The 51,084-nt window shown below is 37.6% G+C and overlaps 2 protein-coding genes and 2 long non-coding RNA genes across 5 annotated transcripts in view; 3 read left to right on the top strand and 1 right to left on the bottom strand.

Moving 5' to 3' along the window:
* Nucleotides 1–9,906: 9,906 nt before the first annotated feature.
* LOC143846798 (Leucine-rich repeat protein kinase family protein) lies at nt 9,907–18,744 on the top strand. Of its 2 annotated transcripts, none has more exons than XM_077355360.1 (3): nt 9,907–10,122; nt 11,020–14,271; nt 18,320–18,744. In XM_077355360.1, the coding sequence occupies exons 1-2, from the start codon at nt 10,044–10,046 to the stop codon at nt 14,256–14,258; spliced, it is 3,318 nt and encodes a 1,105-aa protein (XP_077211475.1). In that variant the 5' UTR covers nt 9,907–10,043; the 3' UTR covers nt 14,259–14,271; nt 18,320–18,744. The 2 variants fall into 2 exon arrangements, with proteins under 2 accessions (XP_077211475.1, XP_077211474.1); XM_077355359.1 differs by having other exon boundaries at nt 17,965–18,744.
* Nucleotides 18,745–20,715: 1,971 nt separating this feature from the next.
* Nucleotides 20,716–26,609, top strand: LOC143846797 (uncharacterized). Its single transcript, XR_013234852.1, has 4 exons — nt 20,716–20,840; nt 21,220–21,280; nt 23,522–23,594; nt 26,184–26,609. It is a non-coding gene; the product is annotated as an uncharacterized LOC143846797 (long non-coding RNA).
* An 8,755-nt stretch (nt 26,610–35,364) lies between these two features.
* On the bottom strand, nt 35,365–37,220 carry LOC143892498 (uncharacterized). Its single transcript, XR_013255497.1, has 4 exons — nt 37,090–37,220; nt 36,641–36,817; nt 35,741–35,785; nt 35,365–35,543 (listed from the first exon to the last, which is right to left on the bottom strand). It is a non-coding gene; the product is annotated as an uncharacterized LOC143892498 (long non-coding RNA).
* Nucleotides 37,221–49,778: 12,558 nt separating this feature from the next.
* The window catches only part of LOC143846003 (uncharacterized), a 3,070-nt gene continuing 1,764 nt past the window's right edge, over nt 49,779–51,084 (top strand). The window contains exon 1 of the mRNA XM_077354413.1: nt 49,779–50,829. Within this exon, the coding sequence (XP_077210528.1) occupies nt 49,789–50,829 (1,041 nt within the window). The 5' untranslated portion in view covers nt 49,779–49,788. The remainder of the gene's footprint in view (nt 50,830–51,084) is intronic.

The following is a 51,084-nucleotide window of genomic DNA, read 5'->3' as shown; positions in this document are numbered from 1 at the left end:
ACCTCTCTGCATAAAAAAATTCGTCGCAGTAATCGTACGGATTGAATTTTGTGATGTTAATGACTGCGATTACATGTCCGCACGGACGTCCATATGTTTGAAAGGCATGACAACTACATGTTCGAGTTATCAAATCGATGGAATCTGTAATTTCAAGGGACTTTACGGACGGATGTCCTCTGAGCGAGTGAATTAACGTAAACATGTCTCAGCTACCCAAGCTGTTGTAACGAGAGGGTGATCATTGCCCCTTATTTTAGCTGTACACGTATGGTCCGCAACAAACGACTTCACTACCACAAAAGTCATATGATTCACACCCGTTATACGCCATTTGCAACCATCTTTCTTGCATCGAACGGAGTCCTTTTTGCGTGATGACTTTGCCTTCTTAAAGATGAGTCTCTGTCGAATAGCATATTCTCGAACAACCTTCTTGAAGTGTCTCATGTCATAAAACATTGCCCCAACTGTTAACTGGTCAAATTTTAATGTATCAGCTTCTATCTCTTTTGCTCCAACAAACATTCCATATACTTCCATTGGCCCACTACCGTTACTCAGAACCGATTGAGTCCACCTCTGATAGGAGCTACCCCTCTGATAGGAAAGCCTCTGTTGTAGCCTCCGTTGATAGGCTGAACGGTTGGACTAACAACGATGTTTTCATGATGATCATCCTCGTCCTCCACTTCCTCCTCCTCATAATCATCATCATCATTGTCATCATTTTTTATTCTTCATAATCTAAACCCCTTACACAGAAATTATTTTTAAAAACATTATTGACGTCCACTTCATGATCTCCAACATTTTGTAACTCGTGTATACCTTCGGTAACATGGTTAGCATGCAAACAACTTGTTAATGTTTTATTTAAGTCAAATCGAGACTTGTATAGTTCAGAAATATATAATTAGCCTCAATCTATATGATTAATTCATAATTTGAACTATGGAAGTCTTGAAAGATTACCAAAGAACAAAAATACCTTATGCTGCGTTGATCTCCAACATTTTGTAACTGATCTATACCTCCGGTAACATGGTTAGCATGCAAACCACTGCCAATGTTTCATTTAAGTCATATTGAGACCTGTATAGTTCGAAAATATATAATCAGCCTCAATCCATATGATTAATTCATAATTTGAACTGGTATCAAGGATCTCTTCACTTACAAATTCACTTTCGTAGTCTTTTTGCAAGTCCACTTCAAAACGTGGGCGAAGTTTGACATTTTCCCATTCGCGTGCACGTTCTTGGAGCGGAATCGAAGTAGATGGAATGTTAGGATTAATAGAGGTTCTACTAATACAAACATTGTTTGGGGGAAGCATTGACGAATTCAATGAATTAATACCGTTCTCACTTATGGTTTTTGTTATGTATATCATCACAGAATTAAACATGTCTCTGTCAAACATCCTCAACATTGTTTGAAGGACATCATCATCATCAATGTCAATTAAAGTGATTATATATGGATCAACAACGTATCGATAGTAAAATATTTCTTTCTGTTATACCAATTCTTCTTTGGATTGCACTTTGAAATTCATCAAAATTAATTCGGCGGGAAGCCGATAACAATGTCTTTCTCCCCCCGACATAGTCCCAAGAAACCTCATCCTTCAATGTCCATTATAGTGTAAAAGAAGAGAAACCATTGATTCAGGCATTTTTCTATAATTTTACACAGGGGTTCTAAACTCTCTAAAAGTGGCTATAAAGTTGTGGCTTAGTGGAGCTTATCTAGAGTGTTTTCAATTGGACAGATTGGAATAAAATAGGGTTATGGACTAAAAAGTGGTTTCTAATACCTAAATGGGGGTTTTCTATGGGATTATCAAAGCCAAAAAATAAGGGATTATTTTTTGAATAATTCCTTAGACAACCCTAATCACGGGCAGTTATGAAATACCTAGCAAGGGTTCAACTCAACAGTAGGGCTATCAAACATTAATAACACTTATCAACCCTTATAAACCCTTAGACAACCCTAATCACGGCAGTTATGAAATACATAGCAAGGGTTCAACTCAATAGTAGGGCCATCAAACATTAATAACACTTATGAGCCCTTATAAACCCCTAATACACCCTTAAGACACCCTTATACACCACCATAAAAAGACAGAGTTATCAAACACATTAAATGAGATATTACGGGTTAGAAGCACAAACCCTAATAGGACAAAAATAAAACTCACATTTTTCTCATTTTTTTTGTTCCAGACGTTAATGGGGATTGGGGAAAAAGAAAGGAACACTTTTTTATCCATTTTTTTATGGCTTAACGTGTATTTTGAGGGTGGAAGGGTATTTCGGTCAAAAACCTTGTCAGGAAAAGCAAAATGGAACCCTTTGACAAGTTTGAAATTCAAGGGTTTCATCTCACTATTTCAGATATTTTGAGTTACCGTTTGACCAAATCTCCTAAAATAAAATGTGAAGATATCATCTCAGTGATTTTTCATTATATTAAAAAATACAATCCCACCAAATCAAACTGGTCTTCCATGACAATGACTTCTTGTTATTGATCTCAGTTTTGGCGCCCGTCTCAATCTGCAAGTTTACTAAGTTTTTTGAAAAAAAAAATGGGCCTAGTAAGTTTGCAATTTTCATTGAAAATCGAGACAATTCTTTATTTTAGAAAATAATTTCTATAGAATATGAGTTTACAAAATGCTAAAAAAAAATTATTTTCTATGGAAAAAGTCCAATAAAAATTTCTCCTAAAAAATTCTATTAAAATTTTCATGAAACAAATTCTAATAAAGATTTTCCATGAAGAAAAAAAGAAGAAGGAAAACTACCCTTGACAATATATTAGAGGAGGAATGCCAAACTGAAGGGCGACCTTCCAAAAACCAGCCGTAACGGCACCCACATTGGATCTACATCACCTCATTGCATTTAGTATGGCAAAAATGTAAAAGTAAAGCAATAATAAATGCAATGCGATCTAACGGGCGTCCGTGAGGGTGCTTTTTGCAAGGGCGCCCTTCAGGTTAGCATTCTTCATATTATAGATAGATGCATTGTTACCATTGTATAAGAGCACTCCTATCTTTCTTTAAAGCTCCTCTGGTTGAGAATGTAGATAGTCTTTAACAACTAATTAGAAAAGTGTGAATTGAAGGGATAGGTGCCATTATCAAACACGCAGATGCGTATGTCATGAGTTATCATCAATTTGACTTAATGCGCTTGTGGGCCCGGAGGTCTGATGTTCCAAGTCAAATTTTCCTCTCCCATGGTAGCAGGTCTCCTCATCTAAAAACAATTTCCCCTTCTCCAAGCAAAAGACATTCCTAGTCAAAGAAGATATGTTTCCTGCAAAAGACAAAAAGGAAAACAAAACACAAATCAGGAGATGATATCTACACTCCCCCCTTCTTTTGATAATGACACTCGTCTCTTCACTTTACAGTTTACACTTTTAATTGGTCTGTGTGGACCCCAATTCCAATGTTAAAACAGAGGACCAAACAAGGAGAATTGGGAGACCCCTAAAATTTAGGGTGGAATGCTTTTAGTAGGGCCCGACCTCATTGTGATACAATAAGGCATGCAAAGTGGGTCCCACCTTTTCTGATCTGAACCGTCCATTTGATAGATCTTGCTTTGAATAGCTTACACTCAAAAACACCATGCTAATCATGCAATCCCAACTTACTAATGTTAATTTTTTAATAGTTTGGCCATTTTGAGAAAAGGGCAAGAAAAAAAAACACTAAGAAAAAGCCAGAGTAGTTGTTAAACGTGTGAAGACGCTAATTTGGTAGTTTCATACTCTATTCTTTAATCAAAACAGAGGAGAAAAAAAACAAGCCCATAGAAAGAGAAAACCCTTTTCCTGTGACCAATTAATCCAAGATTACATACAAACCATGGAATTCTAATAATATTTTTTTTAGAGAATACATCAAAGGCTACTTATAAGTCTTATTTTTTGGGCGTGGAAAGCAACATGTTTCTAGAGTACCTTAGTAGAAAATTGGTAGAAAGAAAGTCACTTCTAAACAACTCCTAAAAGCCTTTATAACCCAAAAACTGCCTTTTACCATTGATCGTAAAAGTGACTTTCTGTGAGGTCTTTTTATTATTATTATTTTTATTGGCAACATGTTGTCTGCATGGTTTTAAATTTCGACCGAAATCCGAAATTTCACAGAAATCCCGAAATTGGAAATTTCGAGAAAATGTCATTTTATATATATTTTTAAAAATGTTACAAAATTTCGGAATTTCGGCCGAAATTCCAGAATTTAGGTCAGAAATTCGGTCCGAAATTTCAAGCCAAAATAACAAATTTCGGATTTCGGTGGGGTCCGAAATCAGTATCGAAACCACCGAAATTTAAAACCTTGGTTGTCTGTGAATAAAGGAATGCATGTAAATGAAAGGCACAATCTTGGCTTTATTCTCTATTTTTTTATTATTATTATCAAAATTATGATATCATTATTCTTTTTTTTATTTTTAATGATATCATTATTCTAGTTGATATTCTTTTTTAATTTTTAATGGAGGAATTCTAGACAGAAGGGAGCCCTTGCAAAAAAAGAGGTGAAAGGGGTCCTCCATTGGCTACACATCACCATCATGTTTGACTTTTTGGCTATTATTAATGCATGATAGTGATGTGTAGCCAATAGGAGAGCCCTTTCCTCTTTTTTGCAAGGGCTCCCTTCAGTTTAGACTTCTTCTTTTTAATGATATCATTATTCTAGTTTTTATATGTTCGCTCCTAGAATAATTATGATACCATTAGGGCAGTGATAAATGACCCCCAAGGCCCCAATAACTTAAATTGACCCATATCTCTCTCTCTCTCTCTCTCTCTGCACCGCCTTATGCAGGGTCGATTTAACATATATGGGGTCGATTTATCACTGCCCTATCATTATTCTCGTTTTTATATGTTCACTATTCGAAAAAAATAGTGGGCCCACATTGTTCTAAGATCCAAACCGTTCATCTGTTTGGGGGAGGGAATATCAGCTCCCTTTATGGATTGGACGGTTTGGATCATCCTATGAAGATGATATTAGGGTCAAATCCATTTAGGATGGGCCCAACAAATGAATAATGTGGGCCCTGTTGTATTTTTGAAAAATATGTGCATGTATGGTATGTGCCGACACTATATGGAAACTTCATTATTCTATTCAAAAGCCGTTTTATTAGAAAAAACACAATGTTCAATTTTTTTTTGTTTCGTGGTTGATCTTCTCTTGACTGCGTCACACCTGAATAGAACCCGAATCCACGTTGGAAAAATAAATAAAGATATTGAATTTAAAAATAGAATATTAGTGTTGAAATTTAAAGCAGAAGGTAGAGATGGGGTCCACGTTGCGAAAACTATAAAAAATAAATAAATGTAATTAAATATGATAATGTAAATAAGGATGCCACATTAGCTGCTGACGTGGCTGCAGATGCATTCCTTCTCGTTGAAGGTCAATAGGTTGTACTCCGTAAATCATCTACATAGGATGAACCTAACCCTCCCATCTGTATGGGTAGGATCATCGTGTGTCTATCATTTGCGGGTTATGTTTTGAACGGTTTCGATCGTCTTACCAAGTTGGCTCCATGGTACTTTTTGAGAAATACTAGGCTTACGTGTAAAGGTTATTGGGAAAGAACCTCTGAACCTTTGACGACTGTTTAAATACTAAAAGATTAGATGAGTTGGTGCAATTATTAAAACATGGTAGTGCCAATATAAAGTCTCCATGTTTTAATCATCAGGTGTCTTGAAGGCTGAGGCTGATCACGAAGATCTGAATATTATCAGGCAGCTTAGCAAGACTTAGGCAGACATCTCACTTTGGGGACTGCTGATGGTTTCCCTTAAGCACAGAGAGATTCTCCTCAAAAGTTTGTAGACTTCCCAAGCGTCAGATGACACTACACCCGCGCAGCTTATGAATTTAGTTACAGCAGTCAGAGCCTCTACGGCCCTCTCATTTTCAGATCAGGATCTCACCCTTTAAGGAAAGAACCATTCCAAGCCTCTCCTTGTTACTATATATGTTATGTAATCATACTACAATTCCCAAAAAGCTCATATAAGACAGGGTGAATTGTTATTATTATCAAAACACGTCAAACATTAGTGGCCTAACTAAAATCAAGAAACATTATAAACGCCAAAATAGAAACAAGAGATTTGTTTCGCTGACCCGCTGTTGCATAAGAGAGCAGCTGCATAGGCTTAGATTTTGTCTTATTCATTTATTCATCTGAGGTGGCTGCTCTCATGCAACAGCCGGTCCGCGAAATGCCTTCTGCGCTGGTCCCTAGCAAATCCCAAGAAACAAATAAGAATCTCTCACAATATTAAGAAGCTTTTCTACCTTTTGAAAAATTAATAACCCCTCATGTAGTCGAGTTTGTATTTTCCTAAAATTGGGTTTGTTAATTTGACCATGCTTACCTTCCCGGCATGATCGGTTGATCATAGCCGTTTGATTCACACTGCATTTGGATTGCCAGAATCAGGAATAGGAATCAACTTCATATATGGATTCCTAATCCAATTCTGTAATGGGAAAAAAATAAAAATTTTAATTAAAAATTCTAATAAATATTGGTTTTGATTGTGGTGGAACCAGAATACCACCTCTTGGGGTGCAAAACAAATTATGGCATCCCCATCCGTCCCTCTTCTAATTCTGCCCTAGTGTCAATTCCACCACTTGATTCCATTCCTTTTTTAAAGTAAACGTCGTAATCGGTCCGAATCATAATCAAATCCCGAATCTAGCGCCTGATTCCGGCAATTGAATCAGAATCAAATCCCGAATCCGGTGTCTGATTCCGGCAATCCAACCGCACCCTTATTGTTTTTTATAAGTGTTTGGAAATTGATTTTGCACCCTTTATCTAATGGATGGGATTCTCATTTAATAGAGAGAGAGAGAGAGAGAGAGAGAGAGAGAGAGAGAGAGAGAGAGAGAGAGAGAGAGAGAGAGAGAGAGAGAGAGAGAGAGAGAATTTTTTTTTAAAAATTTGTAATAAGTAGCTGTATTGAATTTCATAATAAGTAGCCATAAGAAGGATGCCTTCGTCTTGGACTGCTTTTGATGGGACGAGGCTCAGGTCTAGTGGAACTGTGGAAGATTAATTTAAGGAGGCGTTTCTTTGATCGGCTAAAGTGTCTGGATTTTCACTTTCAAATCCTTCTACTACCATCTTGCACATTATCCTCTTTCAACACATCTTGCTACAGTGTGGAGTATCTCTGCCCCATCTAGACTTTGTGCCTTTAGGTAGACGACATTTCAAAATGAGATTCATATGTTGGACCACTTGTGTAATTGCCATGTGTTAATCATTGACCATTGCACCTTATACATGAGTCTGGAGAGACAATGGGTCGTATATTTTTACATTGGAGAAGTTGGTTAGTTAACATAGTATCAGAGCCAAAGGTCTCGAGTTAAGTTATTGGAGAAAGGCGTTATTTATCTTTTATACTTTAACACTCTCCTGCACATGTGGCCCACTTGGCAAACACGTGGCACATGTGGTCCCACTTTGGGCCAACCATCATATGTGGATTTTTGCTATCCGGGAGGTTTGAACTCGGGATCTTTGGCTTTGATACCATGTTAACTAACCAACTTCTCCATTAGCTTAAGCTGTTGGAGAAAGGCTTTATTTATCTTTTATACTTTAAGAGTGAGTTTACCAAAGAGATCTGGTTCTGTATTCTCGAGATATTTGGATTATTGTTATCTTTTTGGTCGATCTCCTTGATTGTTTGCTCTTCGGCTCATGGGGAAGGGGAGGATATTATGGAGAGTCGTATTAATGAAAATGATATGGTTGATTTTGAAGGAAGAAATGATAGAATCTTTAGAGGCTTGATTAAAAGCTCGCATTTCTTGTTCTTAAAAACTATGTCTCTAACCATTTCTTTGATGAAAACTCTTCCTTTTTTCATGTTTGCATTTAGCAAATCTGAAACAAGGTTGCACAATGCTAGAGAGAGATTTGTATTTCTAGGGAAAATAAAGAAGTTCTTGTTCCCTACCGAGAGGATATGTGAAGCTTTAACTTTGATGGATCGAGTTTGGGTAATCCGAAGCTACAGGCCACTGGTTGGCGTCCTTACAAATGATCAACGATTGACAAGTGGGCTTTCTTTGGCCCATTAGGATCATGGGATTCCAATGGCTCGTAATTTAGATCTGTTTTGCATGTAGGAGCAGGGATTTAAGCAGGTTGATAATAGTGCGAGCTTCACTCAATGTCATCCTATGATGATTCTTGGTGTGGCTCTTTTTACATGGGAACAAAGATATCTTGAACAAAACCCTGTTCAAATTTTAGTTAGAAAAACCTTATCCTTCCAAATTAACCATAATTATATCATTTCTCTCTAAATCATAGTAAGAAGAAGAAAAAATCCAAGAAAAATTTTTCTGTCAGAAATTGTAAAATAATAGAAAATTATATTAATGTTGGATGATTTACATTAAGCACGAGGAGTGATTTTATAGAACACTCAAATGATAAACATAGCAATATAATAAGATAATTATGGAAAGACACTATCCTAATCTAATTCACTTGCCGAATCTAACCCAACCAGCCAATATAGCCTAATCAAATCAAATCTTCTAATCTCATATTTGATCTTGATTTGATTTCATTCTCTAATAGAAATGTTTTTATTGTGGAAGAAAGAAATAGGTTTTCTCCATATATAGCCCGCATGTAACAAAAAAAAAAGGGCATATTTGTAATTTTAAAAATAATAGAAATTTTAATGTCTAAGGAAATTTTTAATAATGTATCTTTGTACGAAGCCGTCAAAAGTACGCTGCGGAACACTCCATAGTTTGATCCAAACCGTCCATTTGTAGGGCCACAACATATACAGGTTGTGCCACAAAAATCATTTTCAATAGATTAAAGCGTTAGAATCATCCAATCGGAATGATTTTTGGGACACAACTTAGAGATTTTATATGGTATAAGCCCTTATAGTCCCGTATTTTTAAAAAAGTACCATACCGTCCGTGTGCTGGGCCACAATGTAAATAGGTCGTGCCCAGAAAATCAGTTCTATAGGATGATCCCAACCCTTCAATCTACAAAGGAACTGCATATTATGGAAACCTCTATAGATCAGTGGAGGGATAGGACCAATAAATGGACGGTTTGGATCATCCAGGGGAGTGGGCCGTACCGTACTTTTTATTTTTTTTGAAAAATATGGGTCTGCAAGGCCACGCATGGTATAATTTCATGCATGGTAGAAATGAAAGTAGGAACATCTCGAACACGCGCGTGTGTTCCTAGCAACTTTGAAAGAAAAGAAACAAAATTTAGTTTCTTTGTTTTCTAGAAGGTGAACAGCCAGCAAACATCAAAACCCTTTTTTTTGTCTTTGAAACGCGCGACGGGAATCAGTCAAGATGTGCGGCGCGTTTCTCAAAACTTCATCTCACCAAAGACCAGTAAAACAAAACAAAATTAAATAAAAAAATAAAATAGAATTAAATAATTTGAAAATTCCAATATTATAATCAAAGTAAAAAATAAAATAAAATAGGGAAATGTTATCAGCACTACTTTATTAAAAGTACGGTATGATCCAAACCGTCCATTAGATGGGCCACAGCCTAAATAGGTTGTGACCCAAAAACATTCAGATCGGAGGGTTAGGATTAACCTATGGAAATGATTTTTCGGACACAACCTATTTAGGCTGTGGGGCATCTAATGGACGGTTAGGATCATCCGATGGTGCGGGCCATACCGTACTTTTAGTAAAGTGAGGAGTGCCCCCATCAAAATACAGTAGTGCTGATAACATTTCCCCAAAAATATATAAAATATTTGAGGAATGTATTCTTCTTCCGAGTTTTCTCCTCTCTCTCTCTCTGCTTTCATTCTAAATTCTTGTTTTCAACCTGCAAACAGAGAATAATATTAAAGAGAAACTCCAAGCTGAAGAAAGAAAAGATAAGGCGATTTCTCCAATGATATAGAGAGAAACAGAAAAGCATCATGTTGGAAGAGGAACACGATCTCACTCGATTATCGTGTCGGATTATCATAACCTTCTTTCTAATCTTCTTAATTTCAGGTATTAGTCTCTCTCTCTCTCTCTCTCTCTCTCTCTCTCTCTCTCTACATTCTCTGTTTTTTATCCTGCTTGCTCATTGATTTCAGGAGTTTCTCCTCGATTTAAAGTCTCTGTTTTTTGCTCTTTTTTTTCCAGGATTTTTTTTTTTTTTTTTTTGTGAAGTTTCTTTCATAAGACTATATGTCTTGCTATTTTTCTCTCGAAAAGAATGAATTTGATCGAAATCCGTCTAAAATTTCTCTGTTTTCACTTGTCTTTTGAGGCTTCGTTTTACAAATTATCTTTTTGATAAGATTCTCTGTCTTGCGTTTTAATGAGTTTGATCGAATTTCGTATCTTTTAAAGATTTCAATGCAATTTTTACTAAAATTTCTCTGCTTTTATTTGTCTTTTGAAGCTTCGGTTTACAAATTCTCTTTTTGTAGTATAATTTTGTTGTAAACAATTCGAATTTCGAAACGATCATTTAATTTTTAATTTTTATTTTCCGTTTCATATGGAAATCTTTCCTTTAATTTCCTAGTTCTTCGAAGCTTCATCTGGTGAAATCCTTTTGTTTTCATGATCTTAGAAAAATTAGAATTTCTCCTGATTTCTCTCCAGATTTTGCTTTTATTTTTTAGAAGATTTTGCTCTGATGAAATTCCTTCTTCTTTGCTGATTTAGGTATCTGATATTTCTATAATTTCCAAAGCTTGGCGCTTCTTTTGCTGAACACTCTGCTTTCCTACTCCTTCCAGTTCGTATCCATATAGAATTTCAATGCTTTATACCTTCATCTACAAACTTTTATTTCCCCTAGCTCTTTGCATTTTTCTTCCCAAAATTGATTCTTTCTTAGCTTCTGCTACTGATTTCTCTTCCTTTTGCTGATTCTTTCTCATTTATTTTCGGCAGATCAGATTGTGGAAGGAATCAATCTACAGACAGACAGGGGAGTTCTACTCGACTTAAAATCCTTTCTTGAACATAATAATCAAATAAACCGAGGCATATATGCGGAATGGAACGAATCGATTTTCTCTCCCTGCAATTGGCCGAGGATTGCCTGCAGCAACGGTACCGGCACCGGACGAGTCACCGGAATCAATCTCTCCGACGAAAATATCTCCGGCGAGATCTTTGGCAACTTCTCCCTCCTCACACAACTCACCGACCTAGATCTCTCTCAGAATGCAATCAGCGGCCAAATTCCTCCCGATCTGAACCTCTGTAAGAATCTCAGATATCTCAATCTATCTCACAACATCCTAGATGGAGAACTCAATTTGACCGGATTAACAAGCTTAGAGACACTCGATCTCACTCTAAATCGGTTCGATGGAGGAATTCAGTATAATTTCCCAGCAATTTGCAGTCGATTGGTCACACTCAACCTCTCATCCAACAATTTCACAGGCGAGATCGGGAATTCCTTTGACGAATGCCTGAATCTGAAGTTTGTAGATCTCAGTTCGAATCAGTTCACCGGATCGGTCTGGTTAGGGTTTAGAAGGCTCCGAGAATTCTCTGTTTCAGATAATAACTTTACAGGAGAACTTTTTCCGAGCTTATTTGCTAAAAGCTGTAGTCTTGAAGTTCTTGATCTCTCAGGAAATAATTTCAGTGGATTAGTTCCAGAAAACATCTCGAATTGCAATAATCTGACTTGGCTTAATCTATGGGGGAACGAGTTCTACGGCAAGATCCCGCGCGAATTAGGACTGCTTTCCAATCTCCAAACTCTGTTTTTAGGCAAAAACGATTTCTCAAGGGAGATTCCAGAATCACTTCTGAATTGTACGAAGCTCGAGTTCTTAGATCTGAGCAAGAATGGATTCGTAGGAAAAGTTCAACAAATCTTCGGACGATTCGTTCAGATAAAATTTCTCGTCTTGCACGGGAATTCTTACACAGGAGGGATAATTTCTTCAGGAATTCTCAGATTACCTAACATAGTACGATTGGATCTAAGCTTCAATAACTTTACCGGACCTTTACCGATCCAGATTTCTGAAATGAAGACTCTCAAGTTCTTAGTCCTTGCTTATAACAATTTCTCAGGCAAAATCCCTTCTGAATTTGGGAACCTTTCAAGCCTACAAGCTCTCGATCTTTCCTTCAACAATTTAAATGGAACAATTCCATCAACGATCGGAAACATGACGTCACTCCTCTGGCTAATGCTGGCAAACAACAATCTTATCGGAGAAATTCCGCCGGAGATCGGAAACTGCAATAGTCTTTTATGGTTAAACCTCGCAAACAACCAATTTTCTGGCCAGATACCAGCCGAGATCTCTAGAATCGGTCACGATCCGAGTCAGACCTTCAATGCGAATCGGCAGGACGACGGAGTCACGGCCGGATCAGGCGAGTGCCTCGCCATGAGGCGTTGGATTCCAGAATCCTATCCTCCTTTCAGCTTTGTCTATAGTCTTCTCACAAGAAAAAGTTGTAGAAGCATTTGGGATCGAGTACTCAAAGGATACGGGATTTTCCCAATCTGTCGTAATTCTTCTAATATCCGAACCCTAGAAATGTCCGGTTACATTCAGCTGACCGGAAACCAGTTCTCCGGCCAGATCCCGCCGGAAATCGGCAACATGCTGAATTTCAGCCTCCTCCATCTCGGAATCAACCAATTATCCGGTAATCTCACGCCGGAAATCAGCGAAATGCCTCTTGCTTTCCTCAACGTCTCGTTTAATAAATTTTCCGGCGAGATTCCGCCGGAGCTCGGAGACATAAAGTGCCTGCAGAGCCTAGATCTTTCCTACAACAATTTCTCAGGCCCATTCCCGGGCAATATCTTGAACAAATTGACTGAACTGAACAAATTCAATGTCTCATACAATCCTCTACTTACTGGCACAATCCCTAATATTGGACAAATGGCGACCTTTGAAAACAATTCCTTTATCGGAAATCCGCTCCTTTCTTTCGGCGTTGCGAAGGTGAGATCTCCGCCTGAGTTGCCAAGGTCCGGCAGGGTGGGCAAAAATCCGGCGAGAATGAAGGCAGGTCTGGTTTTCATGGTCTTAACTATAGCTTTCTTGATCTCCGGGGTTTTGTGTTTTATCATCTGTGCTTTCGTTAGAAATCCATCAGTCTCGGTTGCCGTTTTGCTGGAGGATTCAAAACACAGGCATGATGACGTGGCATCGAGCTCCGGTGGGTCAACGATCTCTGACGCCGTTAAAGTTTTCCGTTTGGATAAGACGCCGTTTACTTACGACGATATTTTGACTGCTACGGGGAACTTTTCGGACGATATGGTTCTGGGGAAAGGAGGTTTCGGAACGGTTTATAGGGGTGTTTTGCCTGATGGGAGAGTGGTGGCAGTGAAGAAGTTGCAAAGGGAAGGGATCGAAGGGGAGAGAGAGTTTCGGGCCGAAATGGAGGTTTTATGTGGGGATGGTGTCGGGTGGCCGCACCCGAACCTCGTAAGGCTTTTCGGTTGGTGCCTTTTCGGATCCGAAAAGTTGTTGGTTTACGAGTACATGGAAGGAGGGAGTTTAGAGGATCTTTTATCGGATTGGAATAAACTCGGGTGGAGAAATCGGATCCACGTGGCGGTCGGTGTCGCACGTGCGTTGGTGTTTCTCCACCACGAGTGCTTCCCACCAGTGGTTCATCGTGACGTTAAGGCAAGCAATGTGTTATTGGACAAGGAAGGGAAGGCACGTGTGACTGATTTCGGATTGGCACGTGTGGTGAGCCCTGGGGACAGCCACGTCAGCACGATCATAGCGGGGACCATAGGCTACGTGGCACCAGAGTATGGGCGCACTTGGCGGGCCACGACGAAAGGGGATGTTTATAGTTTTGGAGTATTGGCAATGGAGTTGGCCACAGGGAAAAGGGCTGTGGATGGTGGAGATGAGTGTTTAGTGGAGTGGGTCCGGCGAGTCGCCGGAGAAGGGCATCAGGGTTTGAAGGGGGCCGTGGTTCCAGTGATGATTTCTGGCGTCGGGGTTGCAGGGATGGAATTCTCCGGCGATCAGACGAATGGGTTGTGGGAGATGTGTGAATTACTGAGGATTGGGGTGAGGTGCACTGTGGATTTGCCTCAGTCTCGGCCCAACATGAAGGAAGTACTAGTTATGCTACTTCGGATTGTGGGAAACTACGGTGAATCCCCACCCTTCATTTGATCATGATTTGGAGGTATGTGAGATTAACATGTTCATAGTTGATGATAGAGTTTATAATCCATAAATATACAGAATATATAATGGTAATTACATGGTTGTAATTTTGTTTTCATTCTTCTTGTATACACACATGTATTCATCATTCATTGTTTTATAGAAGAGAGATGAGATGTTTAGCGATTACGTGCATTTGTTGTTGTAAGCTTTTGAGGTTTTGCAATGAAGCAGATGTATTAATTCTTGCAGATGATATTGGCACTCTCTCACATATCTCTGCTCTGTTCAATTGAATGATTCATGCTTCATGATAATATTTGTTGTCCTAATATTTTTCTTAAAATATTTATTTCTTTCTATTGGTTCAATATAAACCTGAAAATAACAAAAAGAAAATCGAGATACTCCCCTTGCCGAGAAATTCCCAACAAATATTTGTGAATATGAAGTCTGAACCCTCATTGAAATTAAGACTACTGAACTCGTCGAAGTTAAAATTTAATCTGAGCTATGGAGAGTGGATGATAAGGTTATAGTTTAGATAATCTTCAGCATATTCTAGCTCAGCTAGTGTTCAGATAACTAACTAGGCAACTAGTTCATCTTTTGTGGAGTTCTGCAATTTCAATATGAAAGGAAATATCAAATGCTGCTAAGTCATCTTCCATGAATCTCCAAGAGTAAGAAACAAAATCTACCTGCACTTTGTAGTCAGCTGAAATCAAATTCAAGGATTAGAGCAAGTTATTGGTGGAATGGTCGAGCAGTATATACATTCATTGCTCTTTGTAACCAAATTTATCTGTAATTCGATGCTTAAAAGAGTCTTCATGCTCCAAAGCTCGTGGATGTCAAGAAAGAAAATCATTTTGTACAAGATAGTTTGGCTTGTTTTAAAGGGAAGCAATAAGGAATGTATAAAACTACCAAACATTTGAACCACACATAATTCTACTAACGAGTAAACAACACTTGCAGAAGTTCAATTAGAGATGATTGAATAAAGTTACTGATTTTTTTTTCTGATTACAAGACTAATAAAGTTAACTTTGTCATTCAAAGCTCATCCTCTTACACAAGTTGAGGAAGAAAGGAGCAATGACAAATGCACTAGTAACTACATACTCTATGGTTCTGTTCTTTAACCTTCCGGCAAATTGATTTATCACTTTTTCCTCTCTTTGGGAAAAGAGAATCGTGGAATTGCATTCGGCAACCTTGACCCGCTCGGCCCATTTCTTCGATTCCCACCTCTTAAACGACAAAAATGCTGAATTCATGAAGCAAATAGGAGTTGCTTCGCCGAATACTGATCCGCCCGATTTGCCTACTCTGAAGAATTGGGAAATGAGAATCGTTAAAGAACACGACCTAAATGAAATTTGACTGTCGAGGGAGTAACAAACATAATGTAATAGGACCAACTTTAACCGAACAAAAGGTAACATAATTCATGGTTAATGAAGTATAAGAAATATAAAGAGATAACCCCTTAAAACTAGAGTGCAATCCAAGAGAGGTATACACATATTAACATTTCCATAGCAAAAGCAAAAAATCTAGTTTATGCTTGTATGCAACCTAAATAAAAGATTTCACCTTTGCTATTTCTTTCTGTTCGGAAGGCATTAATCTCCAGTTTGTTGGCTTCTGTCTGTTTTCAAATTTGGCTTAGATTTATAACTAGACCTACAAATCATAACTCAGGTTTGAACTTAACTCTAGCAGACACCTCAACGTATACAGATCATACCTGTGTAGATTCAGGCAGATAAAGATTGTCCTACTTTTTTTCCATGATTAAGTGCTAACTACATAAAAAATCATTTCAATAGAAAAAATTACATCAGCATATATTATAAATAAAAACTATCATTCCAATAGAAAAAATGGACTTCTTTTTCTTATTGTGGTATGAGAAATTGCATATAGGCCCTGTTTGGATTGCAAGAATTTTCTGGAAGTTTGGGAAAGAAAATTATTTCCAAAATTTCCTACTTTTCCATTGAACCACTGAAGTTCAAGTTTTATGTAGAAAAACCTTCAATTTATATGGTTTCCCTCTAGTAAAGCCTTAAGTCCCATAACCATGTCAATTCCCTTTAAACCGTGGACACAAAAAAACTTTCCTAGTAAAAAAATTACCTTGAGAAATAACCATTTCGATTCCCTCTAAATCGTGGATACGAAAAACTTTCCTAGTAAAAAGTTTTCCTTGAGAAATATTTTTCGTACAATACAAACATGCCATAAATTCTGACAATTGGGTTTGATCTATTTCCACCAGACCCACCGACTTATTTTAGATCTAAAACTGCAGATAGCTTGTGATGGGGACTGATTTGTTCTTATTTTTTTCTCCTTAAATTTTTTCCTGAACTCAATTCTGCATTGGAAAAAGAAAAGTGGATTACTTCCTGAAATGAGTTCCAGGTGCATCACAGAACACATCATTTCTTTGTGAGAAGATTTAGAGGAGTATTGGGCTTGTCACCTTTCAAGGAATTTTGAGTTTTTCCTCTTTTTGTTCTTCTTCCTTCATTGTATTATCTTGTATTTTCATTCAAAAAGTTCTACATTTGTTATAGTTTACATCCTCTCCATTGTTCTTCTTTGTTATTTGGCTGTCCACTGTGAATTAATCATCACTCTCACAACTAATGAAAAATAACAAGAAATTTAAAACTTGAATTAAATCTATAACAGTCTTCCATGTTTTCTATTTTTTGATGACTACTCTAAAGCAGGGTTGGAAAGTTCCAAGTTGACAGAATTGTAATGTTACTAGATGGTGGATCATTTCTCTTTAAATTTGGCCAAGATAGGTAATGTCTTGAAATGCTAGAATCTTGCTCTTGGTTCTCTTTGAAAAGGCTCTTATTTTGGAGTCATGGTTATACTTACAAATGACAAATGCTTGAATTCATCTCATGTGGATTTGATTACAATCCCCCACTGCAATTCCAGTCTCAGCCTTGATCAGAACTGCGACTGCCTTGGGGAAGTTACTAATGTTCTAATTATAAGAAACATGATGGAATTATCTAGAATTAAAATTAGAATTGAGTTGTGTAATTCAACTGACATGGAAATAGTGTCTAAGAAACTGCTCAAATGCCAAAGGGGGAAAAAGTTAAGACGAAAGAACAATCTTTTAGACATTACTATAATTTTATTGTGAATACAATCTGAAGTTGAGTATTCATCTTCAAAACATAACTAAAAAATGCAAGAACATATATGTCTTATTCATAAACGTAAATTGTCTCTGAATTATAAGTGATGGAAATTGAAGTAATTGAATCAAACTTCTATATGTATTCATGTGAAGTTAACAGGAACTGAAAGCAAGGCCAACTACTCACAATATCATACATATCAGATGTGGGATTATATGGGCTAATATATTTGGGAAATGATATCAACACAACCATTCTTTAATAATTGCACTGGCACAACTTGTCTTTTCTTTTTTAATTGGCTTGTAGGAGCATTTTGGTGGACAACTTTTTAAGTAATAAATGACAAGATGGGTTAGTGCAATTATAAAAAACATGGTTGTGTTGATATTATTTCCCATATATTATTAATTTAATGTTTGCTTCCTTTATTACAATGCTAATAATTGAAATCAAACTTCTAGAAATTTAACATGGGTATGATGTTTAGTCTCTGTTACTGAAGCAACTGATCAAATTATCATTTGCAGTGGAGAATTATACCCTTCCTTTCTCTGGTATCTATGTTTCAATCTCGGCACCATAACAGGCAAGCAAGGTGTGGACATCAAAACTTGTCCATGCAAAATTATAAAATTGCCTCCTTTTCTTAAGTGGGCCCTACACCCCTAAACAGCAGTCAAAATGTAAATGGTCCTACCTGAGCCCAAATGGGAGGCCCACTAAGTGGCAAGCCTAAGGGCCACCAATTCAAGTACAACCCCGTGACCACCAAATCCAAAAGAGGTAGTGGGACCCACAACCACTCACACCACTATGCAAGTGGTTGTGGGTAGTTATTGCATGTGGGAGTAGTATATTATGATTTTTCCTCTCTTTTTGAAGGGGTAAAACAAAAAAGCCAAGCAAAGGGAGAGACAAAAAAAGATTCAAAGTAAGAAGGCAAAGAAGGATCCGAAGAAAGCTCCAAAAAAAACGAGCTCTCCATCCAAGAAAGCAATCAAGTACTTGAAGAAATTCTCCTCGAAGATCAAGCCACGACGAAGGCCCTTCATTGGAGTAAATTCGCACATTTTCACAGCCGACAAAGCGCGACGCCCGGAGTGAAGTTCGCACATCTTCAAACATCGAATAACGAGAATCACGCTATGAAAGCCGTCGTCTTCAATACGCCGATCGTTGTATTCATCACTTTGATCGTTAATCAGAGGACTCTAGAAAGTTGTACCACATTTTCTTGTACTTGCAGTTTTTCTTTGTAATTTGTTCCCGAGTTTTGTCTTAGTGAATTACGCGAAGTTTGCGGTCGACACGAGGTCCAAAAGATCCCTACACATGGTTGATGAACCGTGAATGGTCAGTGAGACTCGACTAACAAAAAACCTTCTTTTTCTTGGTTAGTTGGCAGAGAAAGAAATTAGTTACCTAGTAGTTTGAATCTAATCATGCAACCAAACACTAGTAGATTATGTAGCACCCCGAATCTAACCAAAACACATTGTAAATCCTAGAAATTGTGCAACCAAACATAGCCCTAAGGCTCTATTCGTTTGAGATTGTGCCAACCGATTGTCACCCCCCAATCCGATTATTGGACTCGAAATTTTGAGTCTTTGGGGGGTGACAAACGGTTGTCAACACCAAATGATCAGGGCATAAATTCCATAGTTTTTTTTGGGGGCGATAATATTTTCGCCCCCTGCATTACGCATGCACAGGTAAAGTTGCACACTTTTCACGTCAAATTATTTTATAAGGGGAGCGAATGCGTAATGTAGAGGGATTGAAAATATCATCGCCCCTTCTTCTTCTTTTTTTTTTCCTTTATTGAGTAGTTTGTTCAAAAGTCTGACTAGATGAATCCTTACAATCAATTATTGAGCCATACACAGGTACATGCACAGGTAATTGAGACCATTTATCTTGTAGAACATCAAAAGGGGAGCATATGATCATGGTCCCATGCCGAAGATAAATCAGATACATAATTTAAAAGATTAGGAAAAATGAAAGGTTTAACTTCTCCCGATGGAAACCCTGTCCATATGGATAATTGGATTTTATAATCTAGGATTGCACAATCTAAACCTGGATTTTAAATGCATAACGAAGGTGTGTTACCGCTCAATCTCGTAGAATCCAGGTTTTAGCTTGTAAAATCATAAAATCCATGTAAAAGGGTTAAGATCAACCAATCAATAATGGAACAGACTAGCTGTCTCTGGTTGGATCAACGGAGTCATTGATATTATGACCCAACAGATGAACGGTGTAGATCATCTTGTGGTGTGGGGCCACCGCACTTTCTTGACCTAACAAATGAACGGCTTAGATCATCTTGTGAGGTTGGGCCACTGTACTTTCTAGAAAGTATTGGACTTCAACTCAACTCCACTAAGCCTTTTTTCCCAAACTAGTCGGGATCGGCTAATGGATCCTTTAGAAAATTTTCGTGAGCCCCATCGAATTTTTCTATATGATTCATTTCATAGAAGAGTGACAAAGTTTACAACCGGCTGCCAAGCTGACGCCAACCCTCCTCCTCCTTCATCTTGGCATGGGATAGGCTGTGAAAAAACACAACCGGACCTCATATGCACTCACCGAGTTACCGTATAAACTCTCTCTCTCTCTCGTACTAGACAAGGATTTTAAATGCCGAGTTGCTTGTACCTCAAGTGTCACCCTTGATATTTGATCTAACATCATGGGACCTCCTTATGAGATGATTCAAACTATTCAAAGTAACTTAAATAGTTGTGCCAAAAATTCATTTTTACAAAATGATCTTACCCGTCTAATCTACAGAGAGACGGTAAATAATAGAAGCCTCCGTACATTGGAGGGTTAAAAGGGATTTACCAGGTCATCACAAAAAGGCTTTTTGGCAGCTGGTCTGTCGCACGTCAGACCAGCCACCTCGCGAATGGAGACAAAAGCTGTTGTCTTTGTTCATGAGGTGGCTGGTCTGATGTGGGACAGACCAGCCGCGAAATGCCTTTTGCATCGGACGCTAGCAAATTATTCCCCGGTTAAAATCATCCCATCGAAATGAGTTTTTTTGGGGATGATTTTTTCGCCAGCCTTAGGATTATGCGCCCCATTTTTAACTTGTGGGGAGACTTTAACGCTTTTTGACGTCAAAATCATGTTACCAGGGGGACGCATTATCCTACAAGTGGAACGAAAAAATCATCGCCTCTATTTACATTTTCGCCGAACAAATGAACGGTTTGGATCATCTTATGGAATGGCCCGTAGAGTCCACACAGCCTATAAAAACTCAACGAATGTAGGGTTTTGGAGTCTCTCTCCTTGCTCTAGGGATTCAGTCTCCCATTTTTCTCATTTCTTCTTCTCGCTGGACTGGGAGAGAACCCGATCTAGGGTTTCCTTTTTCTCTTTGGTTAGGGTTTCCGATCTAGGGTTTCTGCTACTCGGTCCCCCTTCTTTTTGATGCCATTATACATCTCCATTGATCTTCTTTCACTGAAACCTCTCGTGGAGAATCTACATCTGTTTTTTCTCCGCTCGATTTCTCACGGTTTTAGTTAGGCATCATTGAGCTAAGATCTGATCTCTCCGCGAGGTTTCAAGAGCAGTTAGAAAACACACATGTGTTTTGTAACACATCTTGAAACCTCGTGGAGAAATCGGTTCTTCAGCAGAGGACGTTCATAGATGGGTTCAAAATACTTCACTCTCCTACTCTAAGTGCTTCTTCAACATTCAAACAAAATAGGCCTAGTCTGGTATCTAACCTTATATTCTTTTTTTTTTGGCAGGGATTCTTACTTGTGTGTCACTGTTGGATTTCGTTTCATGGTGTCCACAGTTGGTTGCTCGGTAATTTATGATTTTTGACTACCCTAAAGTTGTTTCTCATGTGTTGATTATAGTATAGGGAAAAAAAATTTCTTTTTCTAAGTCTCTTGTTTGCATTTTACCCATCTCTTTGCTGTGCTTTTTTAATCTTTAGTCTCCCCTTTATAGTGTTTCAACTTTTGTTTAGAAGATATTTCCAAACTTTATGTCATGAATACAATTAAAATGCCATGAATGGCTTTTTATGTTTGGGATAATTTTGTTGGTGCAATAGTTTTACCTGTTTCTGATGCTTTTTAAATGTTTTTCCAAGTTTCTCAATTGTGTTTTTTTTTTTTTTTTGAATGTTTTTTGTGCTATCTTAGAATGCACTACGTAGTTTTAGTTTTGACCTAGCCCCTGTTTTTGTGTGAGGAAGCTTCCTTTTGTCTGATTACCCTCACTGCTTTTTAAATTTATTTAAAACAAAATTTCAAAATTCACACCATAGATATCTATATGTTGGGATAAGTTTTTATGCAATCATTTTACATCTTTCTAGGTGCCTTTCTAGATCTTAACTTTGTTGAATTTAAATTGCATTGGTATTTTGCTTCTTGTGAATCGCCTTCTCTTTTTAATAGTTCACTCTCCCAGTAATGTGTTCTTCAATTGTTGAACCAGACATAAGTCAGGTGTCTGCCATAGATATCACTATCAAATTGTAGGGATCGTTACATGTCTGGCAGATAAAGAAAGAGAAAGAAAGCAGATGAATGAGTCTCTCATCAATCTGTTGGATCTCTCTTGATGGTGTCCATCGTTGCTCGGTAATCTGGATTTTGTGATTACATGAGCTACATCTGGATTCTACATATCTCTATCTATTGAATGGCTTGTTTTTTATTTTTTGGTGTGTGTGTGTTGTTTAGGGGGAAAGGGAATTTTTTTTAAGTCTCTTTTTTGCTATTCTATCCTTTTTCTGTCTCTTTAGACGCACTACATTTTTTTTTAAGTGTGATTGTCCATCGTTAATCGGTATTCTGGATTTTGTGATTGCATGGGCTTACATCCGGATGCTACATCTCTTTTTCTATTGAATGGCTTCTTTTTTTCTGTGTGTTGTTTAGGGGGGAAAGGAAATTTTTTTAAGTTTCTTTTTTGCTATTTTATTCTTTTTCTGTCTCTTTAGATGCACTACATTTTTTTAAAGTGTGATTGTCCATCGTTGCTCGGTATTCTGGATTTTGTGATTACATGAGCTACATCCGGATGCTACATATCTTTTTCTATTGAATGGCTTCTTTTTTTCTGTGTGTTGTTTAGGGGGGAAAGGAAAAAAACGATTTTTAAGTCTCTTTTTTGCTATTTTATCCTTTTTTCTGTCTCTTTAGATGCACTACATTTGTTTTAGGTGTGATTGTGACATCTTTGTCTATATGTTGCATTTTTTTTATGTGGGAGATGCCATTTCTCACAAATTTGTTTAAAACAAATTTACGAGGTTTCCATCATGAATATCTTTGTTGCTGTGATACAAACCTTTTGATGCAATTATTTTACCTTTTTTTGGGTGCCTTTTCAGATCCTTATTCTCTTGATGCTTGACTGTCATGAATAATCCTTTTCAGATCCTTATTCTCTTAAAGTCTTAATGCTTGATTGTCATTCATAATTCGTTTCTTTTCTTCCCTGATTCCCTTGCAATGTTTGGACCCCACCCAAAGGTATATCCTTTCTTTATTTCTTTTTTGTGCATTTAGATTACTGATTTCTTTTCCTAGTGCTGGTGGAAAAAAATTGAAAAATGTTTCTGGAGTGTCTTGTTTGTGTTTCTTTTCTGCCCTGATTCCCTCACTTTGTTTTGACCCTACTAGAGGGGTTTCCTTTTTTTTTTTTTCGCATTTAGAGAGATGACGATGAGATTACTGACTTCTTTTCCTAGTGATGGTGGAAAAAAAATAATTAAAAAATGTTTTTGGAGTATCTTGTTTTGTGTTTTCTTACTGCGTTTTTCATTTTTATTTGTCTTCTTAGGTTGTTTTACGTTGGTTCTATGATTCTCTATGTGACCTAGTGGTCTATATGTTGTGCCCTTGTTTGTGGGAAGATGCTTCTTGTCTTCCTTCATTGAAAGCCCTCTAAATTTCCAAAGGGGGCTGATATTTCTATTCGATATAGTCCTTGTACCCTCTATATTTTTTTCTTTTACTGCCTGTTAATGTATTTTGTTTTTTCAAAATTGCATAAAATTCCTTTTGTTTCTACTCTGCTTGGGCACAGAAGGAGATAGATAGAGTACCAAACTACGATTGCCAACAAAATAGGACTAGCAATGTGACTTGCATGGATTTAAGTGAGCCTCTCTCTCTCTCTCTTGCATTTTTTGTCCTTGTGTTTATTATGATGTGCATTACGTTGCTTTTAGGTGTCATGTAGTGGCTTGTATGTTGTGCCCTTGAGATGTGGGAAGATGCATTCTATCTTCCTTTTTGTAATAGCCATTCAAATTGATTCAATCTAAACTTCCATAAATCCTTCCTTAAATATCATTTAAGTATATATGAATCGTGCGATTTGAATAAATCGTGTGATTTAAAATCGAATCGTATGGTTCGACTTTGAATCACATGATTTATTTGGATTCCGATTTATATGTCCGATTGAAATAATTTTTTCTATGTTTTAATTGAATACGGTTTTCATAACAATGGTTTTTGGCTCCTTTCTAGGTTTTAATTTCCTTGAATCTGGGTGTCATGAACACATTGCTTATCTTCTTCACCTGCTCTGCTTTGTAGTTCACTATTCCTAGTGGAACTCTTCAAATGTCTAACCAGGCATGAGTCAGGTGCCTATCTTAGATATGACTATCAAAATGATAGGAATCGTTACATGCCTGGCACATAAAGGAAGAGAAGGAAATTTGATTGGTGAGTATTTCATCAATCTGTTGGATTTCTCTTCATGGTGTCCATCGTTGCTTGGTAATCTGGATTTTGTGATTGCATGAGCTACATCTGGATTCTACACCTCTCTCTCTCTCTCTCTCTCTATATATATATATATATATATATATATATATATATATATATATATATAGTTATTTTTCTTCATTTGATTGGAAAATGAACCACACCAATTTCTAAGTCTCTCTGTTTTTTTTTTTGTGCATTTTTTGTCCTTGTGCTTATTATGATGCATTGCGTTTTAGGTGTCATGTAGTGGCTTGTATGTTGCGCTCTTGAGACATCGGAAGATGCATTCTATCTTCCTTTTTGTAAAAGCCATTCAAATTGATTCAATCTAAAGTTCCATAAATTCCTCCATAAATATCTTTAGGGAAGTGATATTTACGCCCCTTTTCATCACCAGGGACACCTGGCGCCAATGTATCAATGACTAAAGGAGGGCTAATGTACTTGACGTCAGAAGACTCTAGTTGCCTTGATTGCCACATGCACTGGCATTGGGTGTCCCTGGTGATGAAAAGGGGCTTAAATATCACTTCATATGTCTTTATGGTTGTAATACGATATGTGATTACACCATTTTTCTTATTGTTAAGTGCCTTCGTAATTATCTAAAATTTGAAATGCTATTATTACTTACACTTCTTGTCTTCTTCTCCTGCTTTCTTTACACTTGCTGTCTTCTTCTCCTCATCTCTTTAGCATTTCACACTCTAGGGTGCTCCATTTGTCAAACCAAATATTAGCGAGGTAGCTACCTAAAATGAGGAGGAAAGGATTGATAGTTGGAGACCACCATGATCACCAACAATTGGAGTGGTAGCTCAATTGTTATGAGGCCTTAAGGTGGATGTCACCACAATGAGACCAGCTGTATTGTTTCGAGGGTTCAGTCATCAGTGGGTTTTCAAGGGGGTATTAGAGTGAGAAAGGATAGGTGGTATTTGTGAGGGAGAGAGGATAGTCGAAAGGTACTTTTGCCGATTAACTAAAAGATAAAGGTTGAAATGGCTAGATAGTGGGTAGAAATATCATTTCCTATTTCCAAAAATTGCCATGATGAAAATCTTTATAGTTGGAATGAGAGTTTTTATGCAATAATTTTCCCTTTTTTTTTGGTCCTTTCCCATCTCAATTTCCATTAATTTGAGTGCCAATAATACCATGCTTCCTGTGTTCTCCAACTGCTTTGTTTTCTAGTTTACCCCTAGTGGAATTCTTCAATTGTCTAATCAGACATGTCAGGTGTCTACCTTAGATATGACTATCATAATGGTAGGGATTGTTACTTGTCTGGCACATTAAGAAAGAGAAGGAAAGCCGATAGATGAGTATTTCGTCAATCTGCTGAATCTTTCTTCATGGTGTCCATCGTTGCTCGGTTATCTTGATTTTATGATTACAGGAGCTACATCTGGATTGTTCATCTATCTCCCCCCCTTCTAACACCTTGAAATCGTGAAATCGTGTTGGATCCCGACATGCGAATCCGAATTCGTGCAACACCGGAGAAGAGGCATTTTATCTTCCTTATATTAGCAACCATTCAAATTCATTCGAACTAAAGTTCCATAAATTCCCCCATGAATATCTTTAGGGAAATGATTTCAGCGCTCCAACGTTTTGATAAACATGCGCTCACTTGTTTGTCGTGTAGTATTTAAAGGGTTTTAAAAGCTTTTTGAGAACCGTAGTATCCTCTGACATCCCTTTAAATACTACACGACAAACAAGTGGAGTGCATGTTTATCAAAACACTGGAGCGCATAAATCATTTCCCCATCTTTATGGTTGCAATAACATTTTTTAGTTCACTGTTATTCTTGTTGCTTAGTGCCTTCATAATTATCAAAAATTGGAATTCCATTAATGCATGCCTTCATAATTATCAAAAATTGGAATTCCATTAATGCTTCACTTATTTTCTTTAATATTTCACTCTTGGGTGCTCATTGTGTCATTCCAAATATTAGCCAGGTAGCTAACCTAAAAAGAAGGAATAGGAGAGAGGTGGACCACACCATGATCATCAACAAATAGGAGTGGCAGTGTGACTATTATGAGGATTTAAGGTGGATGTCGCTATAGTGAGACCATTCGCAGTGTTTTGAGGGGTTAGTCATCAGCGTGCTTTCAACGGGGTGCTGGAGCGAGAAAGGTTTGCTGGTGTGTGTGTGAAGGAGTGTAGTCAACAGGTACTTTTGCCAAATAACTAAATGATAAAGTGTGGAATGACTAGATAGTGGGTGGGAATATCATTTCCCATGTCCAAAATTTCCATGTTGAATATCTTTACTATTGTAATACGTGTTTTTTATGCATTAATTTTATTTTTGTGTCCTTTTCTAATTCAATTTTCACGAATTTGAGTGCTAATAACACTATGATTTTCCTCTTCACTTATTTTGTTTTATAGTTCACTCCAAGTAGAATTCTTCAAGAGTCTAACCGGATAGAAGTCATTTGCATACTTTAGATATGGCTATTAAGATGATAGGGATCGTTACTTGTCTGCGCTATGGTTTAACCGACACTTTGAATATATTGCTTACACACGTGTTGTGTCACGTCGTTTCGTGTCGACACTGACATACGTGTCGACACTGCTTTCAACTCTTGTAAATGAACTAGTAGAAGTGTTCGACCTATTATGGGCGGGTCAGCGCGTTTTGTATGATAACATTCTGTTTTACTATTGAATATTGTGTTTACCTTTTTTTATTATTTACTCCATTTGATATAAACTTTGCTTTTAGCTCTTATTCCAATATTATATTCAGTGTTTACTATCATGTCCACTAATCACACGCACGCACTTTCTGTTTTAAGCCGTGTCCCCATTTTTTTTTTTGGGCGGGGGTGGGGGGGATGTTCGACACTCTGTATTCGTGTGTCGACATGCAAAAAGCCTGAGAGACATAGAAAGAAAAGGTGGGAGGGGTGTCATTAATTCGTTATCAATTGGAGGCTCCAGACACTCAGCTCTATTCTTCACAATCTCCAGCTTCATATCCAACTGACCCAAAAGCCCTTTGAGAGAATCGTGAGACAATTCGTCCAACCGATCATCCCAACAAGGAAAGCCCATGATGGAATTCTCCCTCTTTTTCAGGCCCATGCTCTTTGCCTTAAAAATGGTAGAGAGGAAAGTCCATTCTCTTCTTCCGCTCTTTTTAATAGTTCACTCACCCAGTACTGTATTGTTCAACCGTTGAACCAGACATAAGTCAGGTGTCTACCATAGATATCACTATCAAATGGAAGGGATCGTTACTTGTCTGGCAGATAAAGAAAGAGGAAGAAAGTGGATGAATGAGCGTTTCATCAACCTGTTGGATCTCTCTTGAAGGTATCCATCGTTGCTTAGTAATCTGGATTCTATATCTCTCTCTCTCTCTCTCTCATGGTGTCTTTTCTTGTGTTTTTTAGGGAAATTCAAATTTATTGAAACAAATTTCTCATATTCCATCATGGATATCTGTATGGTGGCATTGGATATCTTTAATACAATAATTTTCTTGCTGCTGGATGCCTTCCGAATCCTAATTTTTTTAAATTTGAATGTCGTTAATGCTTTGCTTCTCTTCTTCTTCTCCTGCTTTCTTTAATATTTTGCTCTCTAGGGTGCTGCATGTGTCAAACAAGACATTAGTCGAGTAGCTACCTAAGATGTGGGAGGAAACCAGGAGGGAGAGGGGCTACCTAAGATGTGGGAAGTAGCGAGGAGGGAGAGGCGGGGAGGTAGAGGCAAGTCCCACTATGGATCACCTACAAATATTGGTGGTAGTGTGACTGTTTCTAGGATTAAAGGTTGGCCTCACCACAGTGAGACCATTGATAGTGTTTGAGGGTCAATCATTTGTGGGGGGGGGGCTGGAGTGGGCGTCGGATTGAGGGAGGGTGAGTCGTGGTCTATGTGAAGGAGGGAAATCATAAGGTACTTTTGGTAATCATATAAAAGATATGGGGTGACTAAATGTTGGGTGGGCATATCATTTCCCATTTCCAAAATTGTCATGATAAATATCGTTGTAGTTGGAATTACAGTTTTTTGATGCGATTGTTTTTGTAGTTTTGGGTCCTTTGTAGGTTCTAATGTCCTTGACCCTTAGTCTTAGCACCGTGAACACTTTGTTTTATTCATTTGCTCTTTTTTGTAGTTCACCTTTCCTAGTGGAACTCTTCAACTGTCTAGCCAGACATAAGTCAGATGCCTATCTTAGATATGACTATCAAAATGATAGGCATCGTTACATGCCTGGCACATAAAGGTAGAGTTAGGAAAATTGATTGGTGAGTCTTTCATCAATCGGTTGGATCTCTCTTCAGGCATCCATCGCTGCTCTATAATTTGGATTTTGTGATTACATGAGCTACATCTGGATTCTACATATCTGTCTCTCTGTCTCTATTTTAGCTGTTATTTTTCTTATTATGGTTGGGAGAGAGAGAAAGGGGGGTGGGGAGTGGGGAATATCGCCATTTTCTATGACTCTTTTTTGCATTTTCTTTATCCTTGTGCTTATTATGATACACTCCTTTGGTTTTAGGTGTCTTCTAGTAGCTTATATGGTGCGTCCTTGTGGTGTGGGAAGATACATTCTATATTCCTTTTTGTAGTAGCCATTCCAATTGATTCAATCTAAGTTCCATAAATTCGACCATGAATATCTTTATGGCTGCAATATGATATTTTTATTACAATATTTTTCGAGGGGGCATTGGAGGGAGAAAGGGGTGGGTAGTATATGTGTAAGGGAGGGAGGGCAGTCAAAAGCATAGTCACAATTATCTCCGACCTTTTCAAAATGCCACGATTATATTGCAACATTTTGGTTAACTCCGTCAAGAAATGCAACACAATGGTGGCATAGAATGACTTCGGTTAACTCCTTCAAGAAAAGCAATACAATGCAAAGCAGGAACATTTCAAGGAAAGTTCCAATGAATGGTTTTGAGGATAGCATGGTGCAATGTGCCACATTTCATGCTCTGGCATGGCCTCTTATGTGCAGCATTTATCTGGAAAAAAGCACGATGCACAGCTACACATGATCTTTGGCTCGAAGGAAGGAGAGAATGAGGTCAGGATCAGTTCTGGAAATTCTAGGTGAAAGACTGGAATGAGCAGTATGCTGATGGCTGTCAAGAAGCTTAGAGGGACCATATTGTGAGTACAAATACAACCCTTCGTTTCCTTCGCTACCATACTGTTTTTCTCCTTTTCTTTTCCAATCCTTTTTAAATAGATCTTACTCAATATGGAGGACATTGTTTTAGTCTGAAATACCAATACAAAGCCAAAAATTACGTGTTCTGTTTTCTGAATATAATAAGCAATCCAATGTGAATTGAATGAAACACACATAATGGAAGTTTATATATCGTCACTGATCAAAATTATATTCATGGTTATGTGTATGTCCGAAAATAAAATTTCATGCAAGAGTCGGCGACAACGCCAGCACTCCCACTGAATGTCGATTCTATGCTCATGAGACTAGGTTGTACTCAATGTCCAAAAATTACAGTAGGCACCCTTTACGTACAGCAGTACACATAGGGACAAGGCATCCCCTTCAATATGTCAACACAACCCAAAGACTTGCTACAATTTACAGCCCCGCCACATCCCCCCCCCCCTCTCCCTTTACCTGTATGTTGACAATCTCCACTGCCTCCTCCACCCGTTTCTCAGCTTTTCAGCCTTTTCAATGGCAAATCTCAACATATGCTGAAATTGGGGTTTGATTTTGTGGCCCCTAGCTCTGTTTGTCGCCCATGCCAGCCATTTCCTTAGTCTGCTTCTATAATTAGGGCCATTTTCTTAACCTCATGATAATTAGGTTTCCCAATCTTCGATAATTATGTTTCCCAATCTAACCCTCATGTACCATTGTAGCCCCCCCAAAGTATGCTCATGCTTCAATCTCTGTGTCAACACAAGTTCTTGTTGGTCCTGAAAAGGACATCAACAACCGTCCACTAGAATTTGAAATACGCCACCTATGCTCCCACTCATTGAGAATATTAAAAAAGGCAACCCTTTTGCGAAGATGCTTGCTATCGTGAAACATTAGATTCTTTGGCAGTTGTTTTGTACTCTTTCTATCACGAGAGACTCACAAATAATCTCCATAATGCTTGAGATTCAACACCAACTATTGCATGGGTCACACTCATCCTTTTGCTACCATCATGGTTGGCCTGTTCTCCACCTTAGTTGTCCATATCGACAGTGGTGGTTGTCTCCTTCTGCACCAAAGAGATTTCTCTTGATCCAAGGGCAAATACATATTTGATAATGGACTTGCTTTTAAACTCCAAATAAGCATGCATTCAACACCAACTGCTTGAGCAATATCAAGTTGTGATTAGAGTCTAGTATATTAGAATCCTAACTAATCGTCCGTACATTATCTTATCATCCAATTTATTTTGGTGATCATTTTCTAATTAACTTCACATTTAGTTATGAAACTATTGAGATCGAATTACAATCCTCCATCCCAATCTCACAAAGCAAGTTTCTATTGTACTCCTAGCGCATGAATACTCCCTTATTACATATCTATCTACTTTTACACCATGTGATTGAGATCTAATAACTCCTTTTCTATTGTACTTCTAGCACATGAATACTCCCTTGTCACATATCTATCTACTTTTACACCAAGTGATTGAGCTCCAATTACTCGATCTCGGATCTTATTGCAAGACTTTTATGCATCAATCTTACTTATGTGTCATCTCCATTGACAGTCAAGTCGTAGCGTGGATGAGCAGAATTGCAACCCTATTGTATTTTTGTTTGATAGTGTCCTTCAGTTCTATTTCATGCTCCATGATTTTGTCATGCCAGTTTCTATCTATAGGATACCTTCCATGACTTGTAAAGTAGTATGGACTTTTCTGGTCCTCAAATCTCTGTGGCTTCTCCATGATTATCTCCTTGTCAATTTCTCCGTGTAAGAACATGCTTTTGACATCCATCTACTAGAGCTTCTATTTCTGGATCGCTATAAGAGCAATTAACATGCATACAAAGTGGTCGTTGTCACTGAAAAAAACTTCTCATAGAAGTCGATTTCATATTTTTGAGAGAATTCGCACTTACCAACTGACCCTTTTAACAATCAACAATCCAGTTTGACTGATTCTTTGACTTGTCATCATCTTTTTTCTGACTATGACACCAACAAGACATGAGATCTGTGATTTGCCACTCATTTAACACCTTAGAGTGGCTGAGGTGTTGAGAGGATCACCTCCCCCTTTATGACCTCACAATAAATTGACTCTACATACCTCAAATGGGGTAGGGGTTTTCTTTTTAATCCTCCTAATTCGTATTCATGTTCTTCCTCTTCCATCTGTGATGACATTTCTTCCCGGTTGCTCATCCTTTCTTAATTTTGAAACTGGACTTCCAAGGTATCATTTAATCGTGTTGGCGATAGTTCAGCTTCGGTAAGTTTAGGAAAACCACCCTGTAAATGTGAGTTATAATAAAATCCATAGCAAATACTATATGCCGTATTTCTTTTAGAATATAGTGAATGCGGAATCTGTTTTTACCTTTCATGATATTGACAAGGACGAGACTATCAGATTCAATCCAGATTTTCTTAATATTGACATCCGAAGATTTTTGGAAGGAGATTTGCTCTAGGGAGAGAGGGATGTGGCTCTCTGTAATCCCTACCTCAGTCACGGCTCTTATCTTGAATAAAATTTTCATCATTTCAACCAAAAAAATCCCCATTTTGTTGCTTCTTATTCACATGCAATAGACTTTGAATAAGAAAAAGTGAGCCTCCCAAAATCTCTCTGGCTGACTAGAAACAACAGCCAGAGAGATAAGTGTTAAGATCAATTCCACGACATTAAGAGCAACCGAATTTACCTTTTTCAACCGATTTTAAAAGGTAACCGAAGATGACATGGATCCAATCATGCGAAGCCGCCCTTGCATCTATCATTCCTCTTTTTTAAATATTTGGTAAATTTCAAACATATTCATCTGACTATCAGAAGATCGAAATACTAATTAGTTGTTGTTGATAAACCTCAGCTTTCTTTGTTTTTGATAATTCGGCCATGAGCCCATGACTACTGAGTAAATTCACTTTTACAATCAATGATAAAAGGCAATTTTTGTATATGGTACATTTATGTGAGATCAAGATCTTATAGAATATCACGAGGCAATACCATCCAGAACGGTTTAGTAATGCGTAAGACAAAAATCCACGGTTTAGTGAGTCAAAAATAAACAGAGCTTGATCGTGGCTTGGTGAATCAACGGCCTAGGTTATCCAATCAAGTTGAACCCTATATTAATTACTTGGGCCCTATGGCTTTTCGTTAAAATCAACGGATACGATCATGTAAACATGCTAGAAGTGGGGCCGAATAAGGAGGGTAAAAGTGGAATTTCATGTAATCAAATCAAAACTGAAAATGGTAATCAGTTTCTCTTTCAAAAACATGACACGTAGCATAATTTGATTTTTTCTATGTGAAGTCATATATTCTCCCCCTTTTCTTACTTCGGACTAGTAAGGTTTTAAATTTCGGTTTCGGAGTGCGTTTTGCTCCCCGAAACCGAAATTCCGGCGAAATAGAATAAAGTAATATTTTATCCCGTAGAAATTTCGGGATAATATTAAATAATGAATATCCTTAAGAATTTTTAGGGATATTCCTTAAGTTTCGGCCCCAAAATTTCGAGGATAACGAAATTTCGATTGAAATTTTGTAACCTTTCGACTTCACCCCATTCCAGTTTCGCTCTTGCATTGGACAGCCTACTCAAGTGTATTTAAGACTACACTTTTATACTACAAGGGGCTGTCTTATGGAAGAAAAAGGGTCTAATATATATATATACCCCATATATATATATATATAGGAAACTGTTGGTGAGCTAGCTTGCCCAATCACATGGGTCCCACATTTTGGGGAGTGATCCAAACCATTCATTTGCAAGGCCTTATCATAGATAGGGGGTGTACCAAAAATCAGCTCCATAGGATCATCCTAACCCCTCCATTTGTGGAGGACAAAAATGGGGCAGATTAGTGTCTGTCCATTTTTGTCCTCCACAAATGGAGGGGTTAGGATGATCCTATGGAGCTGATTTTTGGTACACCCCCCATCTATGTAAGGGACTTTCAAATGAATGGTTTGGATCATCCTAACAAAGTGGGACCCCATGTGATTGGGCAAGCTAGCTCACCATAAGTTTGGTGAGCTTAAGCTCACCAACAGTTTCCTCATATATATATATATATATATATATATATATATATATATATATATGAGAATAGAGTTCCTAAGGTGTCACCTCATGTAGCTTATATGAGGTGGCGCTTAAAAACATAAGTGGGTTGAACTTGAATTGGTGCATTTGTTAAAAAAGTCAAAAAAAGTGATGTGTAATTCTCATAGAATTTTCAAAATATTCAAAAAATTCTCTTATTTTCTCTTCTGCTGTATAGTATACTAGTTGCAGACCCGTGCGATGAACGGGGCGGCCCAAAAAATAAAGCCTCATAACCTTTTTTTTTTTTTTTTAAATGGAAAAGAAAGAAGAAACATTAGCAAGGAAGACTCAGAGAAAGAAAAAAAAAAAAAAACAGCACCTTGAGGCAACAAATAAAAAAAGTAAAATAAAATATCTGAAACTTCATATAAATAACTGTAAAGGGTGAAGGGAAAAAAATATCTGAAACTTGCATTTGGTTTTTAGCTAAACTAATGTGTGAAATTGATAGCTAAACTAATCTCGTAAAAGGCTTTGTAATATTTTTCTTTTTTTGTAATATCTCGGCCTATAAAATACAACCTACCATATCTTTGAAATTAGATCAGTTCACCCCCATTTAATCTCTTTGGATCTTTACAGCCGCTTTTAAGCACAAGGAAGAAGCTTCTGCAAGACTTGGCTATCAATTTCAAAAATAAATGAAGCTTTTTTTGAATGTCAACTGTAATTAGGACCCACTTCTATTGCATGGATCCTCATCCAATTCGGTTTTCCTATGTGATGATTTGAATTAAAAAATTAGATTAAATGTGCTATGATAACCAGAGTACAATTAAACTGTACTGATCTTGATTAGAGAGCTTCAGCAATGATAAACGCAAGACTGGTTTTCTAGAAACCTACCCTTAAATCCTACCCCCAACCAGAATATCGCTTAAACAGAGAGCAAAAACTGGAGAAGAGAAGCCGTGACTTGCCTCCATCTAAAACACTCTATCTTCAAGAGGAAAACATCCTTTCTTTCATCTTCCAGATCGACTTTAAGAACGATCTTAAGCAATTCGTGAAGGCTGCAAAATGCGGGAAGTAGGTGTCATGGCACATTTTCTTGATCCAACTGTGAAGGGAAAAAAAAAATTACATAAAGAAAAAAATCAAATAAAAATAACAATTTACAAAAGAGCTACACCATATATATTATGTAGATACCTCCATCAAGAGAGAGAGAGAGAGAGAGAGAGAGAGAGAGAGAGAGAGAAGAAGAAAATATGATAATAAATTAGAGGGATCTTCGGAAGGGGATTTTGGTTCATAGGTGAGGCCTTAAGTATATGAATAGGGAGTTCCTTTTCCCAGCCTTCAATCTTCCTTTACGCCTTGCTGGAGAAGGCTAGTGGTGGACACGGCTGTTGGCGTTTGCGGACGTCAGCCAAAGAAAAGCCCCGATCTGCGGATATGCTGCACTTGCTTATGCAAGGGTCATTTGTAGAATTCGACGGCATAGTGCCTGGACAGGAACTGTGCGGACCACATCACAGGTCGATCCAAACCATCCATGTGATGGAAAACAACATAAATAATTTGTTTCTCATGAAAAACTGTTTGTGAGGAAATCTATTGTCTAAAATTTTAGAAAAGAATAGAAGATGGCGAAATTCATAGGAGACATTAGGTTTTAAATCAACAACTACTATCAGGGGAGAGATATAAAACCACAGATAACCAAACAGGAAAGTAATTTTGACAAAAAAAAAGGAGGCCCTATATTAACACTTTCGTTAAGACCTGTTGAAAGTAAATTTTTTATCCCAAGCCTGATCCAACTTCTATTGTTATGATGTTCATTAAAAAATAAAATAATCAATCTCACCCATGCCTTGGAACACAACCTTTCATTATCTCCATCCAATTCCTACCGCATTTCGGATGATTAGCTGCTAATTTTCCTAATATTTGAACCATATGCGGAAGCAAGGTAAACATATGTAGAATTGACAGAACGTACTTTTAATGGAATGTACTGTTGATGCCAGATGGCACGAAGTTTGTGTTCTCGATAGACCTGTGAAAGCAAATATGAATGTCTGATAAAGCAATAGAGAGAAATTAAACAGTAACAAAGAAAAACAATCTCTAGAGAAAGATAACTTTTCTCAATGTGAAGGTTGTTTTCACAATATATGTAACAATTATGCTCCCGTGAGTATGAAAAATAATAGCATTCGACAATGGCTTCTTTATCGGCTTTAAGCTTCTTACTTTCGCCATCTTCTTTGAGCTCCATAACTTCGGAGCCTCACAACTCTGCAAGGATAACAGATGGAAATGAATTAGATGATCAGCTTCATTTGCATTCCATCTTTGCCATGGATATCAATATATCATCATGAAAACTTAGGCTGAAGAAATGTTAAATCGTAGCAGTTTCTAGGATACCTGTGTAACATAGAAATCTTAATAAAAAAAATGCGCTTTGACATGATCAAAATACTTAAGTTTTCTTAGAAACAACCAAACAGGCTAGCTTATTTTTATTTTTATTTTTATTTTTTATTGGGAAATGCTAGGCTAGTTGAGCATTCAATTTTAATTTATTTTTGAAATATGACAAATTTATTCATACCATGAAAATTACATCGGGGAGCAGAGGTCCCAACATGTATTACTTAAGCATCGCTTTTAGTTGTAGGAAACAGAACATTCATGAAGCCATGAAGCCAATTCATGGCTTCATTTGACAGGGAATCTAATATCGAACATAAAGCTATCAAGTTCAACATAGAGATTAAAAACTAAAACATGAAATTGAAGACCGAACAAAATTTATGAACCTGTGGACGGCAAAACATTTGAGGTAGAAGGATTCATTTAGATGTGCATTCAACTGCAATATTCCAAAGGCACCCAAAGGTGGATATCCATGAATAGGACACATACATAAACCCAATAATGCCAAAAAAAAACACAATCAAATAAAGATAAGGATACATAATATCTATGGAAATATTCAAATACTTCTCTCTCACTGTTAAGAAATTCATAACAAAGCTCTGAACATGCATTTTATCTACAGAGTTTCAGACACCAGTTAAAATAATTAAAAATTTGAAGGGAAAACTAATGTATACCGATCATCTTCCCAAGTTCTAAATAATCTACTGATCAAATGTTGTAGGAGTGGACTGCTCTACATTCAGTCACGCCACAGTGACCCCCGAAGCGCAAGGCCTATGACTCAATTGCAGATCCTTAAGTTGCTTGCATAGATATTTACTTGTGCAACTTAAAATTGATGCTTCAGCTTTAGCCTTTGAAATCATATTAGTCTGCACAAAACTGGATTGGAGACAAAAAACAGAATGATTACAGTTGAATTTAGAGTATGAACATGTTAGAAAATATAAAAAAGAAAAGAATACCGGAGAAGCCTATCCTTCTTGAAAAGAAATACCCCAAGCATTATGTTATGCGATTATGTGCAGTTATATTGGAAATGTGAAAAGGAAAAAATACTCAAAAACCCTATCTTTCCCCCAAGATCCTATTTATCATAATAAAACAAAAGACCGGGTGAAGGTAGGAGTACAGTGAAAAGCCCAAAATCTAACCTTTCTTGGATCCTGGCAAGACATGTTAAGAAGTCCGCAGTTTCCTGTCACACTTTCCTATGGAGAAGATAGCAAGATCAGCCTTGAAATGTTAGCAAGGAGCAAGAGATAGGTAGACCTAGGTACATTTGAACGTATGGTTCCGTACCAAGGTTAGTTAATGAAATTGCAAATAGAGCAAAAAAAAATAAAATTGTTAGAACGAATGGATTTACCGGTATAGAACTTCTCAACTAAAAATCATCATCCTAAAGCTTTAACAAATATGAAACAAAACATTCAAACTCCCATTATAGAAGAAATGAATTAAGGGAAACTGAGGAAAATAGGAAATTAGTAGAAAGCTAATTCAGTTGCCATAAGTTTCGAACATATGGTTCCGTACCAAGGTTAGTTAATGAAATTGCAAATAGAGCAAAAATAAAATGGTTAGAACAAATGTATTTGCCATTACAGAACTCCTAAACTAAAAATCCTCATCCTAAATCTCTAACAAATATGATACAAAAAATTCAAACTCCCATTATAGAACAAATGCATTAAGGGAAACAAAGTAGAACATGAAATTAGTAGAAAGCTTATGGCTCAGTGCCAAGACTGCTGATGACACTGTAAATAGAGCAATATGCAAATTGCTAGAACAAATGGAATCAGCACTATAGAACCCATATACAAAATGGAATTTGCTGGAAAAGTTTGGAAAGGAAAAATATTTGTAAAATTTCCTACATGTTTATACACGGAAAAAGATAACTTGAACCAACCCTATTCAATTTTACTAAATCCACCAATTTATGATAATATCCCTCTAAATTAAACATAATGATATTATTTCCCCCAAAATTATGAAAAGAAAATTATTTCCAGAGAAAGCAATCCAAACATGGCCTAAAGAGTTCAGAATCAGAAACCAAAAGCTCTACTCGCAATCATCAATCTTCTAACCATTTATTTAAGAATCAAACCATTTATTTAAGAATAAAAAAATTAATAGAGATCTAAGATTTTGTCAAGATAAACAACCCAAAAACGATTTTGTGAATCTGCAGTAAAAAAAACACAAAAACCAGACCAGAAATCTCAGACTCGAGCCAAGATATAAAAACACGAAGACATACGATTTTGGTCAATATATATATCAAACCCAAAAAGAAGGTCATGAATTTTATCCACATAAGCACCCAAATCCCAGAGAAAAATGAACTAATAAATCACATAACTTTAAACAACCAATTATTCCAAAATAGATAGAGAAGTAAGAGAGAGGAGAACAAAACGAAGGGTTCAAGTCTCAAAGCCATTTCCCTAAACCCAGTTGGTAATCAGACAAAGAGAAAAAGTAAAAACCCAAACCCAAATTCAACAGTCAAGATGGTTACAAAAGTTAATTATGATCTATGCAAAAATCAGAAATACCAAACAATAGACAAAGTAACTATGATGAACATCAATAATGAAGCCAATTTCTCCAATATCAAAATAACTGAAACACTATAAGAAACATTAAGGTCACCTGAAAGAAGAATGAAATAAAAACAGCAAAAAAATCAAAAGGGAAAAGTGAAAACCCTATCTTGCATTTTGCTTTTCTTTATGGAATAGTTACTTCGGTGGGTCAGATGACGGTGGAGAACGGTGGAGAACGGTGGAGGATGTGGGAATCATGATCGAGCTTGAGGATGGAGGCCGAGTCTGCTCGGATAACGGTGTGATCTGCGTCAGGCGGTGGATGGGTAGAAACAGCTGGGTTTTTCTGAATCGAAAAAAGAAAAGGAAAAGCATGGAGGAAAAGAGAGAGAATTGGAGAAGAGGTATAGAGAGACTACTTAGACGCGTGGGAATTGTAGGGCATATAAGGTATTTTTATATAGCTTCGTGGGATTTTGAGGGCAATTGAGGTATTTTCTTATTTTTGGTGATGTGTAATTCTCATATAATTTTCAAAAAAATCAAAAAATTCACTTCTTTTCCTTTTAAAAAAAAATCAAAAAATTCACTTCTTTTCCTCCCAGCTTATATATATATAACAACCGCCAATTCCTATATAATTCTTTAAAACCCTTTAAATTTGGAGGATCATTTGGGATAAGAGGCGAGGGTGGAAATTTTGAAATGACACGGAGGATGGGGTACTGTAGAAAGTAGAAACCCATTTTCTTCCTTTTTTTGGGAAATGATCAATTCGCAGCCCCTGTAGGATAATTCGCACCCCTTTCAACTTGAATTGTGCAGACTTCAACGCTTTTTTGATCCTCTGAACGAAGGCAAGGTATTAAGTAAACTATGAATGATAAAGAGAGCGATTTCAAACATATTCATCTAAGTATCAAAAGATCGAAATACTTTATTTTACTAATTAGTTGTTTATAAACCTCAGCTTTCTCCGTTTTTAAGGGCAAAAGTGGAATTTCATGAAAGCAAATCAAAACGGACGGTAAGAAGTTTCACTGCCTAAAACATGACACGTACCATAATTTCAATTTTTTTCCATGTGAAGTGATTATATTCTCGCCCTTTTCTTACTTGGAACAGCCCCCTCTAATCGATTTATTATTACAGTTTTAGACTACAAGGGGCTGTCCCGGGGAAGAAAATAATATATATAGAACCACAACCGCTGGCACCACGCTTATATATGGGCAACGATAGGGCTGCAACAGGGTCGGGTTGGGTCAGGTTTTTCAAAACCCTAGCTCAACCCTAGATCTCATTATCTTAGCCCTGACCCGCCCTAATCATGAGTCAGGGCCGAAAAACCTCAACCCAATGCCCGCCCTACAGGGTTCAGCCCAACCCTTGCCCGCCCTGATTGGGTTTGGCCGGGCCGGGCAGTTATACATGTTTTCAGTCTGTTTTATTGTCAAAAATCAAAATACTTCCACACAATCTATTATTCTATTTGCTAAATGATTTTTGGTCACATGAATGGAAAAACAGAAAGGCTCCAACATCCTCCATTGGGCTAATAATAATACCTCCCAACTGCTACTCTTGCAAGAGAACTTATTCCATTATAAAAAATGTGTCAATTTATTCCATTAGAAACTGTGATACATAGAAAGGAAAGGAAAGGGCAAAAAAGGAAAGGAATGTGCCAAAACAATATAGGGGAGTTCAGATCTTGACAAGGGCTATCAAATGAACGATATAGATCAATCAAAGTCGGACCCACTATTAAGTAGTGGGAGTGCACATTATATTACCGAGGTTGGACCCATTGTGACTGTAAAGTGTAAACAGGGTCGGGTCGGGTCGGCCCGGGGGTATCAACCTTGAACCCGACCCGCCCATGGGCCTAAAAATTGCACCCAAACCCATCCTCAGGGTCGAATTTTCCAACCCTGACCCTGTTCGGGCTAAGTTTCCTATTTTCTATCTAAACCCTTAAAACCCTCTCTCTCCAAGTGTCTTATTCTCTCCCTCTCTGCCCTAGATTTCTGGAAGAAAACCAACATTAGAAACTGGTATAGTTCTTTTTTTTTTACCTGAAAATTAAACTTTCTCTTGTTGATCTTTCATTTTTATGTCTTTTTTTTCTCTCTAAGATATTTACTGTTCAATTGAGTTTTCTTAACCCAATTAGAAAAAATTAAATTCAGTTTTTGTGATAATTGAATTGATTAATTTATCAACTCTTCACAACAATCTCTCCTAAACCCTTGAACCCTCTCTCTCTCTGTGAAAATTACAGTTTCTGTGATTGATTTCTAGCTCTGGTATTTTTTTACTTCTTTTTTCTCTACATATGCAATAATTTTCTGTTGAATTGGGTTTTTTTAACCCAATTAGAAAAGCTTAAATTCTGTTCTGTGATCATAGAATTGATCAATTTATCAAAATTTCAACTCTTGCAGATTTTCCAATCGTGATGGGTCGTGCCAAAATTGCAATGCAACGAATCGTCTGTGAAAAACGCCGTAAAAGTACATATTCAAAGAGAATTTCAGGGTTAAAGAAGAAAATTTCAGAGTTTTCGACACTATGTGACGTCGATGCCTGCCTTTTAAGTTTGTATCCGGGAGAGAGCAGCTCAGTACATGGCCGGAAAACAAGCCAGAGCTTCTTCGAATTATCGAGAAATACAATAGCCATAACGAGAGGGACGAGAGAATGGATGATATCTCTACCATTTTGAAGGCAAAGACTAAGAGCCTGAGAAAGAAGGATGATCAAATCACAAGCGAGAATTCGGTAATGAGGTTTCCTACTTGGGATGATCGATTAGATGAATTGTCTTATGATTCTCTAATAGGACTTGTGGGTGAGTTGGATGTGAAGATGGAGATATTGAAGAAGAGTCTCAAATTCCAGAACCATAGCAAGAAAGATGAAACAAAACAAGAGCCTCTAATTGTTAGTGACACCCCTCTCCCAGACCTCCCACCTCTCCCTCCCATCACCTATCATACTCAATTTGATCTCCCAGCTCTCACTTCCATCATGGACTATACTCAATTTGATCTCCCACCTCTCCTTTCCATCGTCTGTCATACTCAATTTGATCATCATCATCAAATGGGTTATGAAGTTCCCCCTATTTCTTATCATGATTCTTTGGAATACTTAAAATAACAAAAAAAAAATGATTCTTTGGAATTCAACATGGGGTTTGACAATCCTTGCAATTTGGACATGGGGTTTAATCTAAGGCAAGAACTATCGGACCCCAATTCATTGTCAGCTTACTCAACTCCATTTCATCAGCTCAATTCAGGAACTGAGATGGAAGTGAGCTCTCTATGGTTGAAGGAGAGAGATGAGACTGCTGGATTTCTAAACGACATCGTTTTTCCTGTTTCAAACAAGGTGGAGGATTTTGATCGCTTTTCCCTGAGACGGACACTATATTCGGCTGATTTTTTAAATACGAGCAAGATGGAGTTTCAAGTTTTATTTCAGACTAGAAGGAGAAATTTAAGTGTATATAGATTATTCTAGGTTTAGTTTCATTCATTCATTCATTTTTTTTTTTTTTGGAATATGTATTTCAAGTAGTATGATAAATTTCATGTCAGGAAGAGAAAATGTAAATATGCCCACAATTTTGTAAGATATCATGGTTATAGAAAATGGAATTCTGCTCAAAATTTTTGTAAGATTTCATTCCTTTATTATTTATATATTATCTACACTTTCTCAGAGATAAATGTGCAACATCATCAAATTGCTTCTGAGCATCTGTGCTTCTTGGTATTGCAAATAGTCACCGCATCTTTACCAGTAATCTCCACAAGAGCTAAAATAATGGACTATATTTAAATTTCTCATAATACTTTCTCTGCTTTTGAATATATGGTAGTTTTCACAAACATGAAGATTCTTACATAATCCCAAATTCAAGTGGAACAGTGGTTTGAACTTGGATAGGTGTATTCTATCATGGGAAAGTAGCATAAGGTGCTCGAGCATGAAATACATTAGCAATAGTCCTTCCTCTCTTCCTGGGACTTTGGATGTATTATTGATGTTTGGGATCATCTGTACCTAGTAGTTTATATTTTTGAAATGACTCATGAACCAGCTTTTATAGCGACTCCAAATGATTTGATCCATCTCACTTCCTCTATAAATCCATCTTTTCTATTCATTTTTCACTCATAGATCAACTACTATCTCAAGTCCAATTCCTAATGATCGATGATCAACTTGCTGCTATGGTTTTAATGACTTGTTTTCTGCTATATATATATATGTGTGTGTGTGTGTGTGCATGTTTCCTTTGTTTTTTTTACTATAGTGATGATACTGGCAACCTTGATTTTGTAGCTCCAAATCTACAACTTGGGGTTTTTTCTCTGTGGCTGTAATGTTACCTTGATCCCCTTTCTTCTATGCACTAGGTGATTCTTTTGAGAGGACAGCTTAGTTCTAGTATTCTGTGGCCGCCTAATCAAATTGGTGTTCACGGAAACTGGGGGGGGGGGGGGGGGGGGAGCTAACCTTATTCAAATTTATCATCTCTGGGACCGCCCCTACCCAATATGAGTTATTAACAACTCTACAAAGTTTCTATGGACCTAAGGCAGCTCTAATGATTGCCATCATCTTGTGACTTGGGAAATGACCCTCAAATCTGCCTTTTAGGGACAGGGAAATCTGGGGCATGGAATCAAACCAATGCCATTCATTGCCAAAGCTTGTCTTATGCATCTTAATTGGTTATAGCTTGCTTTAGATCCAAATGGTTGAATGCAAGCTGCTTCAAAGATGCAGATACTGATATCAACCTTGAGAGCAATCCTTAAAGGATCAATGATAACTTGGATCTGCGCATTGGTTTTGGCAAAAAAAAAAGAAGTCCACTGATCTGTGGATGGCTAACCACTCCCTCGTTTTACTCTTCTGCAATCCAACAACTTTTCTTTCTTGCCTGTGAGGGTTGTAGCCTTCTCATATATCAGTGCTAGACTTGGAAAGAGGCTTATTTACCTCTTTCTTGCCTGGTCACTTGAAATTGCAGACAATATCATCAATATTTACCTCGCCTCGGATGGAAGAACTGGTGATGGTAAGCCCATTTGCTATTCATCATTTGTGTGCTCATCTATAGGATAAAAATACTTTCAAAAGCCAATAGTGGAGTTCTTTATTGCTCCCAATGGTCCCATAGTCTGTATTGAGTTGATTGTATTCGTTACTGAAAAAGAGGCCTGCTTTGATCCTCCACTAGAGGAAAATTTCGGTTCTCACGGCTTTCACTTTAGTGTGTACAGTGAAATGTATATTGAGCACAGGAGTGCCCCATTTTTTTTTTTTGAAAGTTGACAATTTTATTGGATATTGGTTGGGACAAGTTGTCCCCTCCATATTACAAGATAGGGATCAATGATCCAGAAACATTCCTTCAAGGAATTACAAAGACCTGACCACTAACATTTCCTCCCTTGAAATTCCTGCTTTAGCTAGTCGATTCGCCTCCTCATTTGCCGATCTCCTTCGGTGCTCAATTCTAGGGCTCAACGACCTTATGAGGTCAAAAGTTTCCGCTATTAGATCTTGAAGATGCCAGGGCCCCTTTGAAGTACCCGAAGCCCAGGCCACCACATTTGTCATGTCTCCTACTATTAATGAGGAGTGCCCCATTTCTGCCAATGCATTGGTTATATATGCCGAGGCATTCCAGAAAATGTATGGTTGACACCAAAGTGAGATTGCTTGAGTTATGTATACCAACAATGGAACAAGTTACCAAGGTGGTTCAGTTAGACGGGGTCAAAGAGATAATAATCTTAGTCAATAGCTGAAAATACAGATCAATTTGAGCTCATAATGGGAAACAGAAATGCATGAATTGGTTTTGATCTTGAATGCAAAAAAAAAAAAAAAGGAAAAAAAAGGAAAGAAAGAAGAAAGTATGAAAGGAAGAAAGCATGATAGGTTCTAAGCAAAGCACACGCTGAATCACTCTAAGATGAATTCAACATAGATGCACAAATAGAAAAAAGTATGACAAATTCTATGCATAACTTATAATTAAGTGCTAAAAAATGATCTTCGTGATTTGAGGAGAAAAAAATGAAAGATGCGTTAGCATTCAAAATGCAATGTACCAGAAAGGATTTCACAATTTTTCTCTTGTCTACCTGATTTTTAGTTTCACAATTCCAATTTTTGTTGTACTATTGTTCTTCTAACAATCAATTTTCTTAAGATAATTTTTGTGCGTTCGAGGATTTTTCCTCTTCTTTTTCCCAATTATCCTGTCCATTAGAGACTCAAGACTACGCCATTCATCCTCTTCATTATCTTTTGCTTCAATTCACGAAGATCAAATTTAGAAATTCATGACATTGGAGAACGGATTTGGGTTCTGTATCCCTTTTCATTTTTAAGTAAACATGATGCATTCTTTCTTTTTCTCTGCTCTTAGATGCAAGTAGTGGAACTTTTTTACGTATTGCAGTTCCCTGTTTCTCTGCTCTTATATGACCAGTTCACTGTTTTTCTTCTCCATCGATCAAGTATGGACATTTTCTTAGATAAAAACTGGAAGCCAAATTCCCAAAAAGACTGACCCAAGTCACATTTATTTTGAACTTTGAACTCCTCTCCAATGTGTCGTGCATTTCAGGGAGAAAATCAAAATGCCTAAAATAGCCAAGGAAAGAGATACACCTAGGTGCCTAGGCTAAGGCAGCTATGAGATCACCTACTCATTCACTCATGAGTGATTAACTAGGATGATAATAGCATAACCAGTGCAGAAAATGTGTTCCATTGGGATTTGAAGCCCGAAAAATATCCTTGCTAATGGAGAATGCAAATTGAAGATCTTTGACTTTGGGCTTGCACATGTATTATTCACAGATTCCCTATCAGCTTTTTTTTTATATGACATAGGGTATCCCCAACCCTTCAGCTATTTTCTGGACTGTATGTCTCTCTGTATCCTTTATAACTCCGAGAATTATAGACTGTATAAGAGTTTTAGAATGGAATTTCAGGAGAAACCAAAAGAAATACATGCTGAAAAGATGCAGCTTTTCTTTCCTCTGTGTAATTCAGAAGTGGGCAAGAGAGGTATAGAAATTCAGTCTTCTATGGAACTTTTTAGACCCTTCATTTTGTGGGTCATATTCAAGTTGTAAGGTACTCTTTGGAATAGTAGCCTAATCATATTTTGTAGTTTCAACATCACAAAATGTGTAAAAGACCAACCTCAATCAATTAAAGAATATGTTTCAGTGTTTACAGGATGCAATCTATAATTACAGTAACAGGCATAAGTACTTGGATGCAATTCCACCCATTTAGTGGGAAATAACTGATAAAGCACTTTAGTGATGTTTGAATTAATCAGGGGTAACATGTCTTTTGGGAGGGACGATGGACTTCTTTTCAACGTCCTGTGATTATGCTTTCCTCATGTCTAGCCCATGTCCGTCTACCATGTAATAGCTCAAGGCACATCGATAGCTGATGTAACCGAGCTTTTTATACATGTATAGTTGATCTTACAAAAAGGTCCGATGTCTTCCAGCAAGTACGTGATTTTTTTTGCTAATTGCTATCTCCTGTATTCTGCAGCAACAGTTGCAGCAGTTACATGTTCATGACAGGATTCAGCTCCTCTGACTTTTCCCACAATGTATATCCCACGGGTCGATTTCCAGGGCCTTTAACATGTCGATGCCGTGCTTTAGCTCTAAATTCCTTAATTTTGGATATTGGGTTTGAAGGCCTAGATGAAATGATTCCAAGTCCATGGATTTCTTTTAATTTTTATAAAAATCTGCCATGAAATGAATAGGTATTCATATTGAGAGTATAATAAAGCTTTTTAAAAACTAGCTTGTTCAATCATTGACTGGCCTACCTCGGCTACTAATGTTTATAGTTTTCATTTGATGGCTGAGTGTAAAAGTAAATAAAAGAAACTTTAGGGCTGATACCCTTTCTAATTTAAGAGTTTCATGTATAAATTTTTTGTGGTTTGGCATGGAATGACATGGTTATAATCTTGTCTTTCCTTTATTTTCTTTACTTTATTTTCATTTTCTTTGTTTTTTTTTTTTTTTTGGGATTTTCCTTTGATCCATAGGAATAAAATATACTTAATGAGAGTGATAAAAGGGATGTGGCTGTTTGCACAAGCAATTCACTTTGGAGGATCCCCCACTCCATACTTGAAAACAATATACAAAAGAAGTGAATATTTTGATTTGTCTTTTGTATCTAGAACACATTTTGGGCCTCCACGAAATATAACTGATAGCTCTTTCAGAACAATTAGCCACTAAACCTGGAGATTGTTCACAATGTCATCTAAATATTTACAGCAGTGTTTTAGATGTGGAATATACTTTCTAAGAGTCAATACATGACATGACAATTTCCCTAAAACTTGACTTGGAGCACAGAAAACTTTCAAACAACTCCTAGTAGATCCATTGAATAAATGAGAGCAAATGTGGGGCCATGCTATCAAGACTGTATTGTTGGATATGATTTCTCGAGAAAACTTATCCCTATAGATCTAGCTTAGATTAGAGGTAGATGACCAACATGGCTTCAATACTGGGGATTTTGTAAGTGAAATTGATGTTGTAGAGGATAAGATGCTTTATCTTCATCACAAGAGAATGATCGAATTGTTTCTATTTCAACAGCTTCATCGATGCCTTTTAACAATGTCAGACATTTACGTTTGGCTGTTGAATATTATCATTATGAGTTCAAGATATTTGGTAATTCTGAATAAGCTTAACATTATCAGAATGAGTTATGGTTATCTTATGGAGTTGTAATTTTTGATTGGGTATATCAGACCTTTGCCCCATCAACAAAACATGTGTAATGTTCCTTTCTTGGAATATTAATCAAGGCTCATGGTTCTTCGTGTGCAAGGGCTACTATTTTGGTCATTCTCAAGAGGGCTCCACTTGCAGTGTTAATGTGATTGTAAGCCAAGTGCCATCTTTGTGTGGGTTCCACTCCGTAGGACAATGATCGGAAGGAAGGCAAGGTTTTTGGCCTTGTGGAGTACCCTTTTGTGGGTTTAGGCATCATCTATAGGACCAGATCATGTGGAGGTAGCCCACTTATGGAGCATATGGAGCGTGAGGTGCCATCTAGCTTACAAAGGGGTCAAGAGATGGGCATCTATGGAGATTGTCATTGCCTTGGGATAGAAATGATATCAACACCCTCTATGCAACTAATCATCAAATAGGGAAGACCACTATCTTCTTGTTATTTCTGCCTTTGTGCTAAAATGACACGGGCACCCATTTGTTAGTGTGTCAACTGTTGGCTATTTTCACCGAGGCATTGGAATGTTATCGGCACTCCATGTGGGTGAGTGGAAGGCTTGGTTGGTTTGGGCCAAGAAGTGCACGGCCATGCAAGGGTTTCCTTGGCTATTCACATTAAGTTGTTGAAATGATATGGGCACCCAGATGGATTTGGGTGGGCATCTTGCAGCCATGTATAAAATGGACTGAGTGAGGAAAGGGGTTTATGTTTTTGTATACCATCTCTATTCTCTTAAATCGTGTGATTTTAGGCTAGTGCAGCCAAACTCATAACAAGTGGAGATAGTGATTCTCCACCTCGGTGAAGGTGCAGTGAGCATCCCTTCTCCGCGAACTAATTTCTTCGAGTAGCAGTGACCCACTTGGATTAGCCCTTCACTTTTATCCCAAGCCATTTATTCTGTGTGTTGTTGTCAATCGGACACGAACAGTCCCCTCCTATGAATGTTTTGTGAAGCTTGCATTTACCTTCTTAGCTACTATTCCACGAGATGGAGTTTAATTAAATCTCATTATCTTTGTAACGGCCTGTCAAATTCCAAGAAATGTATGTATTGTTGTATATGAAATTAATAGATGTAGAACCTACTGTTCAAGTATGTTTTTATCCTATCATGTGTGGTTGTAATGTTGATTGAAATGAGCCCTATGGTTGGAGTGTTACAAAAGTAGAAGCAGGAGAACTTGGGGTCATCACAACGTGCATGACCATAGAACCAATACCAGAATCACGAGATAAATCAAGTAAATCAAACTAAATCATCGACCAGAATCAACCACTAGTTGTTAGAGCACATCCGAGCGCAATCTTACTGTCCAGATCACGGCCGCTCAGTCAGGATCTTCATTAAATATCACACCAATCTGAAGCAACGGCTCATATCAAATCTCGAAAAATTTAGCTTTGTGGGAATTCCGCTTTAAAAAAAAATCATCCTCTAGAATCAGAAAGCCACTATGACTAATATAAGAGGTATAAATCAGAAACTACAGAGAGTAGATACAATATGAACGATGAGAAATTATGTCTCAACCATAAGGCCCTTGTACGGTGGAGGTACCACCCTTGATATTTGATCCAACAGCAGCTTCTGTTGGATCAAATATCAAGGGTGGTACCTCTACTTGTAAGGCCTTACACCGTATAAAAACTCTATGAACGATTTATAATAAGTGAAGAGGAAATAATACATTTAAGAGGTAAAAGATCAGACGGCATTTTTGTAAATTAATATAATAAAATCCAATTTAGGACTAATCGGGCTTTCATTAGTTGTCTAGATCCAATCGGTAATAATTTCGGATCTTATGATAATGTCCCAAAATGTTTCCCTGGATCTTGGTAATGTGTCAAGATCCTCTACGTTTAAGTACGGATTCAGATGATCGAACGGTCCATTGACACTCCTAATTAGGGGTGTCAATGGACCCAGGCGGGACCATCTGAATCCAAACTTAAACGTACAGGATCTTGACACAATATTAGGATCCATGGACACAATTCATAAATACACATGGGTGGCCCGGGAAAGTAAAGGGCCCAATATATCAATATTACCCTTTTGGGAAAAAAAATCACCAGCACGCTCAACTCCTGTGCCGTTCTTATCCAACCGCAATCACTTTTTCCCCTTGAAATCCCGATAATACCCTTGTCTTTTATTTCTAATTATTAAAACACCCTCCACACTCTTCAGCTGCTTTTCTCCGGTTCGTACCTGAACGGTTTCCATTCTCGTCCTTTTTTGTCCTCCCAACCTTTCCATTTCTTAGCTTTTAGGGTTTCCCTTTCTGTACCCATCTCACTGCTCTCAAAATTCAGTGTAGGGTTTCTTCTACAGAGCTTTTATTTCCATGACAGTGCAAAGAGACCTCCCATCTAGTAAATTCGAGGAAGAAGAAGAAGAAGAAATCATTTGGTTGGAAATGAAAAACGAAAGAAGAGATGATATCTTTGAAGTTTGCAATCGAGAGAGAGTTAGAATTTCGGAAGCACTTTGAAGGGGGAGAAGAACATATTCAAACCTTAAAAGATTTCCCTCAAACTTGTTCTGATTCTGATTCTCCATTGGCATTGTCTGATTCAATCTTGCAACAAAGAGAGATTTCTCACAAGAGATTACGAGAAGTTGCAGAGAAAATGGCTGTTGAGACGCCCAAAAAGGCGGTCATTCCGCCGGAGCTCGCAATGCAGAGGGAATTCGTTTACCGGAGTAGGACCGGAATGTCGAGCTTGATGGCGATTGCTCCGAATGAGTGTGAGAGGTCAGGAGAAGAAATGGGTAGGAGTGGAATTACTAATGGGAGGGTTAGGGATTTGGGTTTTGGAGGAAATGTTGGGATGGAGAGGAATTTGGACTATCAGAGACATACAGAGAAACCACCATTGCAATCTAGTAATGAGTTTAAATTGCAAAAGAACTCAAACTCAGTTCAAATCCACCCTAATTCTATTGGTTTTGATTTGCCCATGAAAAACCCACTTCCTAATAGTACTGAATTAGCAATGAGGAAGCCTGATCGTATGTCTGGCCAGAGGGAATTTGCACGGGAGAAGTGGGGAGGGAGGGGAACTGTAAATGGGGAGATTGGGAGAGGGAGGAGTGATTTTGGATCATCTGCATTGCCCTACATGTTGGGTTCTTGCGGATCCGGTCGCTTTCAAAGCGCTTCTGTATCGTCTTCCAGACCGGAGGGTCAGCCTCGATCTCGCCATTGTGGGACATCTGTCCGCACTTCGGGGCCTTCTTCGCCACTGGTGAATACTCGGCGTTCTGATTTTTCGAATGGAGAAATGGGTACCACCCCTGGCCATGGAGAACTTGCTCGGAAGAGGCTACAAGAGAGGGAAATGGCTAACTATGGGATGAGGGAGGGGGGTACGTCGGAAAAATGTGCAATTGGGATGAAGCTTACAGACAAAAGAGATATGGAGAGAGGGTTTCTTCATCCTCGTGGCGAATTTGGAGAAGCGTCTGCTCGTCAGGTGAGATTCTACTCATTGTTTTACTATGTAGCATGTACACTGTTCAAACTTTAGCAGGGATCAGATGTTTGTTTATTTATTTTTGAAATTTTGATTAATACTAAAAGGTTGATTTAGGAAATAATATCTAGAGTGTTTAGAGCTTGACCCAAAAAGCTTCGATCAAGAATCAAGAGTAGGAATCAAGTTAATGTAGTAACTTGATTTTCATGAAACTTGTCAATGCTCAAATCTGTACAAGAGTGTGAATGACCG

Source organism: Tasmannia lanceolata, unplaced genomic scaffold, assembly GCF_043159265.1.
Source record: "Tasmannia lanceolata isolate RefF3 unplaced genomic scaffold, GAP_Taslan_0.1 ptg000015l, whole genome shotgun sequence".
NCBI lineage: Eukaryota > Viridiplantae > Streptophyta > Magnoliopsida > Canellales > Winteraceae > Tasmannia > Tasmannia lanceolata.
This window is presented reverse-complemented; position numbering and strand designations above follow the sequence as displayed.

Bases quoted from the DNA above. Each gene is read 5' to 3' on its own strand.
- LOC143846798 (XM_077355360.1), top strand. From the start codon at position 10,044: ATGTTGGAAGAGGAACACGATCTCACTCGATTATCGTGTCGGATTATC. The intron at 10,123-11,019 runs GTATTAGTCTCT...TATTTTCGGCAG, and splicing joins TCTAATCTTCTTAATTTCAG to ATCAGATTGTGGAAGGAATC.